At 34.3% G+C, this 72,089-nt stretch overlaps 4 protein-coding genes and 1 pseudogene across 6 annotated transcripts; all 5 read left to right on the forward strand.

Moving 5' to 3' along the window:
• Positions 1–1,328: 1,328 nt before the first annotated feature.
• Positions 1,329–2,959, forward strand: LOC126692241 (probable aspartyl protease At4g16563; annotated as a pseudogene).
• Positions 2,960–18,771: 15,812 nt separating this feature from the next.
• On the forward strand, positions 18,772–19,521 carry LOC126691008 (uncharacterized). Its single transcript, XM_050386092.1, has 2 exons — positions 18,772–19,144; positions 19,190–19,521. The coding sequence occupies exons 1-2, from the start codon at positions 18,772–18,774 to the stop codon at positions 19,519–19,521; spliced, it is 705 nt and encodes a 234-aa protein (XP_050242049.1).
• An 8,726-nt stretch (positions 19,522–28,247) lies between these two features.
• LOC126692242 (probable aspartyl protease At4g16563) lies at positions 28,248–30,175 on the forward strand. Its single transcript, XM_050387769.1, has one exon. The coding sequence runs from the start codon at positions 28,354–28,356 to the stop codon at positions 29,767–29,769; it is 1,416 nt and encodes a 471-aa protein (XP_050243726.1). The 5' UTR covers positions 28,248–28,353; the 3' UTR covers positions 29,770–30,175.
• Positions 30,176–39,128: 8,953 nt separating this feature from the next.
• Positions 39,129–49,873, forward strand: LOC126692243 (protein TRANSPARENT TESTA 9-like). 3 transcript variants are annotated; one of them, XM_050387771.1, is made up of 20 exons: positions 39,129–39,380; positions 40,366–40,417; positions 40,518–40,594; positions 40,686–40,819; positions 41,063–41,159; positions 41,330–41,387; positions 42,112–42,189; positions 42,312–42,451; positions 42,556–42,745; positions 42,834–43,174; positions 43,968–44,059; positions 44,180–44,235; positions 44,584–44,646; positions 44,835–44,984; positions 45,909–46,014; positions 46,266–46,340; positions 46,450–46,499; positions 47,597–47,753; positions 47,824–47,990; positions 49,297–49,873. In XM_050387771.1, exons 1-20 carry the CDS (start codon positions 39,328–39,330, stop codon positions 49,576–49,578), a joined length of 2,418 nt encoding a protein of 805 aa, XP_050243728.1. In that variant the 5' UTR covers positions 39,129–39,327; the 3' UTR covers positions 49,579–49,873. The 3 variants fall into 3 exon arrangements, with proteins under 3 accessions (XP_050243728.1, XP_050243727.1, XP_050243729.1); XM_050387770.1 differs by having other exon boundaries at positions 39,130–39,380; positions 42,112–42,220; positions 42,331–42,451; XM_050387772.1 differs by having other exon boundaries at positions 39,130–39,380; positions 42,112–42,220; positions 42,331–42,451; positions 45,924–46,014.
• Positions 49,874–61,382: 11,509 nt separating this feature from the next.
• LOC126692244 (protein SMAX1-LIKE 3) lies at positions 61,383–65,248 on the forward strand. Its single transcript, XM_050387773.1, has 3 exons — positions 61,383–63,120; positions 63,494–63,734; positions 63,886–65,248. Exons 1-3 carry the CDS (start codon positions 61,919–61,921, stop codon positions 65,020–65,022), a joined length of 2,580 nt encoding a protein of 859 aa, XP_050243730.1. The 5' UTR covers positions 61,383–61,918; the 3' UTR covers positions 65,023–65,248.
• Positions 65,249–72,089: the final 6,841 nt, after the last annotated feature.

Consider the following 72,089-nt stretch of genomic DNA (forward strand, 5'->3'; position numbering starts at 1 on the left):
GGCCCAAGGCTCGAGCCGAGGAGGGGTATAGTCGAGGATGGGTAATAAAAGTCCAAACAGTCTTAAGACACAACCGAGGATGATCCTGTCCTCGGCATATCCGAGGTCCTTCTGGAAGAAAGGGCAAAAACGGTATAAGAATAGTTTGGGAAAAAATCTAAAATATCTATGTCAATAGAGGAGGAGACGTTGGATAGTGTGACGACCAAGGACAAAGGGAAAGTTGCCATCACTGCCATTTAATACTCTACACCTGACAGAGCCATGCTCTTCAACTTTTACAACCACCCCCAACCACTTTGGGTATGGGCTGATGGGACAAGTACCAGCCTTGGAAAGTCGATCCTACACGTGGACGAAGGATAAGGAATACAGGCTAATATAAAAAGAGAAACAAGCGATCCGGAAAAAGGGGCTGGGAAAAATGGCCAAGAACCAGAGCCTCACAGCCCACCTCCAGGAGAAAGACTCCTTGAACGAACACAATTTAACTCTATATGAATACCACGACAAACCACCGTCCAGTGACCAAGGCTTAACTTTTCAAACCCACGCTCTACAAATGATATTGTTTGGGCCTTTTTACGTGCGAACCCAATATCATTTTGGGTCGTTACAAATTGTGTCATTACATGAACCAATAACAATTTACTACCTATGGTTTGTTATGAAAATGTTGTGAAAAATATTATGGATGTAACACTTTTTTTGCACAATAACTTTATTTTTAGTTATGATTGGTTCCAATATGATATCTTATTATTTTATTTTGACCTATAAGAAATTAACATTTCAACAATTGTGAAAATATTATATCAATTTGTTGTGTTAGTATTTTATGAAACATTGTGAATTGAACAAAGCAAAAATAATATAGCAAAACTACTATAGCTCTACGCATTCAAAAAAAAAAAAAAGGTCGTTGAAATAGTGGAAGTTGAACAAACCAAAAATAGTAGCTCTTTTTATATATAGATAATATAATATAAAACAAAAACAAACTGGTGTACTTAAGAAGAAAAAATCCATCTCACCGGATTAACCAAATGCCTTGAATAAGTATCAAAAGTTTTTTAGTAATATTAAAATGAGTCAAAAAAACTTGAATAAACCAAAACAACAAAAACAATGGAGTAAGTCAACTTTATTAATAAAAAATAAAAATCACAACAACAACGACGACAACAACAACGATTTATAAAAAAAACATTATTAAAAATAAGGTGCAAGGTAATATCTAATCCCCTATAAGAAAGAACAAAACCTTAAACGAAAATTTCATCAAAAAAAAAAAAAAAACCTTAAACGAAAACAGCCTAAAAACTCTTTCTTCACTTGTTCACATCCCGACACTCTTACTCTTCATTCTCTCTCTCTCTCTCTCTCTCTCTCTCTCTAAAATCTCATCCATTCATGGCTGCTTCATCGCTTCTCTCTCTTTTGTTTCTCATCTCAACATTACTCTTAGCTTCATCTTCACTATCCGTAGCTCCCAATCCCACCACCTTCACCATTCCTCTCTCACCCATCTTCACCAAACACCAACCCTCTGATGCAATCAAAACCCTCAATTCCCTCGCCTCTTCTTCTCTAACCAGAGCTCACCACCTCAAGCACCCCAAATCAAAACCCCCACTTACCAAAACCAAAGTGTTTTCTCACAGCTACGGAGGCTACTCAATCTCTCTTAGCTTTGGCACACCCCCACAAACCATTTCTTTCCTTTTAGATACTGGCAGCAGCCCTGTTTGGTTCCCTTGCACTTCACAATATTTTTGCACCGATTGTCACATAGACCCATCAAAAATCCCATTGTTCATTCCAAAACTATCATCTTCTTCAAAATTTATCGGTTGCCAAAATCCCAATTGTGCTCGGATTTCAAGCTCAAATTCCTTGTCTGGTTGCCAAGGCTGTAATTGTTCACAAGCTTGCCCTTACTTTTTTGAATACGGTATAGGCTCAACTAATGGGCTATTACTTTCCGAAACCCTCGGTTTTTCTGAGAAACTCTTCACTAATTTTCTTGTTGGGTGCTCCATTTTCTCGACCACGCAGCCACCCGCTGGCACTGCCGGGTTTGGTCGAACTCCAGAATCGTTGCCTTCCCAATTGGGTCTCAGTAAATTCTCTTACTGTTTAATTTCTCAACGGTTCAACGACACATCGGAGAGCAGTGACCTCGTTTTGTATCGAGGGTCTAGTTCTGATGCCAAGACCCCTGGCCTAAGCTACACGCCGTTTAGGAAAAACCCATCTTTTTTTCCTGAGTTCTATTATGTTGACCTTCTTAAAGTCATTGTGGGCAGTAAGTCAGTTAATATTCCTTACAAATATTTAGTGCCTGAAAATAACGCTAATGGTAACGGTGGCACTATCGTGGACTCTGGGACCACTTTCACCACCATGGAAAAGCCAATATTTGGCGCCGTGGCAACGGCGTTTGAGGCAGAGATGGGTAATTTTACTAGAGCTTCTGCTGACGTGGAAGCTTCGACTGGTACGAATCTATGTTTTAATATTACGGGGTTAAAATTCGAGAAGATTAAATTTCCGGAATTAACCTTTGAGTTTAAGGGTGGGGCAAAGATGGAATTACCGGTGGTGAATTATTTTGTACCTGTTGATGTTGGTAATTCTAGCTTGGTGTGTGCTTGACCATTATGACGGGCAGTACAGTTGATTCGGTCGGGCCAGCGATCGTTTTGGGAAATACCCAGCAGCAGAACTTTTACGTGGAGTTTGATTTGAAAAATGACAGATTTGGCTTTCGGAAACAAACTAGTAATAAAAAGTGAGCTTGGACTAAACTCAATTTTAGGCAAAGATGGTAATGCCAGAAAATAATATTGCCTTGCTAAAAAAAAAATAATAATAATAATTTGCCAGTTCAGCTCATCCTTTCGGTTTTTGAATGTAACTAGTTGCTAACGAGTGTTGTTGTACATGTGCGATGCACAGGATACTGAAATAAATATTAAAACTATTTAGTTTACTTGAAAGTACTGTGACTTGAAAATGATAACAAAAAACTTAGGCTACCTGAATACAATTCATATATAGTTAAATCCATTACTATAAAAGAGCTCTTACATTTGTTTTGATTAGTACTAATAATTTTAGAAGATAAAATAATTACTACACGTACAGTATAAATATATAATTGCTATTAATGTAGTTACTTTTTAAAATTAAGCCTATGACATATACCTAACCAATTGTGACTCAAAAAGCTCTTACATATAGGCACTTTGAACAATCCTTTTTATATGAGAATAGTGAAAAATGTTCAAATCATTATCATTATGTGCAAGGATATTGTGGTAATCATATGAAAGATGGACGGAAAACTTCTTCAAATTAGTTAATGAATATAACCCCAACAAAGTAAATCTAGAGGACATACTGCAATAAGCAAACTAAGATTATGATAATTGGTAAATGGCAAATGAATGTGGTGGCACTCTAGAAACTAATTTATAGGTTGAAAATTTCAACTCTAGTATCTTCAAATAAGAGGCCATATTTAATTTGAAAATTGTATAAAAAATTTTAGAACAAACCTTATTTTGGGTTCTTGCATCTATAGGACCTGAAAGATGAAGAGAAGCTATTGATGTCATTGAAAATTAGTCCTGAGGGCTAACCTCATATAAAACATCTTTCCTATATGTGTGTATATATATATTATACACATAGAACTTTAGAAAACCATGAAAATACAAACTTCCTGTGCAGTCCAACCTTCCTTCATAGAACTTTCAGAAAGTCATGAAAAATACAAACCTAGTAAAATTCACATAATTAAGCTCATTAACCATATAATTTGTTACAATAAAAATAACCAATTAGAATGGTCACAATGTATCTCTTGTGTGCCAAGCACAGAAACCTAATCGATGATGATGATAATAATAATAATAATAACAATAATAAAAGAAAAAAAAAGAAGCATAGTCCATATGAAACACTAAACATAACAATTTGATCCCAATTTGCGACCAACATCAAAACAAAGCTATAACTAAATGCAAAAACTTAAAGGACTTGTTAACACATAGTACTGATGAGCCGAAGCATAGCTCATAAGAATTATGAAACACTAAACATAACAATTTGACCCCAATTTTCTACCAACATATATATATATATATATATAAACTATAATTGAACGCAAGAACTTAAAGGACTTGTTAACGCATAGTAACGATGATATGGAGATGTTGGAGTCTAGCTACACATTCCTGGGGACCTAAGAATCATATTGCCACTACTTTCTAATGAGGGAAAAAAAGAAAGAAAAGAACACAATGGAATTTCATGAAATCAAAGACCTTCGGGTTGAAACCATTGTTGGAGAAGATACTAGAGACAAAGGAAAAGCCACTACAATGTTGCTTGCATTTAGGGTTTGTTGACTTCCATCTCAAAGTGGAGCCACTAGTAGTGTGGTTCAAGTAGGGTTTGGGAAGGGTGGAGGCGCATGTTTATGGTTTTTATGTTTTACCAATTAGAGTTTGTAGCGTGTTCTTTTTTTTTCTTTTTCTTTTTTAATGATTATAATGTGGAAAATTGTGATGCCTCCAAGGTGAGGTGTCACAATATTATGAAGTCAACAAAAAGACAATTGGGCTTCGATTATATTTATATATATATATATATATATATATATAGATTAAGGAGGATACTCATTTTGTATCTTGTGTTTGTTAATAAAAGCTTTTATTCTTAATAATAATACTGCCAAAAAGGATTGGTTATATTCTGTATGGGCACATTACGTAAGTGAATGATGCTCTGGATTGAGAGGCAAAGATAATGGTGGTGACATTAAAAAGAGGTTGTTTAATTAAGAGAAAAAAGTGACGTATTTTGTTTTTATTTTCAGTTTTCAATGGGGTCCATTACTAAAAAATTGGTTTGACTTTATTCTTTGTACTCATTTTTTCATTTTCAGTATACAAAAAAGTGAGTTGAAACTTTGAATACAAAAAATAGATACACATTTTTGCCATTTTTATTTTTGTTGAAAATCAATGTTGTGGCATTTAAAAAAAAAAAAAAAAAAACTTAATGTTTGTGTTGAATTTTTAATTGAAAAGTGAAAAAATAAATAAATAAAAGTAGACAAGAAAATTTGTGTCAAACATAAAGTGAGTTGGAGATAGAAAATAAGTACAAGATTTGAGAAAGATAAAATGGGTCCAAAAAATGAAAAGTGAATAAATACCCACTTAACACTAACTGAACAACACTAAACTGGTAGAGTAGAGTCAGTTTACTTATTATGGCTATTGGGGGAGTAGTCAAAATTATTGGATTTTATATATTATAATTATTGTCCATACAGTAAAATAATTTTGTGGGATATCATTGTTATCTAATAACTAATTGAAGTTCCATGTGTTGCATGGTTTTAGTCATGAATTTATAAAATATATAATCTATATATAATAATAGGTGAAACTGAGAGAAACTCAAATTAGAATTCCAAATTAGAGTTCTAATTTTGCGTCATGTGTACTAATTATTTATTCTTAAAAAGCTTTTTTCTTAATTTTAGAATCAAATGTGGGACCACATCATAAATATTTATCCAAGTGAGTTATTAAGTACAAAAACCATAAAGTCTAGAATAAATGAATCGTAAAAAAAAAAAAAAGTTTCACAATAATTTTTTTTTTTCAAAAAACATAGAAAATTTACATTTTATACCTAATAAAATTCTTACAAAAAATTTTAAAGAGTTAACAAAATATAAAAAATAAAAATGACTATCTAGTATTTAAATTATATATATAGGAATTATATTATGCATCTTCTTGTATATTTTTAAGTTTATCCATGCATATGCATGGGATTATAAGCTAGTTTTATATAATGAATATAGATTGAATAGAAGTCATACATGTGGTAATTAGATAAAGTATCTACTTAGCATAAACATGACTTATAAAACACAATAAGATTAAAAAGATCATTGAGAAATGATAAATAAAGAAATCAACATTTAAAACCCAACAAGATTGAAAAGACCAGTGCAAGATAGACAATAAGAGCACTCGCACCACACAGTGCAAAATAGAAAAAATGCATAATTTTACACATTTTTACTCAAAATATACACACATTAGTCCCTCTATATATAATATTATGCATTTCCATTATTGCTACAGTAACCGTATATATTTACAAAGTTACTGTAGCTTTCTATTTGATTTTTTAATCTATGTTTTCTCTATCATCCAATTCTCTCTTCCTCTACTCTCTTTCTCCTCTATCTTCTCTTAAATCCAACAACATATCTATAAAAATCATCAAATTCTTCAAACTTATTCTAAATATAGATCCCAAATTCATCAAATCCTCTCTTTAAAATAAAAATAAAAATTCATCAAAACCATATAAATAATCAAACCAAATTGCAAGAAGAAGCGGAGAAATCTACCCAAAATCACTGCCATAGCAGCGAAGAAATCTGCCCAAAATCACTACTGCTTTCTCCACACAAATTAAAATCGCCACCCAAAATCAAACCCAAATTGCAAACCCACCTAAGATCACCACTCATAATCAAACCCAAATTGCAAAAGAAAAACTAGAAGAAGAAAGAGTAAAAGAAAAGGAATGAGAGAGAGTATTCAGAGAAATAAAGAGTTTGGATTTTGTTATGGTGGGTGGGGCTGTGAGGTGGGTGTGAAATAATAAAATTTAAAAAATGAGAAAAAATAATATTTAAATAAAAGAGAGTATATAATAAATAATCTAATATGAGTATTTTTGTAAAGTTATTGTGTTAAAAAAAAAAAAAAAAAAGTAGATTGTTTTTCTAAAGTAAAGCGAATGTGGGTTATTGAGTAAATTAAATTTGGTATGACAAAAGTAAATTAAATTATGTATGAAAAAATAAATTATAGCTTACCTTTTATTAAATTTTATATGACAAATTACAAATGTTTATAAATTGTTTATTTTATATTTTATTAATTAGTTTCCATTTATTTTTATCTTTTTAATATGACCTCTTATTCTTGCCCCTGAACTGAAATTTTAGGCATTTTTAGCCCCATTCCCCGTAGACCCCACCAAAATTCCAACCTTTAAAGCAGGCAAATGTGGTTGGACTTGGAACTTGGGCCCTAATTCAAAATAAATGTAATTATGCCCAGAATTGCCCAGACTACCACTTTTTGGACTCTTCATGGGCTATACAGATGAGATTTCAATGGGCTCAACAAGTGGGATTTTTAGAGCCCAATAAACTTGGTTGTATTTGGGGCAAGTTTGCAGAAACCTTTTAGCATCTTGCGTATGGGGATAAATATTGTCAAAAGATAACATTCAATTGTATCTCCAACTCAATCACTAATTTCTATTTACTTGATGTGTTCATTTTGTTTTTTCATTGTTACTCCTTGATTTGGTAAAATCCCCAACACTCCTTACATAGGTGTTCTTGGGTCATGTTTCAAACTTATACCCAATCAGGGCTGGAGCCACGTTGCCCCTTGGGGGGGGGGGGGGGGGGGCATGGCCCCTGCAAAAAAAAAAAAAAAAAAAAAAAAAAAAAAAAAAAAAAAAGAAAGGTCCACCAGCCTATATAGAAATTTTAATTGGGCCTCCCCAATGATGTACATTCGGCCCTCCCTCCCATTTTTGTTCAATTCACTCCCAGGCCCCAGCATGCTCCAGTGTCAATTGTAGGCCTCTTTTATCTTCTAATAAAACAAAGCATGGCCCCCTTATATTTAAATACCCAAAGGCACTACCCAACAAAATAACATTTTATCACCCATTCTCAATCTCAAAATCAGAACCCTTTCTTTTGTTATTCTTTTTAGAGAGGTGCTACGTCTACAAAATTTTTACAGTATTTTTACAAATCATAAGTGGTTAGTTGTTATTAATTCAAATTTGAACCTAACACTAAGATTACTTTTTTGCTCCAACAATAACAATCAGTAACAACTTGCCACTTATGATTTGTTATAAAAATGTTGTGAAAATATTGTAAACATATCATTTCTCTTCTTTTTATTCTCTTCTTGTCTTCTGTGTACACGCCACCGCCCACTCCACTGGTACCAGCAGCCCCCAAACAAAACAAAACCTCAGTTTAGCCCTCCTTTCAAACTCAATCCTCACGATCCAAAAAAAAAAAACCTGACCATTATTTTCTTTCTTCTTGCTTTCTTAAAATAAATCATTCAGAGGGTGAGTTTTTAGTTTTCTTTTCTTTCTTCAACACTACACCTTCAACTCTTTTTTTAGTGTTCTTTTCTTTCTTATTTACATGCACTTTAATTTTTCATAGATTTTTAGAGAAATATATGATTGAAGGCATGGGGAGGTATGAATAACATCCACATAATTAATAATAGGAATGATGATAGGTTGACTATTTAAATTACAGTGGAAATTTTGTTTTTTTCTTAAGTACGAATAACATCCATATAATTAAGTAAAAATTTCTAATTAAGAGTTTATTTTTTAAGTTCTTTTCAGGTTAATTTTTGAGTCATATTCTTAAAGCTTAAAGAATTATGAGCAAACGAAAAACAATTGATGCATTCTTTAAGAAAAAAAATGTTAGCACTTCAGAATTTAGGACACCTATGGTTGTAGAAACAAATGTGGTTGTAGAAATAAATGTTGATACTTTAATGCCTAATGAACACCCTTCCAAATGTTCAAGAATTCAATCTGAAGAGATAGATCGTGATTCAGGATCACGTAAACAAATATGTGAATTTCCTATCAACAAACAAGATGAATCCGACGAGCTTATCTCAAAGAAGGTCTATATCAACCTAAAAATATAGACTGTCCATACAACAATGATAATCATCGTCGTCGAAAATCGGCCCCCCATGTAAAAAATCCTGACTACGCCCTTGTACCCAATGAGGTTTGGTTGTATTATCCGTCATTAACTTTGATATTTGAAGGTGGTGCGAAGATGGAATTGTCATGGATACATTATTTGCTGTTGGATGATCGTTCCAACTCCGTTTGTCTCTCATTCATAACAGACAATGTTGGCGGTATTGGTCTTAACGTTGGTTTGAGTGGTGGGCCATCGATAATTTTGGGTAATTATCTTCAACAGTCTATTTCTATGGAGCTTGATTTGGAAAATTCAAGACTGGGATTTCTGAAACAAGCTTGTTACTAAAACAACCTTGATGCTAAATTGGTACTTGATAATGCAAACATGGAAATAAGAGCTAGATTAAGAGCTATGTAGTATGTACGTTGCAATTCTATCTGGACCATGTTTGTGTAAACTTTTTAGTAGTAATATTGCTATGGTACTTAATTACTGTATCCATAATTGGCATGTGTCGGGTGTTTGTTTGGAGTGTTAGGCTTATACGGGTTTTGGCCTAATGTATTAGTGTATTTTGTTTCGATGGAAAATTTTGTGTAAAGATAGTTTTTGTGTTTTTTAGTATTTAGTAGTATTAATAAAATGAGTCAAATGAGTCATTTTAATAAAATGACTATCAATTTAATAAAATGAGTCAAAGGAAAATTATAATATTTTATCAACAAAAAAAATATGATTTATTTTTAAAGATTGTTTTCCACTATTCTTTTTTTTTTTTTTTTTTTGGTTGGAAATTAAACAGCTCTATCTCAAAGCAGGTTAAATAAGGGATGATAGAAGAGATTGTTTTTAAACTTATTTAAGGTTGATACCAAATATTGAAAAATAATATAATTTTATAAAAAAATTCTTTTTGGAAAATGAATCATTTTCTAGAAAGCATTGTCGCCAAAATAAACAAAGCATGATACTATACTCCTATATATTCTTTGTACAACACACATATCATGCTTATATAAAGTCAATCCCTTATACATCTTACACATTGTTCAATATAATAAGTCATTCCATTAGTTGATATATCCGCCAAGTCTTCTCCATTAAGACCCTTTTATGCAAGGGCAGAGTCAGAAATTTAAAGGACTTGTTAACGCATAGTATCGATGATATGGAGATGTTGGAGTCGGGCTACACATTCCTGGGGACTTAAGAATCATATTGCCACTACCTTCTAATGAGGGAAAAAAAGAAAGAAAAGAATACAATGGAATTTCATGAAATCAAAGACCTCTGGGCTGAATCCATTGCTGGAGAAGATACTAGAGACAAAGGAAAAGCCACTACAATGTTGCATGCGTTTAGGGTTTGTTGACTTCCATCTCAAAGTGGAGCCACTGGTAGTGTGGTTCAAGTAGGGTTTGGGAAGGGTGGAGGCACATGATTATGGTTTTTATGTTTTACTTTTACCAATTGGAGTTTGTAGCGTGTTCTTTTTTTTTCTTTTTCTTTTTTAATGATTTGAGGTGGAAAATTGTGATGCCTCCAAGGTGAGGTGTCACAATATTATGAAGTCAACAAAAAGTCAATTGGGCTTCAGCTATATATATATATATATATATATAAAGAGAGAGAGAGAGGAGGATACTCATTTTGTATCTTGTGTTTGTTGATAAAAGATTTTATTCTCAATAAAAAAAATTAATAATATTGCCAAAAAGGATTGGTTATATTGTGTATAGGCACATTACGTATGTGAATGATGCTGTGGACTGAGAGGCAAAGATAATGGTGGTGACATTAAAAAGAAGTTGTTTGATTAAGAGAAAAAAGTGATGTATTTTGTTTTTATTTTCAGTTTTCAATGTGGTCCATCACTAAAAAATTGGTTTAACTTTGTTCTTTGTACTCATTTTTTCATTTTCAGTATCCAAAAAAGTGAGTTGAAACTTTGAATACAAAAAATAGATACACATGTTTGCCATTTTTATTTTCATTGAAAATCAATATTGTGGCATTTAAAAATAAATAAATAAATAATGTTTGTGTTAAATTTTTTATTGAAAAATGAAAAAAAAAAAAAGTAGACATGAAAATTTGTGTCAAACATAAAGTGAGTTGGAGATAGAAAATAAGTACAAGATTTAAGAAAGATAAAATGAGTCCAGAAAATGACAAGTGAATAAATACACACTTAACACTAACTGAACAACACTAAACTAGTGGAGTAGAGTTAGTTTACTTACTATGGCTATTGGGGGAGTAGTCAAAATTATTAGGTTTTATATATCATAATTATTGTCCATATAGTAAAATAATTTTGTGGGATATCATTGTTATCTAATAACTAATTGAAGTTCCATGCGTTACATGGTTTTAGTCATGAATTTATAAAATATATAATTTTATATAATGAACATAGATTGAATAGAAGTCATACATGTGGTAATTAGATAAAGTATCTACTTAGCATAAACATGACTTATAAAACACAATAAGATTAAAAAGATCATTAAGAAATGATAAATAAAGAAATCAACCTTTAAAACCCAACCAGATTGAAAAGACCAATGCAAGATAGATAATAAGAGCACTCGTACCACACGGTGCAAAATAGAAAAAGTGCATAATTTTACACATTTTTACTCAAAATATACACACATTAGTCCCTCTATAATATTGTGCATTTCTATTATTGCTACAGTAATCATGTATATTTACATAGTGTTGATGCTCATTTTGAGGCCTAGTAGCAAGAAGAAGCCCAGCAATATGGGTAGAGAAGAGTTAGTAGATTGTTAGAAAAAACATTTAAGCCCAAATGGTAGGAACAATGGTTCATAGGCCCATAAAGTACATAAATAGGCCTTGAGGAAAACAAACAAGCCTAAAAGAACCCGAAGAGAGAAATAGTAAACCCATGGATGTTATGTGATGTAGAAAAGTGAGAATGGGCACAGCAGGCCCAAAGTAATGAAGTAAGAAAGTAAGGGGTTGATGGAAAACCCATAAACCCCAAGGATGAAGGATAAGGTAATTGGGTCAGGGAAGCCTAAAAGAGTTAGTAAAAGCCCATGGGTATGTAGAATTAGAAAATTGGCTAAGGATGTCCAAGGAAAGCAAATGGGCCGAGGATGCTCAAGAAGAAAGAAATGGCACAAAAGAGACCACAAGTAATGTAATGAGTCAAGAAAAACCCAAAGTAGCATAAATATAAGTCCAATGACCATATTAAGTCACTAAGAGAAGAATAGGCAACAGGCCCAAAGAGGCCTTGCAAGCACAGGTCAAATGACACTACGGCAGGAATAGTAAAGTGGTATAGCAAGAATGGCAACAAGATTGCGGAAGGAGCAAAGAATGGGCTAAATGGGGGAAAACCCACAATCAAGCAAGGCCCAGCCCTTGAAAGGAACAAGCTAATAAAGAATGGAAAATCATAAAATAGTTCATGCCATAAAAGGTCAAGGATGAGCGGTAGAATGCACAGACGAGCCTCCAGACCACGGCAGGCACATGAGCAGCAAACAGGCTTTTGGCATACATGAGAAGTGGAGCACGCGCAAGGCCTAGGCACCACCAGCCTATACCCAGCCAATACAAGAGTGGTGGGTCATGGGTCAGAGGTAAGAGAGGGTATGGTTTGGCGGAAGGGAGAAGGGAAAGCCTATTCTAAGGTTCCCGCTCATATTTTTTTGGGGGTGATGTCCTACTAGGATGACATACCACCCAAAAAAAGGAAGGATGAGTTGAAACCACTAGGTGCATGCCATGAGGGATAGCAAGAGAGAATGCCACAGTGAACAAACAAACAAAATAGTCTTTTTTGTCTAGTAATGGAGAGTGGCACAGTCTGCACAGGTAAATGGTGGTGGTTGGACAGCTAACAAACCAGTGGGTGGTCGGGAGGAACACCCTATGTAACAACCCAAGGAAAAGCGCTAGCCACATTTGCGCTATACCTCAAAAGGACTAGTCACAATTGAGGCTCCTTGAAGTTGTTAATAAAGCCCAGTTCAACTCAGTAAATACCCGATGTGGGACTCATCACACACTCACACACATCACACAATCAATCAAATTGGGGCATCACAATCTCCCCCACTTAAATCCCTAACGTCCTCGTTAGGGCCCACTTTATGGAGTAGTGTCTCTAAACCCACACGGGATTACCAAGCCGGCTCTGATACCATATGTAACGACCCAAGGAAAAGCGCTAGCCACATCTGCGTTATACCTCAAAAGGACTAGTCACAATTGAGGCTCTTTGTAGTTGTTAATAAAGCCCAATTCAACCTAGTAAATATCTGATATGGGACTAATCACACACCCACACACATCACACAATCAATCAAATTGGGGCATCACAATCTCCCCCACTTAAATCCCTAACGTTCTCGTTAGGGCCCACTTTGTGGGGTAGTGTCTCCGAGCTCACACAGGGTTACCGGGCCGACTCTGATACCATATGTAACGACCCAAAGAAAAGCGCTAGCCACATCTGCGCTATACCTCAAAAGGACTAGTCACAATTAAGGCTCCTTGAAGTTGTTAATAAAGCCCAGTTCAACTCAGTAAATATCCGATGTGGGACTCATCACACACCCACACACATCACACAATCAATCAAATTGGGGCATCACACCCTAAACCAGACAAAAGTGGTTAAAGTCTAAGATGGTAAAATCAGTCACAACATGCAGTATATAAAGGGTCCTCGTCGTGTGCAGCATCGGAAGGAGGGAGGGACAATAGCAACCACTAGGAGAGAATCATAGCACCACCATCACCATAACACCATATAAGCAAGTATTAAGAAAGAAGAGAAAAGAGTGGGAAAGAAATCAAAGTAAAAAAAGGAGAGAAAAGATAAAAGAAACAGAGTGTAGAATGGCAAGCATGCACCAATAGGCTAATCTCTTCTCTCCCTCTAAAAGCCTACCTTCCATTGAGGATAAAGAACTTATTTGGGCACAAGCTATTCAAACCTGTTCTCTCAAAGTGGATAATTTTTACGGCAGGATTATCTTGTGAAGTTATCCGCATTGAGGAAATGGTTCCCTCCTTGGCCTCAGCCTTGTAATACAATTGAACACGGCAAACTGATCTTTCATTCTTTGATTTTATCACTTCTTGCTATTGTTTCTTATCTTATCTTTGCAATATCGCCTATAATGTGTCCTTTTTCCCTATTTTAACTAAGGATTCCTTGCTTGTTTTGCCTAACAAGAAACCTATTTATTTTATTATTGTTTTATTACATTTATCTGCCATAACTTTTCTATAACAATTTCACCTACCATGGGCATGTGACTAAAAGTTTCGGCAAATAGGGCATAGTTTGTGCACAAGTGGACCAAGGTGAGTTGTAACTAGACCGGTTCTGACTCTCTTATCTAGAATATGTGGGCCCAATATAGCAGGAGGCAGTCTAGCCCAAAATCACAAAAGGCCCACCACACATAGTTACTGTAGCTTTCTATTTGATTTTTTAATTTATGTTTTCTCTGTCATCAAATTCCCTCTTCCTCTACTCTCTCTCTCTCTCTCCTCTATCTTCTCTTAAATCCAACAACATATCTATAAAAATCATCAAATTCTTCAAACTTATTCTAAATGTAGATCCCAAATTCATCAAATCCTCTCTTTAAAATAAAATAAAAATTCATCAAACCCATATAAATAATCAAACCCAAATTGCAAGAAGAAGTGGAGAAATCCGCCCAAAATCATTGCCATAGTAACGAAGAAATCTGCTCAAAATCACTGCTTTCTCCACACAAAAATTGCCACCCAAATTGCAAACCCACCTAAGATCACCGCTCATAATTAAACCCAAATTGCAAAAGAAAAGGCAGAAGAAGAAAGAGTAAAAGAAAAAGAATGAGAGAGAGTATTTGGAGAAATAAAGAGTTTGGATTTTGTTAAGGTGGGTGGGGTTGTGGGGTAGGTGTGAAATAAATAAAAAATGAGAAAAAATATTATTTAAATAAAAGAGAGTGTATAATAAATAATCTGATATAAGTATTTTTGTAAAGTTATTGTGTAAAATAAAAAAAAGTTGATTGTTTTTCTAAAATAATGTGAATGCAGGTTTTCGAGTAAATTAAATTAAGTATGACAAAAGTAAATTAAATTAGGTATGAGAAAATAAATTATAGCTTACCTTTTATTAGATTTTATATGACAAATTACAAATGTTTGTAAATTGTTTATTTTATATTTTATTAATTAGTTTCCATTTATTTTTATCTTTTTAATATGACCTTTTATTCTTGCCCCTGAACTGAAATTTTGGGCATTTTTAGCTCCATGCCCCGATAGACCCCACCAAAATTCCAACCTTTAAACCAGGCAAATGTGGTTGGACTTGGAACTTGGGCCCTAATTAAAAATAAATGTAATTTTGCCCGGAATTGCCCAGACTACCACTTTTTGGACTCTTCATGGGCTATACAGATGGGATTTCAATGGGCTCAACAAGTGGGCACTTATTGTTAGAGATCCTAGAGGAAACTGTGCCTGATTTTCTATTTTGTTGCCCCTACAATCATTGCCTTCTCAATTGGGTCTCACCAAATTCTTTGTATTTTGTTGTCTCACTTCTACGATGACACAAACGAGAGCACTGGCCTTATTTCATACTTTAGTTTGCCATGGAGAATTCCCAATTGTTTTCTGGTTTTATTATTTTGTTCCACACTATATTTAGTGTTGAAATTTTTATTTTCACCTATCAAAAATAAAAATCACATTTTTCATGTTCTTAATAAACATATTTATTTATCTATAGTTGAAAAATAAAAGAAAAAACTTCAAAGTCTCCAACCAAGACAATTATTACATAATTAAGTGGGTTCTAGTTAACTCAACTGGTAAAACCTCTGGTAGTTGAATAAAATATCTGAGGTTCAATCCCCCACCTATACCAAAAAACGATTGATGTCTTGGTCTGATGATAAAAAGTTATTATCAAGAGCAGATGCCATAGATTGAAACTCTCTTTAAAAAAAAAAAAGTGAGCTACACTTTTCTGCTAAATTTAGGCTCATAATAACTAATAAGCAGTTTTACTTCTATTGTGGCAACATGGTCAATGTAACACTTCACATTGTCGTGTGATCATATGGATGGTTGGAAGATTATTCCAATAAAGTTGCTGAATGTTCTATTCCAATATATGTAGGCCTACTTCTAGGCCCAACAAGTGCAAGGCACGTGCTTGCTGTGAAAAAAGAGTAGTGATTAATGTCAATTTTAGATTTTATTTGTATTACAAAATAAAGATATAAATCATTTGATTTTTAAAATATATAGAGATTTACATTAATCAAAAAAGACATTAATTTTAAGAATTTTGATAATTAAATCATAAAAAGTTAATCTCATTCGTATAAAAATTTTGATCAACCACAAAATTAGGGTAGCTATTTAACATATAAATATCTATTTTACTATAATAGTTTTTTAGTTCCTATTTGCTAAAGGCAATATTTTCACTCACTAAAAACTTCTAAAAATGATAACTGTAGGGATATGGGGACCAGGAGTTCAATATCTATTTGTATATTGGGCTTATGGCCCAAGCCGAGGACAAGGGTTTATCCGAGGAGGAGAAATCTTTGTCAAAAGAGGCTGTATTAGTGAATAAAGAGGTTAATTTTGGTCATAAAGGTTTAAGAGGGTGGGCCGAGGATAAATGCATCCTCGGCTGAACAAAGCCGAGATCCGAAAAGGTAGTCTGTCGACCAAGATAACGTTCCAGGAGATTTTGTTGGGGCGGATAAGCATTGCAGAGACATCAGATAGGGAGGAGTCATAAAATATCTAAGTAGAAAGCAACTAACTCTTTGGTCGCATTAATGTGGAGGTGATACCTGAACAGTATCAAAATTAACCAATCTGGCCTGCCTGTGGAGGGTAGAGATGAAAAGGGAAAAGGGTATAAAAGAAGGGGGTGCAATCAGATTAAGGGGGAGAAGAAAGAAAGAGAGAAACACTGTAGCAATCAAGAACTAACTTTGTAATCAAATCCGAAAGAAATATATAAGAATTGATCTCCTCGGACTATGCCAAGGACTATTTTCTTCAGTATAAACTTGTCTAATTTCATTCACTTGTCATCTGGATCTACTTTATTGTTTGCCTGATTCATTAAAGCCCAGTTTTCTAACACATTCTCTACAAATTCATTGTTTTTGGCTTTTTGGACCGAAGTTCATCCACCTTTTAGGCTAAGGAACTAAATCTGGTCCTTACAATTGGCGTCGTACGTGGGAAAGATTGGAGTGATAGTGAGTCTGACTTCGAACGATGGTAGGTTTAGGTTCAAACCAGACAAATCCATGGGATCTCAACGTTGAGATCACTTCCGTGATCTTGAGCAAAGGAGAGACTAGGATGGGAATGTGCATACTACCCATACTAGTAGGAACCGTTCTTGGGGTGGTAGTCATCTCTCCTATGAGAAAAATACCAAAGTCATGCAGCTTGAGATTGATCACCTAAGGAGAAGCTTACACCATGAACGGCGAAAGAGAGCTCCTTCCATTTCTGACTCCTTTTCTGATGGTGAAGAGGATGGTAGCTATAGGCGTAGATCAAAGACTCCCCCCAGTGAGTCATTCTTGTATGATAAGGACCACCATAACGAGTGCAGAAACAGAAATTTATTTTCGAAAGGCTTGGGAAATGATGTTATGAGTAGAGCACTTAACCAGATCTCTAGATCATCTTTCACACACAAGATTAAGGGAGAAAGACTTCCTCGACGATTCACTCAGCCCATGTTCACCATGTATAATGGTCAAACGAACCCTATGGAGCATGTTAGCCATTTTAATCAAAGAATGGATGTGCACTCCAAGAACGAAGCCTTGATGTGTAAGGTATTCTCATCTAGCTTGGGATCTATGGCGATGAGGTGGTATGATGGTCTGGGTGCAGGTTCAATTGGTTCCTACAAGGAACTCACTCAGACATTTAGATCTCGCTTCATCATGTGTAGCAGGGTTCCTCAGCCCTTAGATTCCTTGTTGTCCTTGTCCATGAGAGGGGGAGACCCTGAAGACGTATTCGAACAAATACTGAGAGATGTTCAATGAGATAAATGGTGACTTTGACGACATGGCCATCAAGACTTTTAAGGTTGGCTTACCTGCCAAGCACGGCTTGAAGAAGTCTTTGACTAGGAAGCCTGTTACCAGTGTACGCCAGCTCATGGATCATATTGATAAGTATAAGAAGGTCGAAGAAGACCAATAGCAAAGCAAGGGAAAGGACAAGGTTGTCCCCTAGAGAGGAGGGATTTCAGGTCGGACCGCTATAACAATAACAGACCTCGGATGGATTTTTCTGGGCAGTCTAGGCCTACAGTTCCTCAAGTGGTTAACACCGTGTTCCGAAAACTAGTGCATCAAGTTTTGGAGAAGATCAAGAACGAGCCATACTTCAAATGGTCGAATAAGATGAGTGGAGACCCTTCAAGGCGCAACCAGAGTCTTTATTGCCAGTACCATTAGGAACGGGGGCATACCACTGAAGACTACAAGACTCTTTGGAACCATCTGGAGCAACTGGTTAGGGAAGGAAGGTTACAATAGTTTTTGTACCGTCCCAACGGGTAGGGAGACCAATCGAGGTCTGGGGCTCAGAGGAACGCTTTTTCAAGGTCCCTAATAGACACGATCAATGTCATCTTTGCTGCACTTGGGAGAACTGGTTCTCAGCCCTCCAGCGTAATGTCTGTAGCTCGGTTTCAATCCGAGGACTCTAATTCTGGGCCGAAGAGGGCTAAAATGGAGATTCGACCGGTGTTGAGTTTTTCAAATGAAGATAAGATTGGAACCATCTAACCACATGATGATGCTTTGGTGATAGCCCTCAGAATAAGAGGGTATGATGTGAAGAGGGTAATGGTAGACTAGGGCAGCGGTGCGGAGATTATGTACCCCAACTTGTACAAAGGGCTGAGCTTGAAGCCTGAAGATTTGACAACCTATAATTCACCTTTAGTGAGTTTTGATGGGAAAGTAGTCACCCTAAAGGGCCAGATTAGGTTGCCTGTACAGGCAGGCTCAGAGGTGGTTGAAGTGGACTTCGTTGTAGTGGACGTGTATTCTCCGTACACAGCCATAGTGGCCAAACCCTGGCTTCATGCCTTGGGGGCTGTTTCTTCGACTTTGCATAAAAAAGTGAAGTATCCGTCTGGAGACCGGATTGAGGAGTTGGTAGGAAGTCAGTCCATGGCCAGGCAATGCCTTGTGTTTGCAATTTTGCATCAGCCTGCATCTGAGTCCTCGGCCTCTGCTGAGGGAGGTTTATAACAGTCAAAGTCTTCAACATTACCTGTTGATGGGCCAGCCGAGGATGCGAAATGTGAGAACTTAGAGAAGTTTGCTGTAGGCAATGACCCAAAGAAGTTTTTCCAGGTTGGGACTCAGCTACTGCCTCGGGAAAAGAAGCAGCTGGTGGAGTTTCTCAGGATGAACGTTGATGTGTTCGCTTGGAATGCCTACGAAGCTCCAGGAGTGGATCCAAGCTTCATCTGTCATCATTTAAACGTTAATCCATCCGTCACCCCTAGGAAACAACCACCTCGGCGCTCATCTAAAGATCATTCTGACGCTGTAAAAAACGAGGTGATGAAACTTAAGCGGGCTTGGGCTATTAAGGAGGTGTTCTACCTTGAATGACTAGCTAATACAGTGGTGGTAAAGAGGAAGATTGGGAAGTGGCGTGTATGTGTAGATTTTACAGACTTGAACAGAGCCTACCCAAAGGACCCTTTCCCCATGCCTCGGATTGATCAACAGGTGGACGCAACTGTGGGCCATCCTCAAATGAGCTTCTTGGATGCCTTTAAAGGGTACCATCAGATATCTTTAGCTTTGGACGATCAAGAGAGGACAGTTTTTGTCACTCCTATTGGAAATTACCATTACAAAGTGATGCCCTTTGGTTTGAAGAATGCAGGGGCTACCTACCAGAGGATGATGACCAGGATGTTCGAGCCTCAGTTGGGGAAAAAGATCGAGATTTATATAGACGATATGGTGGTAAAAAGTAAGGCAGAGTCCGAGCACATTAATGACCTCGAGAACATCTTCGGGATCTTGAGGAAACACAAGTTACGCCTTAATGCTTCTAAATACTCCTTTGGTGTTGGATCAAGAAAGTTCTTGGGGTATATGGTTACACACTGCTGAATTGAAGTTAACCCAGACTAGATCAAAGCAATCAACAATTTGCAACCACCTCGGAATCTCAAAGAGATCCAGAAGCTAACAGGGATGACCACTGCTCTAAACCGATTCATCTCTCGGTCAGCAGACAGGTGTAGGCCTTTTTTTCAATTGTTGAACAAATGAAAAGAATTTGAGTGGACCGAGGAGTGTGTTTTGGCATTCTAGCAGTTGAAGGAATATTTATTTCAGCCACCCATTATGTCCAGACCTGAGATGGACGAGGTTTTGTTTGCCTATATTGTCGTGGCTCCCCATGCAGTAAGCTTGGTGCTGATAAGGGTTGACAACGGTGTGCAGAGGCTAGTTTATTATGTGGGCAAGTCACTAAATGAGGCCGAGATTCGTTACTTACCATTGGAGAAGGTCATTTTGGCAGTGGTGCATGCTACACATAAGCTCCCCCACTATTTCCAATCACACATGGTTGTTGTTCTAACCTAGCTCCCATTCAGATCTCTACTTTGGAGCGCTAACTATACAGGGAGAATTGTGAAGTGGGGTACGATTCTAGGGGCCTTTGATATCAAATACATGCCTTGCACCTTTGTCAAAGTTAGGTCCTCGCCAACCTGATAGCCGAGTTTGCTAAAGAACAAAACATGGATGAAAAATCGGTTGGTGCAATCTCCCTACAAGAACCTCTGTCCTGGAAGGTCTATGTTGATGGTGCAGCAAATCATAGAGGGTCTAAAGTGGGGTTAACTGAGAGAACAACAATATGACATATTTGCTCTTTTCCAAAATATTAAGGGAAAGATTGCCCAATTTTAAAAATTAAGGAGGAATTGTAAACTACTCCAAACATAAAGGGTGAAAAGTGTTTTTATCCTAAGTTTTTGTGTACAAAACTATGTGTTTTTACTTAAAATGGTGCACAAAGAAAAAAAAATACAAAAAGTCAACCAAAGAAAATTGTATGTGAAATAATGAATTTTGGCTTAACAAAGCTGAATAAATCAACAAAAAAATTCTAAAAACATAGCAGAATAGCACAACATTTTCATAATACCTTTATAATTTTCTTATATTTTATTTTGACTTGTAAAAAATTGACAGTTAAGCACTTTTGACAATATTGTGACGACAATAAGATGTCATAACATTTTCATAAAAAAATGTTATGTCTACAATATTTTCACAACAAATCATAAGTAGTAAATTGTTACATGTTGTTATTGATGGGCAAAAAAGTAGTTTCATTGATAAGTCTAAATTAGAACTAGTAACAATTTACCGTTTATGATTTGTTATGAAAGTGTTATGTAAAATATTGTGGATGTAACATTTCTTTTTTTACAATACCTTTATTTTTAGTTATGGTTGGTTCCAGTGTGATATTTTTTAATTTTATTTTAACCTATAAGGAATTAACACCTTAACAACTGTGAAAATATTGTGCCAATTTGTTATGTTAATATTTTATTACAACGTGAAACAGTGTGAATTCGACAAACCAAAAATACCGGAACAAATCTATTGCAGCTTTACACATTCACAAAAAAAAAAAAAAAAAAAAAAAATTGCCAACAAAACAGTGAAAATTGGACAAACCAAAACTATTATACCGCGGCTATTATTGCCTTTTCCATTCACGCTTTTTATATAATGATTTACTTTTTTTTGCAAATATGTATAATATTTGCCACCTATTGTATGTTAGCTTACAAAGTAAACATATAAAGATTAAAAAAAAAAACCAAACAAACAAATGAAAGAAAAAACAAAGCTCAAAAAACTGACATACTTAAAAAAAAAAAAAACTCAACGATTGAATAAACCAAAAATACTATTCATGAGCCATTGACTCTTTTTATATAGTTAATAGAAATAGATAATAAACAATATTCATGAGCTATTAGCTCTTTTTATATAGTTAATAAAAATAGATAATAGAAATAGATTAATAGATTATGGCTGAAGCATGTGATTCACATTCAAGCATCAAATAGTGAGCTATAGGTTGGGCTTATGTTCGAGTCAGCCTAAGGAAGCAGCCAATCAATGAAAGTGACCCAACACTAACCCCCACTCACACTGAGCTATGCTCGTCCAGTGTCCCTGGTTCATGAAAACCGTTATGGGTTTATTGAATAAACCAAAAACACTATTTATGAGCTATTGACTTTTTTTTTTTTTTTTTTTTGACCTGGCTATTGACTCTTTTTATATAGTTAATAGAAATAGATAATAAATACTATTCATGAGCTATTGGTTCTTTTTATACAGTTAATAAAAATAAAAATAGATAATAGAAATAGATTAATAGATTATGGCTGAAGCATGTGATTCACATTCAAGCATCAAATAGTGAGCTATAGGTTGGGCTTATTTCTCTCTCAAAAAAAAAAAGGTTGGGCTTATTTTCGAGTCAGCCTAAGGAAGCAGCCAATCAATGAAAGTGACCCAATACTAACCCCCACTCACACTGAGCTGTGCTGGTCGAGTGAATGGTTCATGAAAACGGTTATGGGTTTTCTCATTTCTGAATGATGCTTCTGACATGTCAATGGTCAAATATAGAATTAAAATTGTTATTATGTACCTAATATTTTAACAATAAATTTTAAATAATAAATTATTATTGCTTTTAATTTAAATTTACTATTAAAATTATTTTTTTATCTATCAATAATAATTAGTAATTATTTATTACTTTAAATTTATTGTGAAGAAATGAAGAGCATAACAATTTTGATCATAACCAGGACCAATTTTCGCTGAACAGTTCTCTAATCGGTTTACAGTAATGTTATAGGCTGTGGTGTCCGTGTTATAGGCTGTTCATGGATTGGACTGGGACTCGTGTGAATCATGAGGTTGACAAACTGACATGGACAAGAACACCATTATTCTCCCCAATTCACGTGTCCGGTTCTCCTCCTGTGCCAAACAAACCGGATCTCAAACATACCACGTATACCAAACACAACTTATTTCAAACTATTTACGCTAACAATTACTTACAGTTAATCATATCATTTTGATATAAATATAAGTGTTTTTTTTTTCTTTCGCTTACATTGGAAAATGAATTGGAGGACTTTACAATAAAATTACAATAAATCTCTTACTTCACAATTATAAGAGACTCTTCATTCTTCATGTTCTTTACATTATTCGAATATTTTTCATATTCAAATGTGATAGACGTATGTTCTTTGACGCTATACAGCTTGAATCCAATGAAATTGCAATGGATTAGAGTTTTTAAAGTTTTGGTGTTTGATTTCGATACAACTTTGAAACTTATAAAAATCATTTGGATGATTGTTTGAATATTTCGAGGTAGAAGTGCTTTGACGATTTAGATCTTAAATTGATAAAGGTTCGAAGTTTGGAGTCTTAATATTCTTAGAAGTTCTGGAGTTTGATTTCAACAAAATCTTAGAACATCTTTGAGAATGAAGACTCACATGAGGCTAGTGAGTTCCTTTATTCATATGAATATAGAGGAAATTCAATACCATGTGTCATGATTCAGTTGGACGGATTTTAATTCCTTTTCTCCAATAAACACGTGGCATTATTTGATTCATTAATTTACTTTAATTGTATGTGATGTATGGTAATATTTAATTAGGTTGCCAATATTAAAATATTGGCACAGACATATGTGATTGGCCATTGAGTAATGTATATTATTCCTACTTAGTGACACTGGAATTTTTCATTAGTCTCTTAATGACAACTATGAGACCCATTAAGTAGCATGCGGTACTTTGTAATTGGTTATTTGGAATGTTCTATGCATACTTGGTAGTTTGATATGGTCATTTGTGTTTGGTTAAAAATTTTGTCTCAATATACCTGTAAGGACACAAACAGACCTGTGGCCTAGGAACAACTAGATAGTGGCCCAATTAACCCACCACGATGAATTTGTTAGAGAATGGGTAGGATATTGACTACTTAAGGAGCTAAAGTTAATCATAGTGAGAAGAAACGCCAAATAAAAGGCTAGGGACACACAATTATGAAGAAAAAGGAATCCTCGGTCCAACTCGAGGAAGATCTTTTATATATAAGTCTTGCTTTTCTCTCTCTCTCTCTCTCTCTCTCTCTCTCTCTCTCTCATAAGGATCTCCCTTTTTTCTTTTATATTTACACATAGCTTATCTTAATCCTACACTTGGAGGGTTGAGATTGCATTTTTTTTGGGGACTTCTATCTCATCCAGAACATACTAGTAAGTTTCTGCTTTGCAATCTGAGTTGTGCCACCACTGTTCATGGTCATTTTCTTATTAATGTGGTCAGAGGAGTAGTTGTCTTGCATTTAATGCGGAGGGGATAGCTTCTACTCCCTTCTCCTTTTACCCTCCTCGTAACCCGTGCCAAGTCTACTTTCTTCTCTCTGTGATATTTTAATTTTATGTGCCTCCTATGATTATTGGTTGTCCCCCAGGTCAACGAGTGCTTGTCTCGTGGTTATCTAGTGCTCATCCTCGAGGTTCGAGGTGTATCCTCGGAAATCATCTTAGCAATCCTCTTAAATGAGATTAGGGATCCTCGCCCACACAATACCAACGATGAAGAGCAAGTAGAAACAAATGACAAAATGGGGAAAAAAAAAAGATCAATACCTAAAATAACATTGGTATAAGTAATAAAAATAAAAAAATGATATATTGATTAGGGAGGTAACATAGAGTATGAATTTGAGTGAAATAAAATGACACGAAATAATATATGCGGTTTACCATGATTAAACTGTTGAATATTCATAGCCGACCCTAAAGTTTTAAGATTAAGATTTGGTTGTTGTATGTATATATGTATGTTGATAAGTACACATGTATTGATATATTTTGTAAGGTTGACCGAATCAAAACAACCTTTAGTACAATATTAACAACCTTGTTTTAAGAAGTTACACGTAGTAAAAAAATGTTAAAATATCATTTTCGTCCCTAAACTTTCATAGAAGTTCATTTTTCATCTCTGAACTTTCAAAAGTTCATTTTTTGTCCATAAACTTTCCAAAACGTTTAACTTTTTATCCTTCCATCTATGACTGTTAATTTATGTCCTATGTGGCCTAGTAGAATGATGACGTGGTATCTGACTTGGACCAAATGATTCTATTTATAAAATTATGGACATATGGCAAATAGTTTTTGGCACACATGAAGTAAATATTTTGTGACATGGCATCCTTACAAATTGATGAGGCATTAAAAAAAAAATTTCTAGCTCATATTTATGTTAAGAATTTATTAGGATTTAAAATAAAAACTTAAAACACCAAAACATTAGAAAGAAAAAAGAAAAAAAAAAACCAATTCTAGTTGTCCATGTCCAATGACAGTCAACCAAAACTTCCCAAATCTTTCATTCATTTTTGATGTTTTGATGGTTTTTTTTTTTGGGTAGGTTTTAGCATTAGCTTCTATTATCTTATGATTAAGTTTTGGATCTTTAGGGTGTTATATATTGTGAGGCGTGAACACAGGAAGGGTTTTTTTTTTCTTCTATTTTTTGAGAAAACAACAGATCTTCTTGTAGCGTGGATTGGTGTGCAAGTGAGGGCAGATTTTTTATGAACAAGGATGAAAGTCTTTGTAATTCGTAAAGGCCAATGTTTATTGGTTGCCACTACTTTGTTGTCATTGTCATCATCTCCTTCTTTCTCCAATGCTCTCCTTGTTCCTCTAGTGCTCATCATCATTGCAAAAAAGGATGAACTTTTGGATGGAATAAAATGAAACCGATGAGGACATGGGTAGGTGGTGGTTACCAAAGAATAAAGCTTGAATTGGTGCTGATAGCGAGAGATTGGAGGAGATGAATAGTCGGCTTAAATTAGGGATTTTGATATTTTGGTGTTTTGAATTTTTATTTTAAATCCTGATAAATTCTTACATTGAAATCTGACTTATTCTTATTATTATTTTAATTCATGTGTGCCAATAACTCTTTGCCATGTGTCCATAATTTTATAAATAAAATAATTTGGTTCAAGTCAGATATCACATCGTCACTCTATTAGGCCACATAGGACATAAACTAACAGACATAGATGGAATGATGAAAAGTAAAACATTTTGTAAAGTTTTGGGATAAAAAACGAATTTCTGAAAGTTTAAGGATAAAAAACAAACTTTTATAAAAGTTTAGGGACGAAAATGACATTTTACCCAAAAAAAGAAAAAGAAAAAAAAGAAGAGATTAAACAAACTGTTTCATCACTCATTTGTTTGAAAATATGGATATAGTTTATCTATTCCACGAGATAAATGCAAATCTAAGTGTATCATACCATTTGATAAATTTATATGAGATGAGTTTTTTTTGACAGGTTCAAATTTTATTATATTGTCTAGATATATCTTTACATTTGTAAAATTTTAAAATAATTAATGAATAACTTAGTTTTATTTATAAGATATTTATGTTTCAAGATTTTATATTTTTAAACACAAAGAACATGAGTTTATGATTGTAAAATTAATAACATCTAATAATAATTAATTGATATGAAATTTGACATGATATTAAAACAAACAAAATATGCAACATCCGATGAGATTTTCAAAAAAATCAATTCAACTAAAAGTAAGTAATAAATAATGTAACATTAATAACGAAATTTACATTGTTTGTTTACAAAGAATTAACAAAGGATGGGGAATATATATTGTGATTGAAAATAATCTGAATCTATACTTAGAGTCTATTTGGATACCACTTATTTTGCTGAAAACTGAAAACTTATTGCTGAAAACACTATAACAAAATAATTTTTAAAAATGTAAATAGTGCCGTGGGACCCAAAAATGCATGGTTATGCACGTTTTTGTGTTTTTTGCTAGGTCGTGAACAGTGCCGTGGGACCCAACCAAAAGGCAAATGTTGAATAATTTGAATGCAAATACATACTTAGACTTTGAGTCATTTAGGCATTATCACTCATGTGTAGGGACATTAGGAATATGGTGATTTTCCTTTGTGTGGGGAAGTCATAACAACTCTTTTTGCACTCTCACATGCAATACAAGGAAATATCCTGGAAGTTGAATAAGTTGCACCCAAACACACGCTTAGACTTTGAGTCATTTAGGCATTATCACTCATGTTTAGGGACACTAGGAATATGGTGATTTTCCTTTGTGTGGGGAAGTCATGACAGCTCTTTTTGCACTCTCACATGCAATACAAGGAAATATCCTAGAAGGTGATGATGCTTTGAATAGGTTGTGTTGAGCCCTTTGAAAAAATTAGAATCATCCTCCTCATTAAACAATTACATCAATCATAGAAGATATTAGTTAGTTTTTTTTTTTTTTTTTTTTTTTTTTTTGAGGAAGAAGACTTCAATCATAGAAGATATTAGTTTGTTGTTGAATAAGTTTGAAAGTTTTGGTATTAATTTTGTTCAAAATAGTCAACTTGTCTACCCAAAGTCTAGTCTAATGGGCATTTAATATTTAGTGTACTATGAATGGAATCATATTCCCATCCTTGAATTTCCTTTTTTTTTTTTTTTTTTTGGTGGAGATGAACGAAAGAACATCCTTGAATTTCCTAAAAGTTTGTAGAAATGAAGTTAGGACTTAGGAATGAGTAGTGTCCTTCTCCTTTTTGTTTCTTTTTGTATTCATAAAATTTATTATTATTTTTAAACAAAAGGTGATTCTAGAATGCCCCCACAATCAAAACAAATATAAAAAATAAATAAATTAATAAAACGGAAAGAAACATCACTTACAACAAGATGTTTTGGCACTAGTAAGGGAAGGTGATAAAGTGATAACTGATCAAATATAATTGCAGAAGAGAGAACTTTTTCCTTTTTCCTTTTTATAGAGAAGAAAAAAAAAAGGTTAGAAAGGGATAGTAGCAGCCCTCAACCGTCTTCGGACAAAACCTTATTTTTGTAAACCATAAGAAGCACCATTGCTTCATTAGTAGGGAAAGGGAGAAAAGGAGAATTGGTGACATAGTCTACATTTCTATTACACTAATCTCACGCATGCAGCTATTCCACCAAAAATAAAAACAATAAAGAAAAGAAAAGAAACCACAATTGAAATATGAAAAGGAACCTTTTTTTTGTAAAGTAAAAGATAAATAAATGAGAAAATAAAAGAATAAAAAAAGACCTCTTCACCTACAAGTTATGGCATGTTTGGTTAATCGAACTTGATTCTCTTGCCGACCGTTGTTTTCTTGACTTTTTCCTCATCTCCTATAAAACAACACAACACAACCCCAAAATCCAAAACAGCCTAAAACCACTTTTCTTCACTCTCACACACTTACTCTCAAATCCCATCCATCAATGGCGGCTTCGTTGCTTCTCTCTCTTATCTTTCTCATCTCAACACTTTCCCTCTTAGCTTCATCTTCATCACCATCCAAAGCTACTCCCAACCCCACAACCTTCACCATTCCTCTCACACCCATCTTCACAAAACACCCATCTTCAGATCCAATCAAGACTCTCAATTCCTTAGCCTCTGCTTCTCTAACCAGAGCTCACCACCTCAAACACCCAAAATCAAAATCCCCACTTGCCAAAACCAAAGTCTTTCCTCACAGCTATGGAGGCTACTCAATCTCTCTCAGCTTTGGCACACCCCCACAAACCATTCCTTTTCTCTTAGACACTGGCAGTAGCCTCGTTTGGTTTCCCTGTACCTCACGATATCTCTGCACCGACTGCAATTTCCCCAACGTAGACCCATCAAAAATCCCATCTTTCATTCCAAAACTATCATCTTCTTCCAAAATCATCGGCTGCAAAAACCCCAAATGTGGTTGGATTTCAGGCCCAAATGTCGTGTCTCGCTGCCAAGACTGTACTAACTCAGAAAACTGTACCCAAGCTTGCCCTCCGTATTTGGTTCAATACGGTTCAGGCTCAACTCTTGGGCTATCACTTTCCGAGACCCTCAATTTTCCTGAGAAACTTTTCACTGATTTTCTCGTTGGGTGCTCCATTTTCTCGACTCGACAACCTGCTGGCATTGCCGGGTTTGGTCGGAGCCCAGAATCTTTACCTTCCCAATTGGGTCTCAGTAAATTCTCATACTGCTTAATTTCTCGCAGCCTCGACGATACATCAGAGAGCGGTGACCTCGTTTTGTACGGTGGGTCTAGTTCCGATTCCAAAACCAGTGGCCTGAGCTACACACCGTTTAGGAAAAACCCAGTGTCCAACAACTCAGCTTTTCTCGAGTACTATTACCTTAACCTTCGTAAAGTCATTGTGGGCGGTAAGTCAGTCAATATTCCGTACAAGTACTTGGTTCCTGACAGTAACGGTAACGGTGGCACTATCGTGGACTCTGGTACCACCCTCACCTTCATGGAAAAGCCAGTATTTGACGCCGTGGTAACGGCGTTCAAGACCCAAATGGGTAATTTGCCTAGAGCTGCTGACGTGGAAGCAAAATCTGGCTTGGGGCCTTGTTATAATCTCGCTGGGGTAAAATTAGAGAAGGTTAAATTTCCAGATTTAACCTTTCACTTTAAAGGTGGAGCAAAGTTGGAATTACCAGTGGTAAATTATTTTGCATTTGCTGGTAATTCTAGTGTGGTGTGCTTGACTATTGTGACAGACGGTGGATTTGGTCCAGGACTAACAGTCGGTCCAGCTATAATTTTGGGGAATTTTCAGCAGCAGAATTTATATGTGGAGTATGATTTGGAAAATGAGAGATTTGGATTTAGGCAACAAAGCTGTAACAAGTGAGCTGGACTAAGCTCAAATTATAGGTAAAAGTTGGTACTAGTTGAAAATAATGCTGCCAAAAAGGATTGGTCATTATTGGGTATGGGCACGTTATGCATGTGAAGGTTGCTGAGGAATGAGAGGCAAAGATAATGCTGGGTGGTGATGACATCAAAGCCATTTTTGCTTACAGTGCCTATTGGGGTTGTAGTCAAATTTACTGTGTTTTTTTTTTTTAATTTAATATTCTTATGATGATCGTTCAGATAGTAAAATAATGTTATGTTTTAGGATGATGATATCATTGATATCTCTTTCATAATAATTTATCAAAAGATGTTGACATTTTTTGAATGATGTCTTGTGGAATTTTTTCAAAATTTTCTATTCAGATCTAATTATAATTATTAGCCGTTATATGTTTTAAGTTCTTAATCTACAGTAGCTGTTGATGGTGTTGTTTTTATGTTGCTTTCTACTGTAACATCATGCATTTTTGTGGGTGTTCTATTCCTGTTTCTAAGCATGACTTTTTGGCTGCGGCGTCTTCCTTTTTCTTTTTTATCTTCGTAGGTAAGCTTCTGAACCCTTTTGTCACTTTTAATTCCATTTTTTTCAATCACTTTACTGTGCATTTGAATGACTTTTATTTCATCTGTTTAATTGATTTGTAAATTGTACCAGTTAATACTCAGCTTTATGTTGGAATTTTTATCAGTCACTCAGCTTTATATTAGTATTTTGTCAATTTTATAGATTTTAAGGTCAATTTTATACCATTTCTTTCATTTATTTAATTTTTTTTATTAAGTGGGACTCTCATTATTTTAACCTTAATAGATGTTTGTTAACATTTGCCTTAAAAAGAAAAAAAACTCAACCAAACAGGAACAAATCTGAGCCAGTAGACATTGATATTTAGATGCTATTGATTTGTTTGTCAAGAATAATGATTTGGTGCACATGAAATAATGGCAACTCCTCTCAATATGATGAGCACGCATTTCATTAGAACCCCATTGTCGCGGATCTTGCATACATGCGCATGACAGCAACATTACCTTTAGCCTTTAGGTGAAGCTTTTAATTTGAATTAGTTGAGGCAATTAAAATACGTGCAATACATTTTAATCTGTGCAACAACTTACTTCAGACTTCAATTGGCCACCGTTGAAGCATTTGTGGAAACTCACAAGTAAATTGAAAACAAGAGCTGTGAACAAATCTATATATATGCTACTTTTGGCAGCTCCAATTAAAAACCTTCCATACCCTAAAGCATACAGATTAGGATTAGGGATGGTAATGGGACATGGCGGGGCCAAAGAATTGTGTATTCATCTTGCCTCACATGATTTTGTCTTATCTTATTCCCGCTTCACCCCGCATGACGAGATAAACTGCCTTGTCTTTACACATAGTCAGGTCTAATTGTGCTTATTGTATAACCTCCACTTCTAATTTCTACATGTGGGTAATCCCATGTTGGTATTTACTATTTACCTATATTAGATTTATGGGTCATATTAACGGATGTTCTATCAAAAAAAAAAAAAAAAAAAAAGTACTCTTAGGACAATTGTTAATAAATCATAATATGAAAGTTTTATTATCACTTTTATGAGAAATATAAAAAATTGGCAGAAAAATTAATTATTTTATCATTTTCCCATAAAATGTTTCTAAAAAATAGTTCATAAACCAATATCCTTAGAGTATTCATTAATATTTCCCTAGATTTATTCAATCTCTTTATCTCAATTATGAAGGCATACATAAAAACTTATTCCACCGGTTTTGTCTCTTTATTCTCAATTATGAAGGCATACATAGAAACTTATTCCACTAGTTTTGTCTCTTTATTCTCAATTATGAAGGCATAGTACACCCAAAAAAAAAAATTTTATGAAGGCATATGTATAAACTTATTTCACCGCGGGTTTTGTATTCTTTACTTTTTTGGTCAAAAAAGGCTACTTAAGTCTATTACAAAAAGTGTTAGCTTTATCATGAGTTAACAGAGACTCCACCACTGGCCATGGTTCCACAAAAACTACAAAGGAGAAAAATTACGCCTAGCCCCTACTCTTGCTAAAGCATCAGCACATTGATTAGCTTCACGATAGATGTGCTCAACCTGTTTGTTGGGGATGGCTCTTGCAAGGGTCTTGTAGTCAGTCAAAAGAAGCTCCATTAGCAAATTGGCAAAATCGTTATTCATTAGTTGAACTACACTCTTAGCATCCAATTCAACAATAAGGCTATTTAGATTGAGGTCCTTGGCTAGAATAAGACCATCTCTTAAGGCCCACAACTCTGCCATAAAGCTATTAGTGCAGCCAAGACTTCTAGAGAAGCCTGTAACCCAGTCTCCATTGTGATCCCTAATCAGCTCGCCTCCTCTAGCCTTTCCAGGGTACCCTAATACCAAACCATCAGTATTGAGTTTAGCCCATCCCACTGGTGGTTTCCTCCAAGCCACAAGGATTATGGACTTAGAAATAGCGAGCTTAGCTCTCATTCCTATAGCAAAAAATTCTGCAGCACTTTGTTTGCATTTATCAATAGCCTTAGTATTAGGAATACTAGTCCTAAACACACAAGCATTACGCTGTAGCCAAAGGTGTCAAATTACCATAGGAAATACAGTACCCCCGGGATTCCCATATAGTAAAGGACAATTTTGTATTACAGTTATCTTCCAACCATTCATTAATGGGTTTATTGAAAGATCCCCCTGAGCATATGAGGGTTGTAGGGACTCAATTCGTGACGACCCCAAGATAATATTGGGCTCATACGTAAAGAGGGCCCAAACAATATCATTTGTAGAGCGTGGGTTTGGAAGGCTAGGTCTTGGTCACCGGACGGTGGTTAATCGTGGTGTTCATACAGAATTAAACCGTGTTCGCTCGAGGAGTCTTTCTCCTTGAGGCGGTCTGGGAGGTTCTGGTTCTTGGCCTTTTTTCCCAGCCCCCCTTTTTCCGAATTGCTTGCTTCTCCTTTTATATTAGCCTGTATTCCTTATCCTATGTCCACATGTAGGTTCGATTTTCCAGGACTGATACTTGTCCCATCAGCCCATACCCAAAGTGGTTGGGGGTGGTTGTAAAAGCTGAAGAGCATGGTTCTGTCAGGTACAGAGTATTCAATGGCAGTAATGGCAGCTTTCCTTTTGCCCTTGGTTGTTATACTATCCCGCGTTCCCTTTTCTATTAACATAGATATTTTAGATTTTTCCCAAAACTGTTCCTATACTGTTCTTACCCTTTCTTTCAGGGGGACCTCGGATATGCTGAGGACAAAATCATCCTCGGTTATGTCTCAAGACTACTTGGACTTTTATTACACGTCCTTGGCTATACCCCTCCTCGGCTCGGGCCTTGGACCCCAATGTAAAAATGAGCCAGGGCCACAACTTCTTGGGCCCCACAAGGGTAATTTGTCTTCTTCCAACAAACATAGAAATGTCCTTCTCACCAAAAAAAAAAACATAGAAATGTCTTGTATATATAACTATATGAGATAGATAACCAAGTAATAAATATGGGTGAAACCTTATCCTATTGACTACCATTAAAATAAAATACCAAAGAAAACAACCTAATAATAATAATAATAATAATAATAACAATCAGTACCGCTTCAATTTAAAGAAGAGGAAGTATGCAGGACCACTTTTGGATAGGTTTCATTACCTCACTCATTTGTCATTTGTGAGGAAGAACAATCTAATCGAACACAACAATCAATATCACTGAATGACAAAAATAGCATTGAATTTGGAACTTCCACATTACATTTTTCCTCAATCACAAGTAGGGAAAAAAAAAATTGATTAGAAAATATATAACTTTAAAAGAGGGTTTAATTTATGAGGGGAAGATTATAGGGACGTGTGTGATAATGAAGATTGAATGTCATGTTCGGATATGAAAAAAAGAAATGACTCAGAGCACATGGTTGTGAATTGAAAACTTAATGGGTTTTTCATATTGCATTTGGAATCTCTCTAAAAAGGGTGCGAGTGCTAAGTGGTTTTACTTTTCAATATATAGTGGGTCTGGAGTGGCATTTTTGGTGGGTTTGTTTCTGATCTTCTTTGATAGTGCTCGTGCCTTTTGTTAAAAACTCAAAATGTCCACCACTGACATGATGATTTCTTAACTTGTTGGAAATTTAGAGATGTTTTAACCGAAATCTGAGTCATGTCAATATTTTTATGTTTGTGAACAATATAGATTAGTCTCAATTGAGAGATGTACTGGCCCATTTGGTAGAGTTGTTAATCAACTCATTTTCAATTTTTAAACAACATTACATACATTTTCACATACTTTTTCACCCACACGTATTTTAAAAAACTACAAATAATATTATTCAAACTTCTCTACAAATAACATTACACAATTTAGAGATGTTTTAACCGAAATTTGAGTCATGTCAATATTTTTATGTTTGTGAACAATATAGATTAGTCTCTATTGAGAGATGTACTGGCCCGTTTGGTAGAGTTATTAAACAACTCATTTTCAATTTTTAAACAACATTACACATATTTTCACATACTTTTCATCCACACGTATTTTAAAAAACTACAAATAATATTACTCAAACTTCTCTACCAAACGGGCCCGTAATGTGTGAATTTTATATTATGTGTCTTTAACGATTGTTTTAAGGGCATCCGTTAATACACTCTATATATACAAACATATATTTAAGATGAAATATGTTAACGAGTGCTCAATTGCACTCGGTTTAGGAGAAATTGATTGGATTAAGAAGTAAAAAAAATCAAATAAACAAAAGTGATGCTAAGGATATCGATACTACGAATTTTACTGTATATAGCTTACAAACAAGTATCACAAATCAACAAAAAAAGATTCAAACATTCATTTATTAGGCGGTTGAAATTCATCGATCATAATCATTATCATGCCAATAATCAAAGGAGTATCCCTTTAACTTAATGTTGTGCTATTCCTAAAAAAATATGGATCGGCTACAATAAAAAAACTCAACCTTAACCAATGTGCTTCATCACTTTTTAACAGACCATCCAATTAAGCCTAAATTTTGAGTTTAAGTTCTTGGAGAAAGACTTTAAGTTCTAAGTAATGATGTGCTTGTCATCTTTTTATAACTTCTAAATATGAAAATTGATGTTTATTTATTATCTCATTTTGTTGAAATTCTGATATGTATCCCTCAATATTGTCATTGCTAGGAAGTCTTAACCTAGAAGCAGAGAAAATTAGAAAAATGGATGAGAAAAAACTCTTGCCTTTTGGATTCTCATTTTTTTTTTAATTAAAATAAATACTAATAAAAGGCATGTGCCTCTTTTTCTCTCTGTAATCAACCAGACATAACAAGAATTGGTTCTCCTTTCTTTCTTCTTTTCTTTTTCCTTTTCCCTCTTTTGCTTTTCTCTTCTCTTTCAAGCTTGTTCAAGCATCTTTAGTAGACAAAAATTGACAACCTAAGGTTACCATATGTGTTTGTTCGTCCCAAATGTGCTTTTCCATTGATTCTTCTGCTATTAGCAACTAACTAAATGGCAATGCAACAAATTACAGATATCACAAAATTTAGTCGGCAAATTCTAGAGTCATATAAACGATAAACCAAAACATTTGGATCATCCATGATATGATGTTTGAAATTGGAAAATAACTTGGTCTGTTGGTGGCTACATGCCAAAGCAGGTGTCGAGGATGTGGACTGGTTAACCGATATACAGTCTATGCTCATCGCTTGCCTTCCAATGAAGCTACCAAAGTAGCCCAAAAAAAATTGTACTGAGTAATTAAAGTCAAAGAGAGATAATGAAGGTACCAAAATAGTCTAAACCATGTTAATAACTACAATATCCTAGACTAAGCATTTGTAATAGTCCATGCAGGTGTTCACGCAATGTAATTTCTACACAAAATCTCAAAAATGAAGAAATTTAATGCTAGTAGTAAGAATTTGTTTTGATGTTTTCACTTTTTGGCTTCAAAGTTTTATTTTGATGTAAGTGCCAACAAATAGACCCATGTTAGAAAATTAGAAATATTGTTGTTGCATTTTCTTTTCTCAACCATTTTCCTAATAAATTCCAAGTTCCAACTTTCAACTGCCTGATAATAATTTGATTTTTTTTCCCCTCCGCCTGTGGCTATTTTTAATTTTTTACCTGGTTTAGTTAAGTATCCTTTATATATTGTTTATTTGGCATCAACTTATAATCTCAATTTTTAATTTCTAGCTTTTTTGTATAACTTTTTAAAACTTCATGTTTTTGTATTTCATTTTTTCAAAATATGAGTATATTTTTTAGCACACTCTCCACCAAAAACTAAATAAGCTATTTCAAACCGACATATAATCCTTCTATAACATCCACAATATCCTCCTTTTTGGTTTTTTCGTTGTAGTTAGTTAAGTTTGGTGCACCTTTCAAAGGATCTACCTTTACCCAATTAGGCAATTATCCCGAAGTTGAAAAGAAATAACTATAAAACTGTAATCAACATGTCTTAAAACAGACGATTAACTTATGTCATCAAAATCATTATGAGTTTCACAGTAAACTGGTCATGTTATAGGACAAACCCAAACACAAAAGAGGAAAAAACAAAAAATAAAAGAAAAAGAAAAAAGGTATTACAAAGAAATTGAAATCCAAAAAATATGTTTACCTGCTATTTGAATGGATCGTGGAAGATTTTTATGTAATAGAGTTGGGCCAAGCAGTGTAGCGTACTATATTTGTTTTTAGTTTCGGGATTCAACTTTAGGCCCATATCAACTCAAAATGGGCTGATATCAGACTAGCCCAGCCCAATTTACACGGTCCCCCACAAAGTCTGATCGAGACCCACGCACATAATCTAACGTCGTTAAAATGAACTTTAGCCCAATCCAAACGTATTTTGCGATTTAAATTTTTAGAACTTCATGAATCATGATGGCAATAACAACAATAAGAGAACCCTTAACTCTGTAAATTGTTTTGTACTAAAGACATATAGGTTTGTCTTTAAGAAGTGGGTTCCAATTAACTCAATTAATAAAGTCTCTGATGGTTGAATAAGAGATTTGAGATTTAATCCCGTCACACAAAAAACCAGTTGGTATCTTGGTTTGATGATATAAAACTATTATTAGAACTTCATGAATCATGATGGCAATAACAACAATAAGAGAACCCTTAACTCTGTAAATTGTTTTGTACTAAAGACATATAGGTTTGTCTTTAAGAAGTGGGTTCCAATTAACTCAATTAATAAAATCTCTGATGGTTGAATAAGAGATTTGAGATTTAATCCCGTCACACCAAAAACCAGTTGGTATCTTGGTTTGATGATATAAAACTATTATTAGAAGCGAATGTCATAGGTTGAAACTCTCTCTAAAAACAAAAGGTCCATCTTTAAGAAAATTTGCTATTGGTCTTACAAAAGGACAAAATTTCTCTTTAAACCTTTCAAACTCTTACTAAAAAATTAACATAACTACATATTTTGAAAATTTAACCATTGGATTGTATACTCTCTATGTTATTAACTCGCATATCAAATTTCGTTCAAATAAGATGTTATTTATTATTCGATCAATAAACTTATTTTTTATTTATAATTTAAGATTACAAAAACTTAAAATTTAAACATTTGATTAATCACAAAGTTATTAGTCTTTTATCTTTTTGAAAAAACAATCTTACTGTGGATTTGTTATTTAAATCTTAACTTCTTATTTAATATATTTATATGGAAAAATCCAACCAACAAATAAATATCCAAAATTTTGTCACTCGTGACAAATTAAACTCTGACATTTTAATTTTATCATTTTAAACCTTTAATTTTATAATCTATAACAATTTAATCAATCATTCCTTCCATATTTATTTTTAAAAACCATAATGAAACAACCTATCTAACTGGAAGAATATTCATGGGTGTCTAAAAACTCCAAATAACACGATTTTTTTATGGGAGATTTGTCTTTTTCTCCGCACTATAGAGGGAAAATCTGAGGGAGGGTAGAACATGGATACAATAAAAAGAAATAACAATATGGATAGTAAAGATAAAAAATTAATATAGTAGCATAAGCAAACTAAATGTGTGTATCAAATTCACCAACCTGACAAAAATGATCTAACCCAACATAACCCAAGGCTTTGGGTTGGTTTTTGTGAGTTGGGTTGGCTTGAAATTTTTATTTTAAGTCTTGAGTTTGGTTGGATTTGGGATGATAGTTTTTCAATTCATCTAATCCAACCCAATACACCATGTATATAAATTTAATTTATTGCCTTATTTTAATATCTAAGTTTGATTAATTTTGGTATTTTAAGAATTAGTTTTGATGAATTTGAGAATTTGGAATACAATTTAACCATATTATACAAGTTGTAATATTCTATTAAAAAATGTGTTTAAATAAGTAATGAAAAAAACTCAAATTTTTTACAATACATCAAACATGTACGCACAAACCCACTCAATCCAATAGGTTGGTTTCTACATAAGTGATAGGTTGGTTTGAAAAAATTCTCCAACCCAACCTATGAAGACCCGAAAGTCGAACAATGATGTTTGTGTTTTAGGGGTTCTAATAAAAATTTTCCTTCAATCTATAGGTTGATTTGTTAATGATTTTAGGAAAAATATATATGGGTGAAGGGGTTAAATTGTTAAGACATATAAAGTCTACACTTTAAAATGGCAAAAAATTTGGGTTTGATTTTAGGGATGACAAAAACTTTACTTACCATGATTCACCTTGTCTTGTTCTGTTTTTTTCATCTCGAAAAGGTGATGAGGTAGGATAGGTTTTGCTCGCCTTATCCTGACTTAACCTACCTTGCCCCGCCCCAAATGGATAATACATATTTTATCTAACATATACTTTACTTATTTATTCATATAATATTGTAATTTTTGATTATATATATTTCATAGTTATAATATATATTTTATTACTATTTATTTATTTTTGATTCCTAGGTTGCAAGAGACCAAATTTTATTACTATCTTTAATTGTTTATACTTATTTCTTTTATATATATATATTTTCTGTTTACATTTCATTTTTATCTCATTAATATTAATCCAACTCGTCTCGAATTCAATGCACCAAGCTACCTACACTGTCATTTTTTTTTTGGGGTTAAAGTCTAGACTCCAAACACATATGAAGTCAAACTCTTCACTATTTTTTACTTTTCAATTTTCAACTCGTACTGACTCTTTTCCTTCAGTTGCTTCTCTATCAATTGTTTCTCACCAAAAAAGAAAAGAAGAGAAAAAACTTCTCTATCAACCGCCTAAAAACTAAAATATTAAAAAAAGAAAAAGAAAACCCCAAAACGTTGAAAGTTGGTTGCCAGATTTCAATTCAACAAAGCAAAACCACCACCACCAACAAACGGCCAAACCAAACGTGTACAAACCAAAACCCCCCAGTCCCACACACACGCACACTCCTTTTCCCCCAAATTCTCACTTCTCCAACATTTCTTCTTCTGCGTTTTAGTGCTTATCCCACAGCCAGATCTGCCATCGAGATACCTCACCATGTGGCGCTCTCTCTGGCGATCCATCGATCGCTTTTCGCTCCAACACTTCAAGTAAGTTCCTAATAGTTTTCAAATTTTCGTTTCGTGCTATGAATTTTAATCTCCTAGAAATTCCATTCACATCACATGCAATAGATTTACGATTTAACTAATTGATTCCGAAACTCATTAGGTTTTATTAGAAAATTTAAGCTTTAGAACCATGATCAGCTTAATTATCAATGTACTTAATAGTATTTTCTGTGTTAATAAGCAAATTAGCATTAGATTTCTAACTTATGACTTCTGCACCTGACTGATAAGAGCTTTTTATCATTAAACCAATATACCAATTAGATTTTGGTATAGGCGATGATTGAAACTCAGATCTCTTATTTGATGATAAGAGACTTTACCAATTGAACTAATTGGAATCCACTCTAAGTTGATATCAAGGAAGAAATAGAATGGTTAACTATTTAGGCAAAAATGCAAAATCCACCGGCTATGATTCACCAAAATTCATTTCAGTTCTCTATTTTCAAGTTTATTCAATTAAGGTTTTTACATCAACTTTTGTTATATGTTATGGTTAATTTTCCAAATTTCTAAATTAAAAAAAATTCAATTAATGATTGAAAAATATTTTTCCATTTTTTTTTTCAAAAAATTGTAACAAATGTTGCAGAAAGGCTTTAATTGAATAAATTTGAAACTTAGAAAACTGAAATGGACGAAAGCGAAGTTAGAGAATTGAAATGAATTTTGAAGAAACTTAGAGGGTGAGTTTTGTATTGTAGCCAATTATTTATGTTCGGGCGTCGTGTATGATTCATTTAAGTGGTTTAGTTTAGGGCTTTTAAAAGCTTCAAGAAAAGGTCTATGATATATTGATATCACTTTAGGTTAGTTTGCATTTTTTAAGAAAGAAATTTCACTTGGTAAAGAAGTTTCTTTTCAATGTTATTATTTTTTTAATGATTGTCGTTGTTGTTGTTGTTGTTGTTGTTTTCGGGTACTATTACTAAGAGCTTTTTTGATCTTGTTGTGGATATAGATATGTAATCAATGAACTGCGAGGGATCAAAGTTGTACATAAGCATAACAGGGTAATTCAGTTGAATTTATAATTTCATTTGATAATATGATATAACATGCGAAAATTCTTTTTTTGTATTAACTTGTCTTCACTCGATCTGTTCAATCCAGGAATTGGTAATAGATTTACTGCAGTCTATAGTTGAGATAGTCACGTATGGCGATAGACAAGATCCGATGATATTCGAGTATGAATTAATAATGATTCAGCTTTCTCTACGAGGTTATGGTTCTGAGTATCTCAACAATGTTGTAATAGCTACTTTTAAAATATTGCAGATGTTTCATGGAATACCAAGTTTTAGCCGAATTTGTTCGTGTGCTAAAAATTGGCAAAAATGCAAGGATCGAGGCACCATTACTACAGTACCTAAGCATAATGATTCAAAATATGGATAGTGAGCATGCAATATGTAAGACCTTAGGTTCTATCCTTATCTCTCCTTTTTTTTCCTGTCCATAATCATGGATTTGGGCTTTTGAGAGGAGGATTATCAAAGCTATGATCAGGCTGAAAGGCTTTTTTTTTTCCTTCGTAAACAATGAGCCTGAAGCTTTTATTCCCCTTTTCTTCTCTTATCAAATGTTTATGTTGGCTTGTCCTGTGACTACTGCTAATACAAATTTGTGATGCATTTTGTGGTTGCATGATGCAGATTACTGTTTAAGCAATGATTACATTAATAGCATCATAGAACATCAGTACGAATTTGATGGGGGAGATCTAGCTCCATATTATGTATCATTTTTAAGGTTTTAATCCTCTCTCTCTCTCTCGTTCTAACTGAATTTTGGTAAAATACTCGAGCTGCTTTACATTTAATCCCTTTTCTTGCTGTGGTAATTTGTTTCAAATTGTTGAACAAGGAATGTTAACTTTTCTTCACTACTTTCCTGACCTTGTTGGTTCTTTCTTGAATCAGGGCAGTGAGCAGCAAAATAAACAGAGACACACTTTGCCTTCTTGTGAAGGTTCATGGGGTATGTTAAAGCTCATGCTTTGTTAGATATACTGTAATTACGGTTATGTATCATTTGCCTACTAAGGCCATGGCATATGCATTTTGGCATGAAAGGTTGTATGTTAAATCTTATCCTAAATATGGTTTTGTGATGGATGAGAAAATGCAATTATAGGGATTAAGGCATTTGATTATTATAATTTCAAGTCTAGAAAAAAAAAAGGACTTTGGTTTGAGGCCATGTTGGGTAAAGTTTGTTAGGCTAGAACATGAACTTAGTGGTGTGCCATGTGTTCCCCATTTCTATTTCTTGCGCAGACATTCATTACCTTTTTTCTTTAGAGGCACATGATGCCATTCATAGGTTAAAGGCACATTATGCTTAATTATTATCTTTTAGGCCAGGCTAAATTTTTTTCCCCTAATTTATGGGAGGATGAAAATCACCACATTCAATCACCACATTCAATAATAAATTGGCATGTTCTACCTCCACATGTTTGCGGTTTCTCTGTTGAATTAACTCAAAGAAGAAGTACAGGTTTTGACACGAGAACTGAATTATACAGTATCACAATTATTTGATCAGGAGTCTGAATTATATTTGTTATGTGTCTGTCACTGTTCTTGCATGCATGCCTCAAATGCCATTGCTCTCTTTATATGTATTTGGTTTGGTTTTTCTTTTCTTTTCTTTTCTTTTTCCCTTCATTTATTTTGGAATCATGTCTCTCCAATTGCAGGATGCTGTAGTCTCATTTCCCCTGTATAATGAAGCTCTTAAGTTTGCTCGGCATGGGGAAAAGATGATTCAGACAGCTGTACGTGCATTAACTCTCAACATATACAATGGTATTGTGTCATTATCTTTTTCCATCTTCTCCAAGTAGAAGATATACGCCAAATATTGGATATAAGATACATTTGTGATATCTTGCAACAGTATCATTTTGATTATGCAGTGAGCGATGATATGGTCTATCAATTTATAACAACTCCTCCAGTCTCCAATTACTTCTCAGACTTGGTTTGTAGATTGAAGGAGCAATGCGTTCATCTAGACACCCTTCTACATTCTAAAGAGTATGTTTCTCAAATTTTAAGATAAATCTAGTCATTTGGTAAATTATAGTTTGGCATGTTTAAGTATCTATTTAAGGAAAAAAAATTGCTTGTCATTTATGCAGGGAAACATCCACTCGTGAGAGGAGAAATGAACTAGTTCTAGAAACTGATAAAATTGTAGATGATATTTACTACTTGAAAGACATACTAAGTGTCGGCGAGTATCGTTTGAATAGATTAATCTCACAAAATCTTTTCAGCTTGCTTGTTTTTCCTACATTGCTTCCATTACTGCAGTTAAGGCAGAATGATGTGAGATATCTTCCCCTTAACTCTTTCTCTCCGTATGATTTTTATGTATGATGTGTTCATTCAACACTATTTTTTGTATTTTCTCTAGGGTTCAAATATATCATCAGTCACTTCTCTGTACATAGTTTCTCGTCTTCTTCAAGTTGTCGATGGAAAAAGCATGGTAAATGCTGTGGCTGGTGTTATTCTATATCCTTATATGACCTTAAGTGTGGGAGATGCTATGAAAGGGGACACAGTTGATGGCGTTTGTAATGCTAGTTCATTTCTAGACCATTTGAATGATATGGAAAAGAGGGTATGCTCTGGTCCCGAGTCTGAAGGAGCAGAAAACATCAAAAGAAACAATTTGTTTGGGCATTTGGCAGAGTACTTATCATCTAATTCTCAATTGATAAGTGGCCTTCAGAATGATGACTGTGTAGAAAGGTGGGTCCGTGATGAAAACTGATCTTTTACATTCAAGTAATCAAGCTCATATTCTTTGGAACTTTTAAAAGAGAACACCCTTATTTCACTGTTTCATTTTTTCCCCTGTTCTTTCCTTATTTTATTCCTGTGATACTCTTGGATTAATAATATTTAACTAATATTGTAGGAAATAAAAATCGATGAAATTAATTGATTATTTCTCAAAATAGGATGAATGTCTCTGACATATAGGTTATGGTTGCTGTTCAAAATTTGAATCTTAGCATGATTCCATCATTAGTTACTTTGGAAGATAATTCATTGCAAGTGCTAAACTTTTTTCCACCCAAAAGGTAGAATAATAGTTTTGTCATGGAGGTTTGCTGATTTTATTTGTATGCTGATTTCCTTTCCAAAATATTTAACTAAAGGATGATGGTAAAGTTCATCTAGTGAGCAATGCAGTGATATCAAGGTCATACTTATCTCTGATTGCAAAGCTCTTGAGAGCAATGCAATGTTAAGTGTTGAGCATAGCAAGTTAGTTGCTGTATGACCACTTTTTTTGTGTGTGAATAGTTCCTCCCACTTCTGTGGCCCATATCTTCCATTGTATTATTTTGGTGTTAGTTTAGGGAGACTTTTAAGCTACTCAGGTAATTGAGTTTGACATCTGTGGCAAATAGCATCATGGGCTATGTTTGACATCTGGATGAAGAGCCTTTCATGCTAAGTTTGTTTTCCTTATTGTAGGAATGGTGAGAACTACCATGTATATTTATATTATTTATGAAAGTTTTAACTGTTGCAGGGGTGGGGTACTTGCACATATTTTTGCCGACAATAATCACAGTCTGCTGCTAGCATCTCTATTTTTATTGCTCATTTTAGCAGAAAGTAAAGGTATCCATTTATTACTTTGGAATGTGTAGTGTATTTGGCTTTCTCTCTTTTACTTTTTCATCTTTGTGCTGTTCATTTGTTTGTTTGTTTGTTTCATATGTGTGTTCCGTGTATGTGCAGATCTTGATTATTTGCTAGCTTCAATGATTGGGTTAAGCAGAATTCAGGATATAGTGGTAAGTATCAATACTGTATTACTGGGTGGATCAATTTTATTTTAATCTAAACATGTACCTGAATCAAGGTTTCTTTATCATCAATAATGATGGGATTTACTACCACTTTTCTCATTGTCCGCTACACTGGTCTTGTTGTCCCCCTCTTGTTAGCCATGAGGAAATACTTCCAGTTATAGGAAATATATAATATATTTCTTAACTAACCATTCTCTGTTCTATATGTGCTTACCTGAAAAAGTTGTAGAATTAGCCTCCATTTTTAACAATTCTATGTGCTTTTGAGATGATTTAGACCCAGAATCCTTTGATATTTTTCTTTAACAGTATTGGCATATTCATCTACAGAATCATGACTTGTCAGCTTCACAAGTAGTGGATGGAAGTCTTTTTGTGAAATTTATGCCCCAGGTATATGTTTGATTTAATAATTGTTGTGTTATTGTTTTAATTTTATATTAGGAATGCATTTCATTTTATTACTTTTTGGGGGTTTCAACTAGCTGATGTTGATTAAACTCTTAATGGTAACCTGGAATGTCCTGGTTCAGTATGGCTTTCAATTTCATTATGAATTTACATTTTCTTTTATTTTACAGATTTTAAATGCATTGTTGAAGATTTTAGCAAGCCAACCACCGTTGTCTGTACTGATACAATGGCATACAGGGTGGTTCTTGCGGAAGCTACTGATTTCTCAGATTTCTCAAGGGAAGACGGTGAATGATCTTAACTTTCACCTATTCAATGTAAGAATTTATCTGATCTGGTATACATTATGTTAATAAAAATTTATTTTTAATTGACTGCAACTTGTAAGTTTCTTTGTTTTTCCTGGTTGTGATATTTGAAGTACTTTTTCTTTTGAAACTTTGATAGAGTGATGGGTTTTCTGAAACTCACCCTGTCTTCATGATTTGCTTAGTTTCTACTCGTATGATTTTCATATTCCTTTAACTCAAGACACTTAAAAAATGTAATTCATATTTACATAATAATTTTATAAGATTGCTATATGCTCAACTATGCTTTAGGTGATTAAAAAGCAACATATTTATAAAATGAGTGTAGCTGAAATGAGAATGTTAAGATGGATAAGTGGAAATATAGGGAAAGATAGGGTTTGAAATGAGAAAATTCGCTTAAAGATAGGGATAGCCCCCTATATAGATGAAAAGATGAGGGAGAGTTACTTAAGATGGTTTGGTCATGTTCAGAAGAGATTGACTAATTCACCAGTAAGAAAGAGCGAGTTGATCCAAGTTGAGGGAACCAAAAAAGGTAGAGGAAGACCAAAATTAGTAGAAGTAATAAAAAAGGACATGGCAATTAAGGGAGTAACAAAGAGTATGACTATAAATAGAGTAGAATGGAGGAAAACAATATATATGGCCAACCCTAACTAACCTGTTGAGGATCCATAGTTGTTTTTTCCAAAATTTTGGGACTAAGGCTTTGTTTGTTGTTATTGTATAATCTTCAGATTTAGGACTCAGTACTCTAGGACTCAGAACTCATCTTGCATTTGGTTATCAATCATGGGAGTTTGTCACATGCTGAAATAAATAGAGAACATTGCCACATTCTTTTGCATTGATATTTTTCATGCAAATCACATGATTTTAATGTCTCAAACTATCTAAAGTTCTATATTTTTTAGTTTTCATTGACAGACTTCATATGAGCAGTCTCGTGAACGCCTTCGTAAAGAACTTGATGGATGCTGGTTTGATTATATCCCGGATACTCTCAGAAATGAATGGCTAAGCTGTAAAACAGGTATTTATGATTTTATTTCCTTCATTTAGGAGCTGAATCTTTCCTTAGGAGGCAGTAGGGCATCAACTCTTAAGCGTTTGAGCAAATTTTGCCCCTTCAGGAGATTGTTGTAGTTAGCCCTGCTGCTTGGTGTCACCAAAGTTAGACTATAGTAAAAAAGAAGGGGAATATTTTTTAAAATATATGTGATTGATTTCTTTAAAAAAAAAAAAGTTTGTGATTGATTTTATATATATTAATGTTGGATACAGCTCTTGAGGAATCATCCCAATTTAAAGATCCCTTTTTTGCGTTAGAGATTGCTGTCTGCCAACAAGATACTGATGGTATTGTACCTTTTATATTAATTGAAATTAATTGTTGTAATTATTTGAGTTTCTTCCTCTTATAAGACGTTCTTTTTTGGAGTAAACAAATATTATTTACGTATTGCAGGTGATGCCACTACTGTTTCTGCTTGGCAAAGGATGGTAGAAGCTGTGAAGGTCTTTAAAATTAAATCTTATTAAAAATTTATTTTGTTGAACACATTTTATTATATTTTTTTGAATTCAATATGCTAGAGGTGAATGACTCTGATTAGCCTGTTATAATGGGATTTGAGCTCATTTTGTCTTTTAATAACCCTGTTAGTTTAGCATATAGGTGTATTGAGAGAGAGAGAGAGAGAGAGAGAGAGAGAGAGAGATACAACCTTTTTCATCATCAAAAAAGAGAGTAGACACTACCTTTTGGTTTCTATTGGCTGAAATCTAATGATTGAACTTTTTTTGCCTTGTTCACTATAGATGTTAGCTTGAGGCTCAACCACCTATATTATTGGGTGTGTTGTATTGTATTGATGTTTGTCATTTAAGCAATTTATACATTGGGCAATCAATGAAATCTAGGTTTTATTTTTTTCTGCAACATTTAGTTTTGTTTAAAGGATGCCTTCTCAGTATAATTAGGGTTCTAAGCTATTTAATGTGGATGCCAATATGTCAGTTTTCAGTATGGCTACAAATTGTCTAACTCAACTTGGAGCAGAATGAATGCTATGTGGGTGGGTTTGGTGTGCAGATGGTGTCCAACCTGGCAGAAATGTTGAAATTGTAGTGTTCTTAGTGTATAGATTATATTGACATGTTCTGTAGACGAAGAGAGTTTAGAAATGTCAATTAAATATTATTGATGTACTTTGACTGAATACTTGCCTAAGCACATTGTGTGTTGTCTTTTTCTATTCATGTTGTCTATAGCTTTATCTCTACAGCTAACATATTCCTTGTTAGAGATTGTCTTAGGTCGTATCAATTTAGGTTATAATTTTTGAACCTAAAAATTATTTTCTTGTACATAAATTCATGCTGATATGTTTGTCTGATTTCATTTGAATAATCTTTCTCTGTTACAAACATCTGCTTCTGTCTTTGTGATTGCATATCTAGTTTGCCGGTTGAACCCAAGCTCATACTTTTGAAGAACCTGTTTTCTGTTGTAAAGTTGTAATATGTTATATGTTATATACCACTGTGCACTGTTCATTCGTTATTTAAGTTTTCTGGGCTATTGTATATCTTATAATAATTTTGTGTTATAGGTTTTCATTCTCCATCTTCAGCTTAAGGCTGTTATTTTCAAAGGAAGCTTGCTTGAAAAACCTGTGCTGAACATGCCGAATGGTCCAACTGCTGATTCTGGAAGAGGTCATGCTTCGGATACCCCATCTGCAAGCTTTGGATCGGATGTTTCTTTAGGTGGGGCATCATTCCAGAAAAAATTCAGTTAGCTGTCTAACTATTCTCTAACTCCATACAACTTTTTCAGGCTCTGGAATCCCTTGCAGAATAGCATTTTCCAATGCAGGAATCAGGGATATCTACCTGATTCCAGTGGCAAGGGAAACAACTGGAAAATTGCTTCTCACAGAGAAACATCCCTTCCGCAGTCAACGAGGAGTTGTTATTGCTATTGCTCCATTGGCTGGCTTGAGTGTAAGTCTCAATACTGATAGACTTTGGTCAACATTCAGAGTGTTGTTGATGGTCTGACCACATGATTAAATTGATTTAACTAAAGATGTTTACAATTATCAACTTTGGCCTTTCTTGGGCCGCATTTGGAGATGCTTGTTTTTTTTCTTCTTCTTTAAATTCTAAATTATATCAAGTAGGTTTACAGCTGGAGTGCTTGATTCTCTTGTGCTTTGCAATGCCAGCATTCAATTTTTACACATTGACTTTTGCCCGAAAAAATAAAATATAGATGGTTTACAGCAGAATTTTGCAATTACCTTATGTATCCGCTGTTCAATGAACTATGAAGGGTTAGATTGAAAAGGAGGGGGAGGAGGGAGGCAAAAAGAAAAACCATGTATTGTACTTAACAGGTGTCAATAAATCTGAGAGTCAAGAAATTTTGCGGTGTTAGTTATCACACATTTGCATGTTTATTTTATCATGACAATATCAATTGAAAAGGAATGGGAATGATTAGGTTAGGGCAATGCATTGTGGTTGTGCTCACTTCTGAAGATAATAATGCAGGACTAATGAGATGTGACTGTAGGTATGACAGATTTAAACAGTTCATGCAGTTGTTTATATGATGGATTGATCCAGAAGATACCTGCCAATAATGAGAGAAAGTTGGAGTGGTATCGGTGGGGCATTGGCCCGCTGATGCATAAGTTAGAAAATATGATCAAGGAAGGAAACTATTCACTGATTGTCTCATTCCTGTATTTGATTGGAGTCCTTTATATACAGCTGTTGTTATATTGCTATGGGAAGCTTCTTTGTTTTTAGACATCCTCCATCGTGATAGTAATGGTTCTTAAGTAACGGGCATAACCGCTCTCATTATATCCATGATCTTCGTGGTGTGATCACTGATTTTAATGGGGTTTGACCATCTTTCCTGGATTTGGTGCTCGGGTGCTCACATGGGTTGACAGTCTTGGTTGGCAGGGATATCCTGGTTGTATAATTTGTATTCCCATTATTGGTTTGAGCTATGAAGTGGCATCAATGGTCTTTCTGTAATTATAGTGTGTTCACTTTTCCCTTTATCATAAACAATTTGCAATTTTTTTGCTGCATGTTTTCTTTCAATTTTATCTCTTATTGAGGAAAAGGCTTAGTGAGGAGTTTAGCCAAAGATGTAAGGGGGTTCTACAAACTCATGATTCTCTTTTATATATGTGTGTGTGTGTGAGTGTGCGCGCACGCGTGCGTGTCTGCGCTAGATCCCTATGTTTGATAATACATTCTGATGTAACATTTTTGTCACTTAATACAGCCGAAGATAGACAACGACCATCCTTCATGGTTGCATCTCCGAATCAGAGAGTTTGACCCAAAATTCAATACAAGTAAAGCTAGAAGCAACCACTTGAAGATGTCCAATCATGTTGCAGATGGGAAATGGACACTAGGTTTTCCCACTGCAAAAGCTTGTGAGGCAGCTCGGTTGTTGATACTCGAGGAAACTAGTAAACAAAGATCCTTTGTGGAAAGCATACTTGCTCCACTACTTCAGGATGATTATCTTGGAAATTTATCAGATGTTGAAGATGAGTGAAACTCACATACGAGGTGTTGTAGCTTAGCTTACAGTTTTGTTATTTTGTTTTTGTGACATAGATAGGACGGCTCTGCACAGTAGTGGTTTCTGTCATCAAATGCATTAGTAGCTCCATAAAGACACTGTCCATTATTTTGTGTTATATTTTTAAGCATGTAGTAGTCGATTTCAATGTAAGATACAGAGATAATAGAAATATGTCCAAGTAACTTTCTAGCAGAAGGGAAACCAAAAAGGTGTCTTGTACTTATTTTGTGTGCTTTATAAAGTATTGAGACCTGAAACGAGTAAACATGCTAGTAAATCTACCTTGTGAATTGCTCGGTGAAGGTATGTTTTGAGTCCCAATTTACGTTGCTCGGTGAAGGTATGTTTTGAGTCCCAATTTACCTTATTTGCAGCTGTGATTTGTGAAGGATTGTCGAAACAAGAAATACGGTTTTGTTTGAAAAGGAGTGTGGACCCTTTGACCTGACCCTTGAAAACACACGAGGAAGAGGTGAGAGCGGATGTGGGGCGCAAGGATTTTTAGGAGCCTCCTCCCTCAGATTGGGTTGAGGTTAATGTTGATATGGATTGGGTCTCAGGAAATTTCAGGCCTAGTTGCAGACTTGTTTACAAGGGAAATTATTAGATACTTTGTAATTAGTAGGATTCACCATAAATGTGAGAGGGAAGTATGATGTTATTTTATTCTGAAAGTACCTAATAAATAATTACTCTTTCACGCTACTCCCCTTCAATTTGGTTCCTAGAGTCAAAAACAGATTTGCTTATACCCTGGCTAAATGGGGTTTCTGTAATAAAGTAAATGGTTCTATCCTACCTTGGGCCCTGCCTGCTTTTATTTGTGCATTTGTGAAGCTGTTGCGTTGGATGGGTCCAAGTCTGAAATTTTTGTTCTCTCTCTCTCTCTCTCTCCCCCCCCTCCCCCCCCCCCCCCCCCCCTTTTTTCCCCTATCAAAAACTTCTCTCTTTGTTATTCCTTTGAATATTTGGCTACTGTTGTTGAAACTTTTTCATTGATTAGTGATTACATACTCTCCATCCTTACAGATCGCTTTTATTGTTTGGTTGTTTGCCAGTATTACAGTGGATAGGAAATGAAATGCTTGGCAACCGAAAGTAACTAAAATCTGTAATCTCCCATGGCAAGCGCGGTTTCTTTGTAAAATAGGGGGCCAAACTGGTTCATCTTCCAGCCAGAGAGCCCTTGATGGAAAGTAACACATCATTATCAAAGTTCCATTTATCCTGAGGCACTGAAAGGGCATTTTCTCAAGCACTAACAGTGAAGACAAAGAAATTAAAATACAGAAAAGGGAAAAGACCTATTGGATGTCAAGTCCTGTGTGCTTTTTTTGATGAAAGAAAGAAAACCATGTACTTCCTTTTTTTTTTTTTTTTTGATGAACATGTACTTCCTTATTTTGGATGAATGAGAATAAATCATATCATCTCCGTACAGTACTCCACTCTTAACAAAATGGCCTAGCTACGACATGCGTGATGACTGCCTATAACGAGTTAAAACATGTGACAATGCTTTTCTTTTGGGTATAGAATAAAATACGTAACGTTCAAATTCTATAAGGTGGAAATTTATGCATTCAAGTCATTGATCACATAAGAGGAAGGAATATACATTCAAATATTCTTTGTATGGTGGAAAATGGAAATTTATACGGACTGGAGCGTTGGAGAATTGTTGATATAATGTTAGGGTTGCTGACAGAGGCGCTGTGTATGCACACTCCATCACATGGTTCTGCCCTTTATACCTATTGACATCTAATCATCTATAGTAAAATGCTTTTGCATTCATGGTATAGAAGATGCCACTCTATCTGGTCCTTCTCAACTGGGTTTTACATACACCTAGTTGCAACGTTAAGGCACTATCCTAATTGACCAGCAGAGAGCATATACATGGAATATTTTCTAAGTAAAATTCTTTAGAAAAGTAAAGCAGCCTAGGCAAAGTAAATTGGTCAAGATGAACCATGTTAGGGATACAATAGATTTTCTTAACATGTTAAGGTATGTTTGTCACTATACTTATTAGATTGAACCATGTTCGGGATACAACCAAAAAAAAAAAAAAAAAAAAAAACTTCATAGATTGTTAAGATAGCAAGTTGTGTGATTGATGTAACGTTACTTTCATATGAGCTCACCACTAACAATTGTAAAAAGAGATGAAATTTTTTGAGTTACTAAGTTTATTGGATTAAGATGGGTAGAGTTCAAAATTTAAATTGAATCCCTTTTAACAAATTTAGATGCACTAAACCGTGCTAATTGATTAGAAACACAGCAGTACAAGCAGTGTTGGAGAAGCTCCTGCTTTGTAGGTTGAGTTAGATAGAATTATCCTTTTATTCATTCGAGTGCAAGACTGAGCCACCCCTGAGGGTACAACCATGTAAAGCACGGAGTCCATCAATTCACTGCAGAGAATATTATGAGCTAAGAAATAAGAATAACCATTATAGTCTCATGATGCCGGCCTTTCAGTTTAAAAAATCAAACTTAAGTTTGTTTAGTGGATTTAGATACTAAGCATAAAATAATGAAAACTTTTAGGAAAAGGAGTGTGGTACTGGTACGTAATTCCATCACCTTTTACATTAACAAGGCTGTCATGTCAAAATTAGAGCTACTTTTCCTCCGTTGTTACCTTTAAAGTATAAAGTCTGGCCGGCCAGCATAATACTATTAACTATACTCTCTCTCTCTCTCTCTCTCTCTCTCTCTCTCTCTCTCTCTGTGTGCGAGTTTTGTTCCCTCTCTTGAATATTGCTTTCACCCACATGGCCACGTATAGGCCCAAAGATGCTTATTTGAAGCTTAAAAGCACAAAATGAGCGTCCCTTTTGAGTAGATAATGCCATATTTTACTTTTTAGTGTTGCTTTATGAGAGAGTGCTTTACTTTAAGCAAAAGAGAAGGAGATATATATAAAATTAGAGCTCTAATGTAATGTGTGTTCCCATGAAAAACTAAATGGTATGATTGTGAAATGAGAGAAAAGCTATAGGCTAACACTAACTTTCACTTTGACACAAATTTCATGGGGTCAATTAAAACACACAGATTTAGCTAGCAACAGTTAGGGATGGCTTTTGCTATAGCTACGCCTTTATTTAGATGAAGTTAACCGTTATTGGTGAAAGATAGAGAAAGAGAAAAGGGATGGGTTTGGGGCGTAATCTAAGTAAGTGCATTGTATATATATTCTTCTCTTTCATTCAAACACTCCTTTTTCTACCACTGCTGAGTGCTTCGTGTTCAAATTATTTGGTGCCCTTTAATGTATGTCTTTTTAGGCCAACAAAGATAGAAGAAGCTTTTTGACTGGGGACTCAGCCTAGAATTGTCCCCGAGAAAGAATAAACAGTTGGGAGTTTTGGATTATTAGTTATATTGTATAAGGACGTTTGGGATTTTGTATAAGGATTTTTTGGGACCTACTCTTATATAAATTCTATCATATGTGGTCACACACAATTTGGAGGGAGGGGAAGGTCAAGCAAGGTCATGCTAAACAAAAATCCTATGTCTTAATTTGTGTGCTCACTTTATATGCTACATCAATTGTATCGTTTTACATGTTTTTTCCCCTTTTAAAGTAATTAAAAGAAATAAACAAATACGTGATATATTATGATTGATAGAGTCTAAAGTAAAATACTTCTTAATATTATAGATAATTTTGTTTCAATAATTATAATTAAAATTAATAATTTGAGATTTGAGACTATAGGTTTGATTATAACTCACGTTATGTTATCATGTGTTATCGAGTGTGACTTATCTAGAACTAATATTTAACGATAATATTATTTCCAAAAACCTTTTACCAATTTGTATTATAAAAGCCTTTAGTTTTCTTATGTAACTTTTTTTTTTTTTTTTTTGAGAAGGTTATGTAACTTACTTTGACCATTGATTTTGATTATTCAAATATGGATATCTGGAAATGTGAGATTAAAAGCTTGTTAACGTTTTGTTAATGTTTTTATTTATTTATTTATTTTTTTTTAATTTAATTTAATGAGAGTAAAGAAGGGATTCAAACCCTAATTCTTTTTATTTGTGTAAAAAAAAAACATCACTTCTATTTTTTTTTTTAAATTTAATAATATATTTTTTTGACCTTCATTAATTTTATATTTGTACCTTTCTCAAAAAAAAAAAAAATATATATATATATATATATATTTGTACTATATACACACACATAGATCAATTTGTGACTTTTAACACCTTGTAAATAAAAGTTACCATAGTATTTAAGTGGAGTTGTAGTGTGCCTTTGTGTTAGAATCCATTTCCCTCTCCCTTGTGTGTGTGTTTGTTTCTCAAAAAAAAAAAAAAAAAAAAGCACCTTGTACATAAAATGTAATTTTGTTACGCTGGCCATTAAGATAGGCCAGTAATGCGCTAAAAAAAGGGAAGATAATTGTCACTCATATGCTAAAACTATGCACAATGCACTAATGCAGGAGCACCAACGTGAATGAATCTTAGATAAAACCGAGTCTGGACAAGGTTGCTTGCAGTGAAGTTTGAATATGGTGGCCTAAAGGCAATGGAAACTGAAATATTTCCAACCATGAACTAGTTTTCTATCACTAGATTTCTTCTATGATTGCTAGATCATTCTCTTTTTCTATTTCTTTATTATTTCTCAATCATATTCTTTATTTGAACTACTTTACCTTGAAGGGAACATTGAGACTAAAAGTAAAACCAGTAAACATGGATTTGTTATGGACTTAATTATGGGTCATTGTATAAACAAGTAAAAGTGGAAGATGATTTGAAGAATGAAAGGGGATCTCTCGTTTGTTGTGTTTGGAAAATATGTTCAGATTTGTTTATGTGATTTCATAGTTCTCTTTACTTGAAGAACCTAGATATGAGATAAGTTCTGTGTCTCTGTGTGGTGGTGTAGCTCTCCTTTCTATGCAAAGGCACGCTGAACTGCTGAAGAATAGGACCTGTTAACTAAAATGGGCCACAACCTTAAAACACCCACAAATTCGCTTGAGTGATAGATCTAGAAGAAGAAGAAAAAATAAAAAAGAATTATGTTATTTGGAAATTGGAATTAGGATATGGTATATATGGATCAATTTGCATATAAAATTAATTAGACTAATCTTCATCACAATCTCGTTCTTCTTGACCCTCTTTAGGGCTTATTTTCTCGAATTATTGCTTGCTTGCCATAGTTTTTTTTTTATTCAGATTATTTGATTTATATGCAATTTTTTAAAGTTTTACTTATTTTTAAGTACAATAGTATTGCATAGGAAGATGTAGAATAATCGGAAAAAACATGAGTGGAGTAATCTAAACATTATCTTTTCCAATACTATGGTATGAATGTTCTTAGATTTTAGGAGTGGTGATGGACTTTAGGGTACATAGTGCTCCTTCTATTACAAATATTAATTAGTCAAAGTTTAGCACTGTCCTTTAATCAAACTCTCTTGCAAAATATATAAACAAGGAAAAAAAGCAAGCTTAAATTAGGGCAAGTGAATCACTTTATCCAAAGAAGATACTCATCTTAATGAAGATTTTTGCAACATTCTTTTCTAAAGATACGATGAAAATTTTGTGATGTCGGTATGCAATTATGCATGAATTTGAAAATTTTGAAGTCCTTCATGCACACAACATAACTGCCACAATGGTAATGAAATTACAGCCCACTTCACATATTGTCCTTATATTCCTTAACTAAACATCATGAAATGGAGCTAAGGCCACCAAAGTTGTAAATGATACTACTGTACTACTAGTGTTGTGACTTGTGATCATTCTTCCATTTTCCATTTTTGTATGTTTCGCTCTCTCTCTCTCTCTCTCTCTCTCTCTCTCTCTCAAATTGGTAAAATTTTTTCATGAATCAAAGGGTTAGTTGGGTGTGGTGCAAGATTTTTTAGTTAAACATAGAAGTGATAGAACAGCCCCCTAACTCAACAATTCTCCATTCTTAACTAGTCAAACAATATTTGACCTTTAGTTAATTTTGTAAGGAAAAGTATCATCCACCACAAAGGTTAGCTATTGGGTACCTTATTTGATAAATTAATAATGGAAACTACCTTCTTCAATCATCTTGATTAGTTGGCCTTTAGAGATATGACTTTTACCTTGGATTATGTCCTCCAAGTTTCTCAAGTGTTTAAAATAATAGAGTAAATTAGATTGCTGGATTAAACTATTAAAACGAATTATTTAATAATAATTGATCTATGAAATGAAACCCAGTACTCCACTACAGAGCTTAATTTATCTATTACTTCTTGATGAAGCAATTGATTATAAGGTTGACCGATCTAATGGATGCCTTTCAAAGAGTGGAAACAACTCGAGTGGCACTGATGTGGTACCAGGCCAATGGTGCTTAATAACTCCAATCCTAAAGCCGGAAAGTTTTACTATAAGGAAGTTGATTTGATGAATATGAAAGTGGTCTCCATGCCACTAAAAAATAAAAAACCATTTAATATAAAAATATGATATTGGCTTACTTTTATTGGTATGAAATATCACAATTTTTTTAGAATAAAGGTATGGTACCACTTAACTGTGTATTCTAAGAAGAGCTAATAATTACTAGATAATTGTTTTTTATATCGCCTTGTATATGGGACATTTTCTTGTTTTTGGTAACTTTCCACGGTGGTTATAATGAGCCTTCAATGGTGGGTATAATGGTCTCCATTATGTCTGTGATTTAGGTATGTTAGTTTCCTCAATGAGGAAAACCGGTCTCTTCAAACTTGGTGCTCGGTTGTATTGATCATGACACTTGAATTGCTTTCAGTTTGGCTCATTTGTTGGTCGAGCTTCAGTGCTTGTCCTCCAAACCCAGATTCAAAACTTGAACTTGTTACTTCGAGCTCTGACTATTCCCTAATCGGGTTTTTCCCAATAACCTAGCTCTTTTGTACATTTGGTCTGGTGGCTACGTGATAATGATATAATTAATTTTTTGGCCAAAATACAATGTTAGTGTAAAGTTGTGATTTACAACTATATTTTATGTTGGTTTTATTCCATGACAAAAAGTGTTGTAATTGCAATAATTTATTTCATTATATTTTATGGGATTTTATTGTATTGGATTTAGTATTAAGTTGGTGAAGAATCAAGCTTGCAATGAAGATCAATGCAGTTTTGCGACTATCTTGTGAGAAGCTCGTGAGTAAAGGAACCTGTGAAAAGGCCATGAGAGAAGCATATGTTGGAAGCTGAAGAGTCAAGTGCCAGGCTGCATTTCGCGAGTACTTCGCTAGAAAGGCCATCTCACGAGGTATCCGTGAAATTCTCTGCCTAGAGGATTTTAAATGTGACTTTCTTACCATTCGCCTATACTATATATACCCTCATTACGCTCATTACCCACAAAAATAAAAGAGGTTATTTAGAGAGAAATCCCTAGATAGGTTTCTATAACACAACACACCCACCTTTTAGAGAGAGAGAACTACTCATCCTTTAGTGAGAAATCCTTGTAGTCTCTTCTCCTTCCCCTCTCCCATTGTTATACCTTGAGAAAAGATTTGTACCCAAATATAACCTACACTTATTTAGAGTGTAGAGAGTGTTTTGGAGCTTGGAAAGTTTTAGGGATTTGCTAAAAGAAGCTGGTGAGGCTTGATGGATGCAATTAGACGGTATTGGAGAGCTCAAGTATATTGGATCTTTTGTTATTTGTGTACTTCAACTTATTCACTAGTGGATCGATTTCAATTTGGAGGGTTGCAAAGAGGTTTTCGCTGAGTTCTTTGGTTTCCTCTTCAATAACACTTTTTGGTGTTATCTTGGGTTTGCATCTCTCTTCTCTTATTCTTGTGCTTTACATTTATTGTTTATTGTTTATGTTTATGCATTAGAGTAGTTACAGTTTATTGCATTTTATTTACTCTTATTCTGCACTTAGATAAGTTAGAGTAAAAGCAATTAAGTCGTAATTTAAAATTGGGGGTCTAAACAAGTATTAGTGTTTCACACTAATTGAGCTTTCAGTTAGTTTCTAAATTTTACTTACTAAGTGCCTTTGATCCTTGAAATTTCAAGTTAGTGTTATTGGTAATTAGAATTTAGAAAATGAGCATTTTTGGTTCTTAAAGTTTCAAGTGAAAGCTATTAGTCCTTGGGATTTAAAAAATGAGCGCAATCAATCCCTCCATCAACTTTGGTTAGTTTCTTTACCTATTTGTCTAACAGAGTAATAACACCCTATTATGATCTTAGTGTCCCACATGGATTAAGTATAAGTTTAACCATGTTTTTATCAGCTGTTGGGCACCCTCCTCTTGCAAGCCGGTTTTCAAGGGCGAGTTCTACCCATGAGTTTGTATTGTAATATTTGTTATCAAAACCAACCACCACATCGAGTAATTGGGTGTAGCTCATTGAGTATGTGATCAAATGAGTTGCGGCTTTGTGGTTGGATCCTGAAGGGGGTGACCTAGAGGCTATATTAAAATAATTGATAGGTGAGTGGAGCCACCAAAAGAGAAAATGCTACCATCGGGTCAGTGTTGCTAGAGTGAGCCGTCGTAGGCATTAGCTACAGAGCGTAGTGATATGTTATGATCTTAGTGTCCCGCATGGATTAAGTATAAGTTTAAATGTGTGTTTATAAGCTCTTGGACACCCTTCCCTTGCAAGCCAGTTTTCAAGGGTAAGTTATGCCCATGAGTTTGTATTGTAAGAGCATCTTTAACAGATGCTCTAAACACTCAACTTCTCCAAATTTCCTCACTATTCATGCTCCAACAGCTTCTCTAAACACGTACCTTTTCCAAATTTGGTTTTGAAGTTGCTACAGTAATTCTCTTAATTTAGAGAACACTGTAGCAACTCTATCCCCTTATTTGTGCTTAAAAAATTGCCCAGTGGTACAATTTTACTATTCTTTCTCTCTCATCCAAACCATCAGCTTCTTCCTCAAAATTTCCTAGCTTCTTCCTCAACGCCATGCCATGCCACAGCCATACCATCAGCTTCTTCCTCAAAAATCTTCAGAAAACCACTTCCGACAAGCTCTACCGGCCTCTTCAAACCCGAAACCCATTTGCACTTCCTTCCTCTCTCTCTCTCTCTAGGATCGGCAAGGAGACAACCCCATCAGATTGGCGTGGTTGTTGTGGCGTGGTTTTTGTGGAGAAGTGGTTGCTGCGGCGGCAAGATCGGCACGGTCGTGGGTGGTGATGGGTTTCTAATCGGTTTTTGATGGTGGGTTTTGGCCGAAACCCATCGGCACTTCCTTCCCCTCTCTCTCTCAGATTGGCAAGGAGACAACCCCATCGGATTGGTGTGGTTGGTGCGGCGTGGTTTTTGTGGAGAAGTGGTTGCTGTGGCGGCGAGATCGGCGCAGTCGTGGGTGGTGGTGGGTTTCTAATCGGTTTTTGATGGTGGGTTTTGGCCGAAACCCATCGGCACTTCCTTCCCCTCTCTCTCTCAGATCGGCAAGGAGACAACCCCATCAGATTGGCGTGGTTGTTGCGGCGTGGTTTTTGTGGAGAAGTGGTTGCTGCGGCGATGAGATCGGCGTGGTCGTGGGTGGTGATGGGTTTCTAATCGGTTTTTGATGGTGGGTTTTGGCCGTGGGTTTTAATGATGGGTTTTGGTTGAATTAATTTGGGTATGGGTGGTGTTTGTGTTGTTGATGGTGGAGATTGCATGTTAGTGGTTGATAGGTTGTGGCTTGTGGTATTTGAGTTGTGGCGGTGGCTTTTTTTTTTTTTTTTCCTGGTGGTGGTGGGTTAGATGAGTGTGGGTGTGGGTGTGGGAGTGGTTGGGTTTTGTGACTGATGTGGCGGTAGTGGTGGGGGTTGCTATGTTGGTTGTGGGGGGTAGGGTGATTGATGGTGGTGGTGGTTGATGTGGGTTTGCGGTGCAGTGGTAGTGGCATGGTGGTGACCGCTATTGTTGTGATTGTGTGGGAATGAATAAAGAAAGATTAAAAAAGATTAAAGAAAGAATAAAAAAAGAATGAAGAAATAATATTTAAATGAGATAGAGAATGGGATAGAGAATCTGTTGGAAAGTGGATTTAAAAAATTAGGTAGTTAAAATGTAAAAGTTACTGTTCATTCTCCAAACAGTACAAAAATTTGGAGAAGCTGTTGGTGATGCCCTAACACACTCATTTTCGAAATTAATAACATATTTTTTCAAACTTTAAGGATAAATAGTGTTCACTCGAAATTTAAGGAACAAAAAATGCTCAATAGGTTAACTTTTAGGATCAACAATGTATTTTAGTATGATTTTTTTTTTCTAATTGTGGTATATTTACTTTTATTTTCCGTATATTTTTTTATTGCAAAGTCTCTATATTAATTAGACGTGTGTTCTTGCAGAGAGTCAAATTCATGATATTGTGCCCGAAAGTTTCTGAACTTCTCTTTACAGCACATTGATGATATCACTCATGGCCACATAGTAAATATAGAAAAAAAAAATGTTATTAATCAATGATTGTTGCTCCCTCGAAGCAAAGTCTTAGCTCTATCAAAATTCTCATGGTATATATAAGAGTTCTCGCGTCAAAAATTGCATATCATCACTGCAAGGAGCGGAGGCATTTATGATATTCATCTAAACAGAAAAGGCACTGTAGTTTTTGATAATATAATCTAATGTTTAATTACTCCTTTTTTCTAGTTGTTACTATTATTATAATTATTACCGAATGATTCAGGATAAGAATCATTATGAAACAGGAAATTTTTTTTTTTTTTTTATCAAAATGCCACTATGTTTTTAGTACAATATTGAAAAACGGGGAGCCCTTCATGCTTTGACACGGGCACAATGTAATTATTGGAGATCATGTTTTGCTGAAGAAGACACCTAAGAAAAAGAACCGAGCCCATGTTCATGTGTCCCTTGGAGTTTGTTATCATTTTCTTTTTTCACTTGGCGATTTGTTTGCTCATTTTTTGAATGAACAAGGGTGCAATCAAAAGCTTCAACTTTATGAAATAATGAGAGGGAGAGAGAGAAAGAGAGAGATATGTGATATGGAGCTAGCTAGGGAATGTTTGTATGTTGGTCTTAATCCCCATGCAATATGGCATTCAATGCGTCAAGTTAGGTTTGTAACTTTGTTATCCATAAAAGTATGAATGAATGCGGACGCTTTATTCCTTTGTCTTTGAGTCCGGAAGAAAATCATACACAGTTCCCAATTCCTTCAGACACATAATAGTCCCCATTCTCTTTTTAGGTCCTCGGTTTTTGCGGACGGTGAAAAGGATTTCACCTCTCTCTCTCTCTCTCTCTCTCTCTCATATGGAAGCGCCACCAATTTTTGTAGGATCAAAATTCAAGATATTGCCCTTTTGTTAACATATAGCAAAATATTTTATACAAGGGTAAGATTGTCTTCTGGACTTTGATCACGGCTCATTCATCATTGGAGCACCTACTAGTAGACTAATATACATTCTCAAAAAAAAAAAAAAAAAGTAGACTAATATAATAATAATATTACTCCTTAGTGTAGTGCCTGATTGAATTTGATTAAGTTTTTGAAAAATGAAAAAAAAAAAAAAATACTAGGACTGGCTGTGTTTCAATAAGATAATGAAGAAAATTGGACAACGATTTGATGTATATTGTCTTTCAAGGTTTAATTAGTACCTTAATTTATTTGATACTTTGCATAAAAGAGAGAGACCCACTTACAAATACAATATCTTTTTATCAAATTTGATGTAGAGAGAAAGGGCAAAGCTGAGTTGCCTTTGATACTGGTGCATTCGTCCTGCTTGTCAGCACATGCATTCCACTTTCCACTACAAAATCGACTTTGGACCCCAAATTTTACCTCACCTACAAGAAAAGCACAGCCCACCTCCCATAAATCTCATAACCCTTCTCTCTCTATCTCTCTCCAGCCAAATCATAATCACAATCTAGACAAACTACATAACAAACAAGTTTCATGAACTACTCTCCATAATATAGCCAAGCTATAGGTGGATTCAAACCTACCAAAACCGATCACCAACAAGCTAGCCCTCCACTCTTTCTCATCCTATAGCTCTCTAATTCCTATCCCTTTTCCTTGTTTTCCCAACCATAATCTCTCTTTCTTTCTCTCACACACCGTTTTCGTTGAAATTCAGATAAATTAATGAAACATAAAATATTTGCAAGTTCTTTCTGTTGTGACAGCGGAAGCTCTGATACCAATTTGTTGCGCTGAGCAATTTTTAATACTTGCTTGATACCTTTTTAAGCTTCTGGTCACTATAGCTATTAGTTTCAAGTGTTGGAAGCTAGAGAGTTGAAGATGAGAGCAGGAGGTTGCACTTTGCAACAAGCTTTAACAGCTGAGGCCACGAGAGTAGTAACCCAAGCAGTGAACCTTGCTAAGCGTCGTGGCCATGCTCAAGTTACTCCTCTCCATGTGGCTAACACCATGCTTTCTGTTCCAACAGGCCTGTTGAGGAAAGCTTGCCTTCAGTCCAATGCTCACCCTCTTCATTGCAAAGCCCTAGAGCTTTGCTTCAATGTTGCGCTTAACCGCTTACCAGCCTCCAATTCTAGCCCCATGTTAGGCACTCAATCCCAACCTCCTTCAATCTCTAACGCCTTGGTTGCTGCTTTCAAGCGCGCTCAGGCTCATCAACGGCGAGGGTCTATTGAGAATCAACAGCAGCCACTCTTAGCGGTAAAGATAGAGTTAGAGCAACTCATAATTTCTATCTTAGATGATCCTAGTGTTAGTAGAGTCATGAGAGAGGCTGGTTTCTCTAGTACCCAAGTGAAAAGCAATGTAGAACAAGCTATCTCCTTAGAAATATGTTCACAAAGTACTCCTTCTTCTGTGAGTAGCAAGTCTAAGGAAACTAATCAATTAGCCCTCTCACAGTCTCAACCTGTCAGTCAAAGTGGCACACTACTAGGCAAACCAATGATATCTGAACCAGTTAGGAGTGAGGATGTTAGGAGTGTCATAGATAATTTGATGAGCAAAAGAAGGAGAAGTATTGTGGTTGTTGGAGAGTGTCTTTCTACTCTTGATGGTGTGGTTAAAGGAGTGATGGACAAGGTTGATAATGAAGGTGTTCCTCAGGCCTTGAGAGAGGTAAAATTTAGAACAGTTAATCTATCCTCTTTTGGGAGTCTCTCTAGAGTAGACGTTGAACAGAAACTTGGAGAGCTTAAGAGCCTTGTAAAGAGCTGTATGAGCACAGGGATTGTCTTGTATTTGGGAGATCTTAAATGGGCTACTGATTATAGGGCTAGTTTGAATGAACAAGGGAGGGGCTATTACTGTCCTGTGGAGCACATGATAATGGAGCTTGGAAAATTGGTTTGTGAAATTGGAGAGATTGCCAGGTTTTGGATCATGGGAATTGCCACTTTCCAAACTTACATGAGATGTAAATCATCATCATCATCAGGTCATCCATCACTAGAGACTATTTGGGGTCTTCATCCTCTTACAATCCCTGCAGGCAGCTTACGCTTGAGTCTCATCACTGACAGGTAAAACAGTTGGTAAAGTTGGATATAGTAATTTTATCACTTCATTTCATACTCAATTTTCATTTTCCAAAATAATTTGGTTTTCTTGTGAATCACCTTAATTAATAAGAATAGTAATTTTATTTAAGGAAAAAGATACATGTTGAAGGAAGTGGTAAGAAAATAAAAGAAAGTTCCCTTTTTTCCCTTTGTTTTTGAATTGAGATATTCCAAAAAAAAAAAAAAAAAACATTGATATACATCTTTTCAAGTTATTTTCTTTTTAATATGTCTTTCCTTCAAATTTTGGACTTATATAAATAGTGAAATATATAAATGATCACCAGGTCACTGAATGTTATTTCTCATCAACGTAATTGTACTTTTTCCTTAGTGACCAACAAAGTCAGTCCACAAGCAAGAAAGCTGAAAATGGAACTAGCTGGCTACTACTTGAAGGTGGGGAGGAGCACCAGCTTGCCTGCTGCACCGAGTGCTCAGAAAAGTTTGACATGGAAGCTCGAAGCTTGCAAAGCAGCAGTACTTGTAACAGTGACTCCACTACTTCAAGTCTTCCTGCATGGCTCCAACAGTACAAAAATGAGAACAAAGGACTTAGCCCTAATAATGATCAGGTGATTTAATTCACTTCTCAATAACCTCTTATAATTCATAAATACATATACACACATACATGTGTGTGTGTATATATACACAGAATTCAACATTTATACAAGTTGAAAACTAACTTTTGCTTTTGCAATTATCATGTTCTTTTTCTTCCAGAACTGTGTCCCAGTCAGAGAGCTTTGCAAAAAGTGGAACTTATTTTGCAGTTCAATCCACAAACAACCCTATTCTTCTGAAAAGACCCTCACATTCTCTTCTTTATCACCTTCTTCATCCGCTTCAGGTTTTTCACAAGACCAACAATACCCTAATTTTCACCACACTCACCATGAGTGGCCAGTGGCAGAACACAAACAGTTGTGGATGCAAAACCATGTTTGGCTATCTGAAAATTCCAACATGACCATTGAACCAAGTTTGAGAATGTATATTCCAGAACATAATGATCCCAAACAACCCTTTTCATCAAATCCTAATTCTACACCTAATTCAACTTCTTCCAGTGATGCCATGGACACAGATTACACCAACAAGTTTAAGGAGTTTAATGCAGAAAACCTGAAAACCCTATGCAGTTCATTGGAGAAAAAGGTTCCATGGCAGAAAAATATTGTTCCCGAAATTGCAGGCACAATATTACAATGCAGGTCTGGCATGGTAAGAAGAAAAGGGCCAGCGAGAAACAATGAGGTCAAAGAAGAAACTTGGTTGTTCTTTCAAGGTGTTGATGTGGAAGCTAAAGAAAAGATTGCTAGGGAATTGGCTAAGCTTGTTTTTGGCTCTCAAAGCAGTCTCATTTCAATTTCTTTGAGTAGCTTTTCATCCACAAGAGCAGATTCAACTGAGGATTGCAGAAATAAAAGATCAAGGGATGAACAAAGTTGCAGTTATATAGAGAGGTTTGCAGAGGCAGTGTCTAGTAATCCTCATAGGGTGTTTTTAGTTGAGGATGTGGAGCAAGCTGATTATTGCTCTCAAATGGGTTTTAAGAGAGCAATTGAAAGAGGAAGGATTGCCAATTCTAATGATGAAGAAGTTGATCTTAGTGATGCTATCATTATTTTGAGCTGTGAAAGCTTCAGCTCAAGATCAAGAGCCTGTTCTCCTCCAATCAAGCAAAAATCAGAAGGGTCTGAAGAGGATAAGGGTGCAATGGAGGAGGCAAGCCCTTGTGTGTCTCTGGATTTGAATATTTCCATCGATGATGATAACTCCAATGATCATTCAATCGATGATATTGGGCTTCTTGAATCTGTTGATAGAAGAATTATTTTCAAAATTCAGGAATTATGAAAAAAGGAAAAGTATTAAAAAAGAAGAAGGGAAAACCTCAGGAAGGATATGGTATTAAGTAGGTGGCCTCGTTTCTTGTACTTCTTTTTTTCACCTTTAATTTTTTTTTTTTTTGTAATTTTCTTTGTTTATCATGTGTTTAGATTCTCAGAAAATTTCCTAGCGTTGGAAATTATATTATGTAAAACTACATGTATATTAATCCATGCATGAGCTTCCTGTGATACTTGGGTGTATTTCCATCACTTTTTCTAGAGGTTTTTGACTAGAGATTCAGTAGCATTTCAATTTGATTTCATCATGTGTTTTCCTTTTCAATATAATAATGTTCTTTTCATAAGAGGATCTCTAGTTTGTGGAACAATTTTTTCTCTTTATTTGTAACAGATTCTTTTCCTTTTGGATCAACTCAGTTATTTTTATATCAGATCGTGAACTCTTTCCTCCATGTTCATGCACGGAATCGAGGCCAACAGTCTTTGTGCATCACTACTTAAGTAGATATTGTGGTTGTGGGAGAATACTCTGGTTCATGCATGGAATCATGGAACAAAAATCCTCTTCGTAGTTATACCTGGTCCACTTTCTATTTGTGATTGATGAAATATAAAGTAGAGTACCAAAGTTTGAGATATAAGATTTTTATTAAAAATGATTACATTTCTATATAAAAACTTTCCACTTTACATTTTTTAAATTGCGAAACTTTCAACAAGCTAGAATTTTTAATGAAATCATCTGTCATTTTTTTAGGACTTTTAGTTGGTTAATTTCATGAAAAATTTCTATGTAATTTTTGATCATTTACTCTATGCATATTCATACACTTTTGTGGGTATTTATTTACGTTGGATTGGTGAGGTGAAGTGCTACCAGTGCTGAAATAGAAGTTGAAAGCTCTAAAATTTCACTACTTTGAAATTGGAAGTGTCCGCCGAAATGTGATACAAAATCAGAATTTGAAAAACATTTGGAAAAATAATTTGCCTCCCTCTCGTACGAACGTTATAGTGAGAACCTAAGATAATTCTGTTATTTCTTTCTTTACTATTTCAGCCTTCACCCTCACTATATAAAGATCCTATTTCCCATAAATTTACAAAAACCAATTCTCATTTGAAGAGATAGAGAGAACTCATAAACCCTAGAACTTAATCCCTCATCAATCTCTCTCTACCTTCTCCATCTTTAACTGTCAAATTTCATGATAGGAGATTAAGATCATCACACCAATTATTACCTTTAGAGTTTTGGTGTTGACTGGAGCTTGGGAAACATTGGAGCAGTCCAAAATTACCAAGGAGACATGGGGTTTGCAATTGGAAGCTCAATTGTTGGTTCAAAGACTAGTGAGGAGAAAAGATTAGAAAAATAGTCAGAGGCTTGAGTACATAATTACTACTTAATTTGAAAGGTTTTATAAGTAATATGTATTGCAATTATTCTCATTAGTGAATCGTTTAGCAATGTGACGCACCAAAGAGGTTTTTCCATTTGGTTTTTGGGTTTTCATATACATAAACACTTCAGTGTTTTTGTGGGTGGTTGATTTTTTGTGGATATGATTGTTTTTATGTTTATCCATGCTTATGTGAATTGATTAATCACTTAAATAATTGAGCTAAATTCTAATAGTTGCCTTAAAATTGACTAAGCTATAAAATTTGGGGTCCAATTTGTTTGCATGATTCAAATTGAATATTATAAATTTAAATAATATGACAGTCTCTACATTATTAGATTGAGATATTGAAATTCTAACTGTGAAATTAATTCTCAATTTCAATTAAAAAATGAGGAGATATTTATAATTTTTCCTAATAATAAAAGAAATGAAAAGAAAACCCAATGTTACAATGTCATCAACAATAAACGGAGCCTAAAAATGCTTTTTTTCTGGTAGATTCCTAGCTATAAGGATGAGGGTAGAAAAAATTAATTAGATCACAACAGTAATGGATGATAATACATACGGTTCAAAATCATTGGATGCCAATAGTTTGTTTGGTGTAGGGGTATAGGTTTTTTTTTTTTTTTTTTTTTTTTTTCAGTTGAATTAGCTTACTTCGTTTATGTACAAATTTTTTTAAGTGTACAACTATACTTTTAATTGACTTATTATTATTATTTTATAATTTGATATTTGAGGAATGAAGGATTAGAACCATAAAAATCTTTGTTAAAGAATATTAAGAGATGTCAACTAGTTGAATTATAAGACTATTATAATGATTTTTTTTTTTTTTTTAAGCCAAATGAACCAATGAAAAAAAAGAAGAAGCTATATGTACCAAAGGAGCACTTATCCCATCATGATACATGTTATGTGCTAATTGGTAGACAATCAGGAATCACACCTTTTCAATTTATATCTTCTTTGGCTTTTTTGGGTGGGTCCTATGTTTACATTGTTTTTATCTTTGAATTAAACAGATCTCCTAAATTGCTGTTTAAAGTTCAAAAGTCATTTAAAGTGAGGAAGAATGGTTTTTGATTTTAATATATTTTTTAAATCAGTGTGCAAAAAAGATGAATTCTGTGGTACATATTACTGTAAATACTCCTTAATTATTGGATATGCTCCTTTATGTATATTTATTGTTTTTATAATTAACGCTATACTACTCATCTTTAATACCTCATTTATTGATCAAAAGTTTTGTAGTTCAACAATATCATAAGATTTTTCTGAAGAAAAAAAATTGCCCTCATGTCCTTCCTCTGCCACTTGCTAAAAAAAAAATGCATTCATTGTTTAACTGTGATGCATATTATACACCTTAAGACGTATTTTTTTTGAGAAGGAGAAGGAACCTTGTTTTTGATCTTAAGTTTCCCAACACCTTTCTGTTACGAATGAACAAAGTTATTTCCATCTATCTAGCTTACCTTAGCCAAAATTTCCCAAATTCCCATTTAAGTTCCTCTATACACTTAACACAAGATATTTAATTATCCAATCTTATGCGCCCAAAATATAATCTAAATGCCTTAATTCTTTTCTCTTTATATTGAGATCTTCCATCATTCAAGGAGATTTATTCAAGTTGCAAAACATATTATCTGATTCAAAGGATATGTTAAACTCATTGGATTTTGGACAGAATTGGACGAATTTCAAAAGTAAAGCCAACCAAAGGTTGAAGGCTGAAGCACAATCTTGTTGGCTTATGGTTTTACATGGATAGAAGGGTAACAAAGCCGACAAATTCCTAATCAAAGGAAGGGGGGCTAAAGGTGAAATTATTATATTTGTGTAATCGAAGGAAAGGTCATAACTCGTACAGACCCTATTGCTTGGTTTAACTAGGTACTTAAGGTATCAAAAAATTAATAATACCTACATATCATTCAATGTAAGCTGCTAAAATGGTTTTACTGGACACATGAAACATGCTTAGTATGCTTACTGAACATCTTTACTATGGAAAGCATCATCATGTACATAGAGCATCTACCAGCTCTCTGTCTGAACTAGAGTAACATGAATTGTAAAGCTTAATTTGTTAATGTCGAACATGCTTTGAACTTTATTCCACTTGTTCTTTTGTCTCAACAAAGCAAAACGTAAACTCACTCCATTTATGCAGGTATCAATTTGCCAGCTGTTGCCTTCCTTTGCTAAAATTTCTTTGTCTGGAATAAGTGCGGATCATCCTTTTGAGTCTTATCCATTTATAGAATTCTACCATATGATATAACAAGTCCGTAGTGTTTACTTCAAGATGAAGAAATCTGCTTTGAGTTATTAAGAGAATTTGCTAAGTTTTTGGAATTTGATCTTTTACTGTTTGGACTTAATTACAACCCTTTTCGCCACTATAAATTTATTATTATTAGAAATTTATATTCAATATGCAATTGAGAGAGGTAGATGCATGATAAGTAGTCTTAATTACTCACAACTTTGGAAAGGTTAAATCGAACTTGCAACACATCGCTTTTTTTTTTTTTTTTTTTTTTTTTTTTTTTTTGAGAAGGACTTGCAACACATCGCTTGGATTGAAAGCATTTGTCATTGAAACAAAGATCCAACTTATCTTAAGGTTCCCTAGTGTGTATTTGGGAAAACTTAAAAACTTAGGTTATTTTCAGTTTATGTAGAACTTTCTAAAGCTTCATTTCTTTCCATGTACAATTATATTTATTCAACTTATATATTTTAAGCGTTTCTTTATAAATAAATAAAAAAATAAATAAAAAAACCTTTTATTTTAAGCAAAATAAACCAACGAAAACAAGCTATCCTTAGCAAATCCTTATTTGGTCGCATTTTGTGTTTAATTAGGTCGTTTAAGCCTCGAAAATTTTTCTTGAAACAATTTACTTTCTTGTATTAAGATATTTATGTTTCATTGAAATGCATAAGGTTACTAGCTAGATACTTGCCAAAGCTATCTTGGATAAAAAAAAAAAGTATCTCAAGGAATAGTGTGGGATTAAGTTCAATTTATATTGTATTTTATTTACCTTCATTGCTGAAGCTTGGCTTCTTAAAATAATTAATTGAGCTTTATCTTTTTGTTGCTTGACTACATGAGCAAGGACAGCGTTAAAAAAATTTAAGTGTGAACTGTGAAACTAATTAAAAAATTTCTTCTTTCTTTCTTTTATTTATTTAAAATTTTCATCCCATTTCTTTTCAACCATAGGATTTTAGTTAAAATCTTCACATAAACAAGGTGAACTAAAAATATAATTTAATTTTTCAAAAAAGAAAAAAAAAACTAAAAAAAAAAAGTTACCCATTGATTGCTAAAGTACTGCTTTAATCAGTGATACACATAGAAAGTTCAGGAGAAAAAGATGTATATAATTAGGAAAATGTGAGAAAAAATTAAATTAATTAAAAAGGAAAAGGAGAAACTTAAAAGTAAATTAATTTAATATATGAATTTTAAAATCAAAAGATTATATTGAGAGAGAGAGAGCAAATACATATATAAATATGTATATCTAAGTATATATGTATGTATTTGTGTCGAAATGGGTCGTGTCTTCTGGAAATTATAGTTTTCATTGGCTGAAAGCCAAGTTAATTAAGAAATAAAAAGAATCTGTAGCATAATGCACCTTATAGTATATGAAAAGGAATATTGGGAGTGCAAAATAACACTAAGGTATGATCCATAACGTAAGGGTTGTGCAAAGGAGAAGCAACTTTTCTGCTTTAGAAGGAAAAAGCAAAATCTTCCCTAAGAAATATCAAAAGAGCGCTACTTTTCATGCTTTGTGAAGAGTTTTGTAAAAGAATAACTTTTCTTTCTTTGATTTTCGTAACCCCAACATTCTCATCTTTGGAAAGCACTGAAAAGGTTGTGGCATAAGGGTTCAAATTAAATAATTTAAAGTTAAAGGATAAAGAAAGAAAAAGATTAAGAAAATCATAGAAGAGCATCTCTCCTTTAAACCTTAAAGATGTTACTACTTTAGAATCACAAAAAGATCATTATCTTCCCTACTTTAAATTAAAACCCTTAAGCATAAGTAGGGAATTTGTCGCTTGTGGCTTTTCAAAAGATTAGGAGCTTGGGGAAATTAATGCATTATGTGGAGGACAAAGGTGGAGTTTGATAAGTTTTCTCTCTCTCTCTCTAAAAACTAAAAATCCAGTTAAATAGTATTATATTCTCTTCTACCTTTTACTCATCTCTTGTATAACTTTTTAGCCATCTATATGAATGGAAGAAGCCTCCATCAGTCTATCTTGGACTGCTTTATCTTTCTTTTTGCAAGATTTCCATTTTTTTTTTCTTTCTTTATCTTTATCTTTTAAACTTAATTTCTTCCCGATTTTGCTTGCTGTGGTGGCATCATATTATTAGTTTTCGTAAGTGTGTAAGAGTCTTTTACTTGTTTGAACCTTTTACCATTCGGTGTACATTATACTAAATCGAAGTAAGTATATCTGTGGTTGTGAAGTCTAGTCACGCATCACATGCAATGAGTTTTGTGAAGTTCCAACTATTGTTCAATTTTGAGTTTACATTGTTGTCGTTTATCACATTGTACTTTCAAAAATAGTTTGTCCTTTAGTTGACAAATTGCTTAGTGTTCTCTTAATGGCTCACTAATAAAAGAGCATCCAAAGAAGAATGTCTTTTGCAATGTTGTAAGTGGCATGAACCAATTGATATATACCATTGTTTCTTCAATCTTTTAGGTTAAGAATTCATTTGCTAGCACTCAAAATTGCTTTTGAGATAGGTTATGAATTAATCACTCACTTTCATATATATATATATATATTCATTTCCCTGCAACCTCTTTTATATGAGTACTTTTTTTTTTTCTTCTAAACTTCAAAAAATATACTCTAATTGGTATCCGTATCACTGCATCAAGAGTGTTCTTATTTCCTTACCAGACGATCATCTTTAATTGTAGGACCTAAGTTGGTCCACAACCACAAGAAAAAGTTTGGATCACTCCGATTTGAATTTGAGCATTTGGAAGGTAGCTCTCAAGCCTGTTGGGGGAGATTTTAAAAGAGGTTGCAGGGATTGGGAACGAGAGCAGGAAGGAACAAACGATAAAAGTATTAAAGAGAGAAAAGGCTTGTTGCAAAAAAAAAATAAAAAATAAAAAAAATAAAGAAGGATTTTAATGTGTCAATTTGGTCCTTCAACTTTTAATTTGAGCTATTAGTAGGATATTAACTAGGTTTGTGACAAATCAAACCTTCTATTATTATTATTTTTTGCTGTTAAAGATTAATGGATTTAATCACATGATGTGCACTTAGTTTTTAGCACATTGTCAATTATTTTTAAAATACCATTATTACCACACGTACTTCATGTGATCAAATCTATTCATAAGTGAGATCCTAAATATGTGATTTTTATCTTTTTAAATGGGAGATAAGGATTTTGCAATTCTATTATACTAACATGATAAATTATCGATTATTCTTAGAGTTTAAACTGTTAGAAAATGGTGTATCTAATCACTTAACCGATATTATGGAACATTTTTTTTTTATTAAGTTTGATTTGAGAGGGAAAAAGTAACGCATTTGTGATTTATTTGATGATATACTCATATACCTATCATGAAATACCAGT

Source organism: Quercus robur, chromosome 7, assembly GCF_932294415.1.
Source record: "Quercus robur chromosome 7, dhQueRobu3.1, whole genome shotgun sequence".
Classification (NCBI taxonomy): Eukaryota; Viridiplantae; Streptophyta; class Magnoliopsida; order Fagales; family Fagaceae; genus Quercus; species Quercus robur.

Excerpts from the sequence above, each read along its gene's own strand:
- LOC126692243 (XM_050387770.1), top strand. The coding sequence starts at position 39,328 with ATGTGGCGCTCTCTCTGGCGATCCATCGATCGCTTTTCGCTCCAACAC. Across the intron at positions 46,015-46,265 it reads ATGGCTAAGCTGTAAAACAG|CTCTTGAGGAATCATCCCAA; the intron begins GTATTTATGATT and ends TGTTGGATACAG. Across the intron at positions 47,991-49,296 it reads CTCCATTGGCTGGCTTGAGT|CCGAAGATAGACAACGACCA; the intron begins GTAAGTCTCAAT and ends CACTTAATACAG.
- LOC126691008 (XM_050386092.1), top strand. The coding sequence starts at position 18,772 with ATGTACCCCAACTTGTACAAAGGGCTGAGCTTGAAGCCTGAAGATTTG. Across the intron at positions 19,145-19,189 it reads CTCGGCCTCTGCTGAGGGAG|CCGAGGATGCGAAATGTGAG; the intron begins GTTTATAACAGT and ends TTGATGGGCCAG.
- LOC126692242 (XM_050387769.1), top strand. The coding sequence starts at position 28,354 with ATGGCGGCTTCGTTGCTTCTCTCTCTTATCTTTCTCATCTCAACACTT.
- LOC126692244 (XM_050387773.1), top strand. The coding sequence starts at position 61,919 with ATGAGAGCAGGAGGTTGCACTTTGCAACAAGCTTTAACAGCTGAGGCC. Across the intron at positions 63,121-63,493 it reads TTGAGTCTCATCACTGACAG|TGACCAACAAAGTCAGTCCA; the intron begins GTAAAACAGTTG and ends CTTTTTCCTTAG. Across the intron at positions 63,735-63,885 it reads TTAGCCCTAATAATGATCAG|AACTGTGTCCCAGTCAGAGA; the intron begins GTGATTTAATTC and ends TTTTTCTTCCAG.